This window comes from Triturus cristatus, chromosome 3_1 (assembly GCF_964204655.1).
Source record: "Triturus cristatus chromosome 3_1, aTriCri1.1, whole genome shotgun sequence".
Classification (NCBI taxonomy): domain Eukaryota; kingdom Metazoa; phylum Chordata; class Amphibia; order Caudata; family Salamandridae; genus Triturus; species Triturus cristatus.
This window is the reverse complement of record NC_140583.1, coordinates 153,265,251-153,337,339: the sequence shown is the minus strand read 5'-3', so window position 1 is coordinate 153,337,339 and position 72,089 is coordinate 153,265,251. Positions and strand designations below refer to the sequence as shown.

Below are 72,089 nucleotides of genomic sequence, written 5' to 3'. Positions count from 1 at the left end.
CAGGCAAGGGCCCAAAACGTATTGAAGGGACATGAAAATTGCCTACATCAAAATGACCTGGTTTTGCAAGGGGGATCACCTGGGTTTTTGGCCCGGTGCTCGGCGGCCACCTAGGGGAACCTACCAAACCCACACATTTCTGAAAACTAGACACCCGGGGGATTCCAGGGAGGTATGGCTTGCGTGGATCCCCCAACGTTTCCTTACCCAGAATGCCCTGCAAACCTCAAATTTAGCTGAAAAAATCACCCTTTTCACAGATTTTTGTGTGGGAAAGTTGTGGCATCACTGGGCTGACACAAATTTCCTACCACCCAGCGTTCCCCCGGGTCTCCCCATAAAAGCGGTGCATAAACAAAGTAGGTCGCACACTGCTCGTCATACCAGCAAATAGCCCCATAGAACTCTGGATAATGTAGTAGCAACGGTGAGTACGCCTATGCCACGAGTATGTCACTATAATGCCATCCCTGGACACGTGTTTCGAGGTAATTGCCTCTCATCAGCAGGGAGCAGGTAGGTGTGTGGGGTGCCAAGTAGACTGCCAAAATATTAAAGGTAAAATACCTCTTACGGCGCGCAGGTGCGGAACCAAGGCTCGTCAGCCCAAATCGCTCGATTGAGCTTAAATACATAAACAAAGTAGGTCGCACACTGCTCGTCATACCAGCAAATAGCCCCATAGAACTCTGGATAATGTAGTAGCAACGGTGAGTACGCCTATGCCACGAGTATGTCACTATAATGCCATCCCTGGACACGTGTTTCGAGGTAATTGCCTCTCGTCAGCAGGGAGCAGGTAGGTGTGTGGGCTGCCAAGTAGACTGCCAAAATATTAAAGGTAAAATACCTCTTACGGCGCGCAGGTGCGGAACCAAGGCTCGTCAGCCCAAATCGCTCGAGGGAGCTTAAATACATAAACAAAGTAGGTCGCACACTGCTCGTCATACCAGCAAATAGCCCCATAGAACTCTGGATAATGTAGTAGCAACGGTGAGTACGCCTATGCCACGAGTATGTCACTATAATGCCATCCCTGGACACGTGCTTCGAGGTAATTGCCTCTCGTCAGCAGGGAGCAGGTAGGTGTGTGGGGTGCCAAGTAGACTGCCAAAATATTAAAGGTAAAATACCTCTTACGGCGCGCAGCTGCAGAACCAAGGCTCGTCAGCCCAAATCGCTCGAGGGAGCTTAAATACATAAACAAAGTAGGTCGCACACTGCTCGTCATACCAGCAAATAGCCCCATAGAACTCTGGATAATGTAGTAGCAACGGTGAGTACGCCTATGCGACGAGTATGTCACTATAATGCCATCCCTGGACACGTGTTTCGAGGTAATTGCCTCTCGTCAGCAGGGAGCAGGTAGGTGTGTGGGGTGCCAAGTAGACTGCCAAAATATTAAAGGTAAAATACCTCTTACGGCGCGCAGGTGCGGAACCAAGGCTCATCAGCCCAAATCGCTCGAGGGAGCTTAAATACATAAACAAAGTAGGTCGCACACTGCTTGTCATACTAGCAAATAGCCCCATAGAACTCTGGATAATGTAGTAGCAACGGTGAGTACGCCTATGCCACGAGTATGTCACTATAATGCCATCCCTGGACACGTGTTTCGAGGTAATTGCCTCTCGTCAGCAGGGAGCAGGTAGGTGTGTGGGGTGCCAAGTAGACTGCCAAAATATTAAATGTAAAATACCTCTTACGGCGCGCAGGTGCGGAACCAAGGCTCGTCAGCCCAAATCGCTCGAGGGAGCTTAAATACATAAACAAAGTAGCTCGCACACTGCTCGTCATACCAGCAAACAGCCCCATAGAACTCTGGATAATGTAGTAGCAATGGTGAGTGCGCCTATGCCACGAGTATGTCACTATAATGCCATCCCTGGACACGTGTTTCGAGGTAATTGCCTCTCGTCAGCAGGGAGCAGGTAGGTGTGTGGGGTGCCAAGTAGACTGCCAAAATATTAAAGGTAAAATACCTCTTACGGCGCGCAGGTGCGGAACCAAGGCTCGTCAGCCCAAATCGCTCGAGGGAGCTTAAATACATAAACAAAGTAGGTCGCACACTGCTCGTCATACCAGCAAATAGCCCCATAGAACTCTGGATAATGTAGTAGCAACGGTGAGTACGCCTATGCCACGAGTATGTCACTATAATGCCATCAAGGACACGTGTTTTGAGGTAATATTTTGGCAGTCTACTTGGCACCCCACATACTTACCTGCTCCCTGCTGACGAGAGGCAATTACCTCGAAACACGTGTCCAGGGATGGCATTATAGTGACATACTCGTGGCATAGGCGTACTCACCGTTGCCACTACATTATCCAGAGTTCTATGGGGCTATTTGCTGGTATGACGAGCAGTGTGCGACCTACTATGTTTATGTATTTAAGCTCCCTCGAGCGATTTGGGCTGACGAGCCTTGGTTCCGCACCTGCGCGCCGTGAGAGGTACTTTACCTTTAATATTTTGGCAGTCTACTTGGCACCCCACATACCTACCTGCTCCCTGCTGACGAGAGGCAATTACCTCGAAACACGTGTCCAGGGATGACATTATAGTGACATACTCGTGGCATAGGCGCACTCACCATTGCCACTACATTATCCAGAGTTCTATGGGGCTATTTGCTGGTATGATGAGCAGTGTGCGACCTACTATGTTTATGTATTTAAGCTCCCTCGAGCGATTTGGGCTGACAAGCCTTGGTTCCGCACCTGCGCGCCATGAGAGGTACTTTACCTTTAATATTTTGGCAGTCTACTTGGCACCCCACATACCTACCTGCTCCCTGCTGACGAGAGGCAATTACCTCGAAACACGTGTCCAGGGAGGGCATTATAGTGACATACTCGTGGCATAGGTGTACTCACCGTTGCCACTACATTATCCAGAGTTCTATGGGGCTATTTGCTGGTATGACGAGCAGTGTGCGACCTACTATGTTTATGTATTTAAGCTCCCTCGAGCGATTTGGGCTGACGAGCCTTGGTTCCGCACCTGGGCGCCGTGAGAGGTACTTTACCTTTAATATTTTGGCAGTCTACTTGGCACCCCACATACCTACCTGCTCCCTGCTGACGAGAGGCAATTACCTCGAAACACGTGTCCAGGGATGGCATTTTAGTGACATACTCGTGGCATAGGCGTACTCACCGTTGCCACTACATTATCCAGAGTTCTATGGGGCTATTTTCTGGTATGACGAGCAGTGTGCGACCTACTATGTTTACATAAAAGCGGTGCCTCACTCGTGTGGGAGGACCAAGTACCCGCGACAGGCAAGGGCCCAAAACGTATTGAGGCGACATGAAAATTGCCTACATCAAAACAACCTGGTTTTGCAAGGGGGGTCACCTGGGTTTTTGGCCCGGTGCTCGGCGGCCACCTTGGGGAACCTACCAAACCCACATATTTCTGAAAACTAGACACCCGGGGGATTCCAGGGAGGTATGGCTTGCGTGTGTCCCCCAACGTTTCCTTACCCAGAATGCCCTGCAAACTTCAAATTTAGCTTCAAAATTCACCTTTTTCACACATTTTAGTGTGGGAAACAGAGACGTTTTAATGCAGGGGCAAAGTGGGCTCTGGCCCAGGGCCCCAGCCTTTCAGGGGGCCCCCTGACAGAGTCAGCTCCATTCTCCAGAGTTTTGCCCTAATGACCTTGATTATTTCTTAAACAGATTGTTTTCCTTTAATTTATGTTTTATGTGCCTGATGTGTGAGAGTCTAGTACAACCATTTTGCTGCGAATGTTGTGTTTATGTTTCATGCAGTATACAGAAAAAAAGTTTCTTTTAGATCAAAACAAGGCCTAACATATAAGAAATGGGAGGGCGTCACAGAGATTATTTGCAGTAATATTGGTGAGCTGCTGCTGTGTTACAATATTGAAAACACACATACCTATCCCTGAATATTAGATGTAAACACATTTAGGGCCTTATTTATGAGAAGTGATCCATCGCTGTGTGAAAACAGGGATGCGTCACTTCTTAGTGCACCCTCCTTGCGACATGACGGATGCGTCATATTTACTGAATGTCGCATCATGTCGCATGGAGTTAAAGATACGTCAGTATTTCTGGCGTATCTTTAGGCGCAAAATTGATGCATTGCTGGGGTGTGTCTGAAAGTAGACACAAGTCCAGCAATGTGTCCTTTCACATGGGGGAAGCCCCATGTGAAAGGGCCTGCATCAGTCTTACACCTGCCTCACAGCAGGTGTAAGATATTGACGCAATGGCCTCCTAAAAGTGGCGCACTGAGTTTTCATAGATTTCAATGTGCCACTTCTACGAGGCTTTTTGCGGGGTAACACCCACCCTGCATACATTATACCTGGCGCAGGTATAATGTGGTGCAGAGGTTTACAAAGTGACGCATCTGCCTAGATGCGTCACTTTGCCAATAGGGCGCAACATGGCACATTTTTGTCGCTGCCGGTGAGTCACAAAAAGTGACATACCGGCTTCATAAAAGTGAAACAAGGCCTCATAAATAAGGCCCTTAGAACTTGGACGAGTGTTCCTTTGCACTGTCAGGGACCTAATTAAATTAAATAATGTATTTAATAAAGTGCGCAGCCACTCAGACTAGAGTGTCCTGGCACATGACAACGGGAGGAAAACGTGCGTAGAAGACCCATCAGTTATTAAAAAGCCAGGTTTTTAAGTTCTTCCTGAAAGAGAGTAGGTCTGTGGTTAGTCTCAGAGACTCAGGGAGTCTATTCCACAATTTTGCGCCTAGAAAGCAGAGGGATCTGCCTCCAGTGCGGGCACGGCATATTTTAGGCACGATGGCCAGGTAGGCATTGGAAGATCTTAGGGGTCTAGATGTTGTGCAGTGATTAACGCGCTTATTTAGGTAGCCGGCTCCAAAGCCGTGGAAAGCTTAAAAGAAGATGGTCATCGCTTTGAAGTTGATCCGTTCTTTTATGCGGAGCCAGTGTAGAGACTTAAGAATAGGGTTCATACTAGGTCTGGGTTTAGGTCTCAGGATGGCTCTGGCCGCGTTTTGTACTGCTTGTAGGCGCTGGAAAAGGGCTTTGGGAAGACCGAGGTACAAGCTGTTGACATAGTCAAGCTTTGATGTCACCAAAGCCTGCACCACGATCTTTCTACTCTCATGCGGTAACAGTGGCAGGAATTTTTTTAGCATCTGGAGTATGCCAAAGCAAGCGCCAGTTAGAGTTTGGATTGGAAAGCGCATGGAGAGTGTCTTGTCTATGACAATTCCTACGTTTTTGACTTTCTCCTTTTCCGTGGGCGGGGGCAGCAGATCTTTTGGCCACCAAGAGCTCCAGTCAGGCGTTTCTGGATTACCAAAGAAAATAACTTCAGTTTTGTCAGGATTGCACTTCAGCTGATTGATCTTAAGCCAGTTAAAAACCTTTGTGAGGCAAGACCTGATCATTGCACCATCAAAGTCAGTTCCTTTTTCACATGTAAAAATTAGCTGAGTGTCATCGGCATAGGAACCAATTTTGGCGCTCTCTTCCTCTACCAGAAATGCAAGGGGGGTAGATATATATTAAAAAGGGTAGGACTGAGAATGGAGCCCTGAGGGACACCTACATTCATGGCCGGAACTGGGGATGAGAAAGGTGGGAGCCAGATGTCCTGAGATCTATTTGCCAAGAAGGATGACATCCATGTTAAGGCGCCCTCCCAGGTCGATGTCAGCAAGTCTCTCCAGAAGCCTCTCACGTGGGACCGTATCGAAGGCCGCCGACAGATCGAGCACTATCAGAACAGCCTTGCCTCCTGATGAATACAAGCCCCAGCTAGGCCCGCAAGAGACAAGGGTTCGCTCTTCTGTAACGAAATCTATAAGGAAGTTGGCACGGAAACTGCAAAGTACAAAAACAACGTTTATTAACCCTTAAGGGTGGTCCTACAATCCACACAACACTCTTCAGTATTGCAAGGAGTAGCACACAGAACTTGCGTACACAGTCCCCTTTTATACACAACAGAGGGGCTCATGAGTGGGTGGATACCACATGAAGTCGAAGAACATTACCATTTAGGGTCATTCTCGATACTGAATCAATACATGGGCGGAGCTAACACACTCCTTAGGCCCGTGAAAACACATGGTCAAGCAAAGCTAATTATAACAGATGTGGTCAAGTCTGGGCATGCGCCAGATGGACAAGAGGGCTATTTATAAACTGTTGCTAGGCAGATTACAAGAGCAACTAACACAGAGGTCGGACTCTTCTCGTGGTGAACACGTGGCAGCATGTCAATACAAAATGGAGTCCGGACTTCGGCCAACATAAGGAGGAAAACACGATTAAAGGGGAAGCATTAATGTTTTCAGTAAATGCTTAATCACATTCTGCTTTAATTTACAACAGACGACCCTTTCAGCATTTACTGAAGACATCCGGTTTCCAAGAATAATCATCGTATATATCAATTATCATCATTCCTTTAACCTCTTTAGCTAGACCCTTCTGGCGGGCAACATCGGCAATAGCTTTCTTATCTGGAATGCAAAATGAAATGCATACGGAACAGCACAATGGTCCACATTGAATACACATACAAAAAAGGAACAGAATTGCTACAATAATACAGAGACCAGTTAGAACCTTCCAACCCCAGGCAGTAACCAACGCCCAAAACCATCCAGAAAAGGACCAAGTGCCGTTTTCTGTGTGGATTTCAGCTGCTATTTTGTGCAGTTTATTAATGGCATTATAAACGGATGGCGTATGATCAGGGATGAACACACAGCAGCTACTTCCAATAATTTTACAGGCTCCTCCTCGATCAGCTAGCATCACATCCAATACCATACGATTCTGCAATGCAACAATCCTGGTTATCTGTAATTCTTCCGTAAGATTCCCAAGAGCAGCAGCAGTCTGATTAGTCACAGCTTCTACCACTCTCGTTAATCTCCGGATCTTCCTACTATTCAAAGCAGCTCCAACAAAGAAAAACAGTCCTAAGTTGAAATCAATATACTGTTGCAAACTGGTGTCAGTTTGATCCACATCATCAATCGATAAAGTTCGTTTATATCTATTTACAGTCACATTATTCAACAACTTCAAATCCTTATGATATGACGCGGGTGCTAGAAATACAGGAGGTAATAGGAATGATACATAGCATACCCCAGACCACCCAGCCGGCAAACGGTAATAACCTTTATTTCCACATACGAAATAGGTATTATGGGATGCTAGGAAGGTGCTGTTGTTCAGCCCATCGATGTTTAATACGGTTATACAATCACTGACACCAACAGGGATAAAACCCACACTCTGGACACACAGGTCCGCTTGGGCTTGGGCCACTTGGATCACAAATTTTTCCTTCCCCACAGTGTCTCTGGTATTCGTGAAGATATAGGGAATGGATTCATTGTCCGGTCGGTACTCTTCCCATTCCCAAATTGTTCCATTTGCTTGTGGATATCCATTTCTGTCCTGATGACATTCTTTATTAAGTCTGAAAAGCAATCGTCCCACTGTCGGTTTCCGAGTAGCAAACAACAAAGTGTACCATGCTCTACAAGAGCCATTATGAGAGAAAGGAAGTGGTATGAATGGCGTACCTCCTTTCTTCTGATGGGCTGGCATCATCCCACATATCCAACAGTTCGTAGCGTTCGTAGCAACGTGGGTGTGATGCAGCATCTGAATGAAAGTGTTATTCAAATAGGATTGTCGATGCTTCAACTCTTGGTATGGCAATGTATAAAAGTAGTGCTCCGCAGGCACTGGAGTCGTCAACACAAGTGTCTCTCGGGCAGGAGTTGCCTCCTCCACAAACCATGTGGTTATACCAACGATAGCTACTGTTAGCATGAACCCCAACGCACAAAAAATGTTCTTCTTCTCCATGTCAAAGGAAACAATACCCTGATGTCTTCCTGAAACTAAAAAGTCTGTCAGAACTCTTCCCCTTGGGCAGCGGTTGATTTCTTCACCAGCGGGCCAAGACGGGTGTCGCTACACTAATGCAGGGCTGATCCCCCCCCCTTGCCTCATCGGCTCTCCGTTTCACTAACCCAAGGGCCGTTCTGACAGTATGTCCCGGTACTGGAAACCTCACTTCCTTGGTCGCAGATGATATCGCCTTCCTCCATAAGTCGTGTGGTCCGAAAAGAGCTCCTCAGTGTCGTTTGGCCCCGCAGCACAGCCTGTCTCTGCTGCAAGGACTTCTCGTTGATCGGTCAGCACGGCAGACTCCACCAATCCGGGCGGTACCTTTCGACAGTGCAAGGAATGGATCCAATTCTTCCTGTTCGAGACTCGCACTGCCGTCCTCGTTGCAAGAAGGACTTGCTCAGGTCCGACCCATCTCGGCTCCAAACTGTTCGATCTGTCGAAAACCTTTATCATCACATGATCTCCGGGCCGGAGACCATGTCCTTCACCAGTAGACCGATCAGGGAGCGCCTCTCGGACCTGTTGATGAATAGAAACCAAGTTATCCGTTAACTGTGCCAGATAATCACTCATCATCACACAAGGTACATCATACACAGCCTTAGGTCTTGGTGGACCCCAAATATTCATTGGGCGTCCAAATACAATCTCATAGGGTGTAAGGCCGGTTCGAGAGTGTGGCACGGACCTAATTGACAATAACGCCAGTGGCAAGGCGTCCGGCCAGGTCAAAGATGTTGAAGCTTGGATTTTGGCGATCTTAAGCTTCAGCGTACCATTATACTTCTCGACTAGTCCTGCAGACTGAGGGTGGAACACGGCGTGGAACTTCTGGGTGATGCCTAGGCCCTTCAAGACATACTTTATAACATCCGCTACAAAGTGAGGGCCATTATCACTCCACAGATGTCTACAGACGCCGTATCGAGGGAAAAACTCTTTTAGCAGTAGCTTCGCCGTGGTCATTGCAGTATTGTCTTTCGTAGGGTACGCCTCAACCCATTTACTGAAGGCGCAAACCACTACTAGAACATACTTCAAATTGTTACAGCGCTCAAGCTGGATGTAATCCATCTGCAGAACCTCAAAGGGTGCAGTGGGCATCGCAAATCCTCCTGCTGGGGTTCGCGTGCCTTTCCCTGGGTTATACTTCAGACAGATCATACAGGTCTGCACCACCCTCTTTGCCGTGCTAGCAATCTCTGGATGCTCCCAGACTTGGGTAAGCAATTTCACAATTGCGGAAGCTCCAACATGTGCTAGCCCATGTGCCATTTGAACCATAGGTTGTACAAAAGCCGTGGGTAACTTCCATCTATCCATCTGTTTATTTCTCCAACAACCCTCGTCATCCAACTCTCCCTCGCTAGCCCATTGCTCCCGCTCTTTATCAGAAGCGGTCCTTTGTATTTCTCGCACTTCTTCCTTTGCATCACGCCATCTCTCCACCTGTGATTTCACTACATACATGGCAGTAGTACCGGGCTGCATCGCAGTCTCCCGTGCCACTCGGTCTGCTAACGCATTCCCTTCTCCAACTTTATCAACTACTTTCCTATGCGCACTACACTTAACAATGGCAATTTTCTTCGGGTATGTCAATGCAGTTAGAAGATTGTGGACTAACTCCCCATGCATTATCTGTACCCCATGTGACGTTAGAAACCCTCTCTCCTTCCAGAGTAGGCCGAAATCGTGCGCTACTCCGAAGGCATAGCGGCTATCTGTGTAAACATTCACACACAATCCTATACTGAGCTCACACGCTCGTGTTAACGCTATCAGTTCCGCTGCTTGAGCTGATTTCTGTGGTATGCGTGCTGTCTCCACTATCGTCTGTAACGTGGTAATTGCATATGCTGCTGAAGTCGTACCATCTGGTAGCTTCAGGCATGATCCATCTACCCACAACTCTCCATCTACATCTGAAAAGGGCGTATCCTGGAGATCAATACGACCCTTTGTTTGTTCCTCAGTCACAAGAATACAATCATGCGCTTTCTGTGCCTCAGGCTGTGTCTCGGGGTATGGCAACAATGTGGCCGGGTTTAATGTCACGCACCTTTTTAACGTAATGTGAGGAGCTAAAAGCGTCAACTCATATCCCGTTAAACGGGCACTGGTCAAATGCTGCGTCTTTGTTTGATTAAGCAGGGCATCAACAGCGTGGGGAACTAACACCAACAGTTTATGGGACAATACAATTCCTTCACTCTGCCGTATTGACACAGCTGTCGCCGCAACCGAGCGAAAACACCCTGGTAATGCTCGGGCGACAGGATCAAGCACAGCCGAAAAGTATGCACAAGGGCGCTGCTTGTCGCCGTGCATCTGTACTAAGACTGACAATGCACATCCATCTTTCTCATGCACATACAACGAAAAGGGTTTTGTATAATCAGGGGTCCCTAACACTGGTGCTGAACAAAGGGCCTGTCGCAATTGCTGAAAAGCAGCATCACACTCATCTGACCAAGGGATTGGGATAGGCGTGTCTTTTGTCAAGAGCGCTAGTAATGGCTTAGCTATGTGTGAAAACCCCAATATCCACTGTCTACAAAAAGAAACGAGGCCCAAAAATGCACGCACATCCTTCTGCGTGGATGGCCTCGGTGTGTCCAAGATTACTTGGATACGATCTGGTGTGAGTGCACGCCCCTCCTTAGACAAAAGGTGACCCAAATAAGTCACCTTTGGTCTACAGAATTGCAATTTCTTCCTAGAGACCTTGTGATTGTGGGAGGCTAAAAAGGAAAGTAAGGCTATCGTGCTTTTCTCGCACAACTCCAGGGTGTCAGCCGCCAACAGGATGTCATCGACATATTGAATGAGGGCGACCCCCTCGAGTAAGGCAAAGGAATCCAACTGCCGCTTCAAAGCCTGACTATAGATACTAGGGCTTTCTGTATAGCCTTGGGGAATTCTACAAAAACGATAAGATCTATTGTTTAATGTAAACCCAAAAAGAAATCGGCTATCAGGGTGAATGGGAATAGAAAAGAAGGCATTTTTCAAATCAATCACTGAGAACACGGTCGCCGTAGGCGGGACCAAGGTAAGCAACGTCGTGATATCGGAAACCACCGGGTACTGAGGTATCACGATCTTGTTTACCTCCCTCAAATCAATTATGAACCGATAGACCTTTGCATCCGTGTCCTTTTTCAGAATAGGGAGAATCGGACTGTTACAGATATTATAGGGAACTTCTTCCACTACTCCTACTGCGATCAAATCCTGCACAATCTGTATGAGAGCTTCCTCGCCCTCCTGGGAAATACGATACTGTGGGAGGCGTGGTAGCACCGCCCCCTCCTGGACACTAATGTGGACCGGAGGAATCACCATTTGTCCCACATCTGTGTCCGAAGTCGCCCATAAAGCTCGGGGGAGGGTAGCCAACAACGCATCCTCTGATATCGTACACATCCGCCCAGACCGGGGGTAGTTGTCATTCAAGATCACCCTCACACCCTCAGGGGAGCAGCGGATTGTAGCCCTAAAGTACTTTAACATATCAAGGCCCATAATGTTATCCGGTGTATACGGAGCAAGCAGAAACGGACAAGGCGCAGAAAAACAATCAACTTTAAATGCAAGGGGCTGTGAAAGAGGGCTTCGGGAGAGTGTACCGTCAAACCCTACCGATGTAACCATTGAGCCGGATGGGGGAGCCCCCGGAACCAAGTACCTAGACAATGCACTACGTGTCGCTCCTGTATCCACGAGGAACTGATCAGTAGAACCTAAAACCTCAGCCGATACATAAGGACCCGTCTGATCGACCGGCACCTCAACTGATTCAGACCCCCATCCAACGCATTCCTATGCATGCTGAGGATCATGATATCCCGAGTGATCGATGTCCGATACATGATACTGATGCTGGCGATCGAAAACGTTTGAGCTATCTCGGTGCTGTCCAGCAGTGTCGAAACGGACATTATCGTTAGAATTCCCTCTAAAGTTCGAGAAGCCCCCTCTACCTCTCTGGCCACCCGGAGTGTGCCCCTGCCGCGAAGCACGCAATGCTGGGCACTCCCTGGCCCAATGGCCCAACTGCTTACAGTACGCACATTGGTTCTTATTCAAATCAGATCGGCCCGAAGGGGGACCATAAGATCCGCCCCTTCCTCTATTACTATTACCCCGTCGGGGCGGGCCATATACTTGTGCTAACATCACTTTGGTTTTGAGATCTTTCGATTTCTTCTCCTCCTGGCCCTTCGCCTCGTGCTCCTGACGCTCATAATACTGAGCGATGGTCAGAAGGGCCGTCGGTGTCGCGGAGGACCAAGAACTCTCACTCGCTTTTAACCGGGCCGCAACTGCCGGCAGCAGATTGGCCACATATTTGTCCGCGAAAAGGTGGCGGCCTGTGTCGTCGGTAAGCGACTGGCCACTAAAGTCATGGAACGTTTCTTCGAAGCGCGTGAAGAAATCTGCAACTGACTCATCAACTTTCTGCTTACATGCCGCTAACATATTCCAGTCAATCTTTTTAGGGGGGATTATTGTTTTCAATTTAGCCACAATAGCAGCAGGGAGATCTAGAATATTCTGGGGTGGTTTCTGTGCAGGCTTCCGCTCCCTATCCTCATCCTCAAGGTCAGACCACCGGGCCTTGAAGGCAACCGCATCATCTACCTTCCGGACAGAGCGCCACGTATCCGGCGGTAGGATAAGGCCAAAGAACAGGTCTATATCCGCTAAGGTCATAATGCAAGAATTCAAGGCCCCCTCGACTTCTTCATAGAAGGCCGCTGGATTCTTGCGGGGGTCAGGCAATGCATTCTTTAACGCCATAACATCGGCCCTATGCCAAGGAGTATAAACCCAATTATACACAAAATATCCCCTAGCATCGGCGGAGTTAATGTCCGAGCTAGTCCCTGCTCCTTTCGGAGGGACATACAAAGGTGCCGCCTCTCGCATCGGTTTAGCATGCACTACATTATCCTTATCTGACTGGGAGGTGGATGGGTGGCCCCCTGCCGCAACTGAATCCGACCGCTTCTCCTCCTCCGCTCGTTGGCGTGCTTTCTCTCGAAGGGCCAGCACCTCGTCCCGCAAGGCGAACAGCCGCCGAGCCGCCTCAGGAGCCTTAGAGGGAGAAAAAGCACCGTTACGTATTGCTCTGGCATCCGAAGACACTTCGTCAGGCTCAAAAACATGAGAATATTTTCGGAAAGCATTAATCACTTCGTCCGCGAAATGACCCAGAAAATACACTTTATCTCTCTCCTGCCATGGCCCCCAAATTTGAAATAATTCCTCCATGGATACCTTGCCTTTGAGCGCACGGAAGGAAATTTGCCGAAGCTCAGCCATTTGCTCGGCCGGCAGCATGGACCGTGTGTCTACCTTACCCGAAGCCGGGTCAGAATCTTGCGGCCGCGGAGCGGATGCGCCAACATAAGGGGGCGGAGAGCGATCTAGCAAATAAAAATCATCATCAGGATTATTAAGGACAGGATAAAGCGGCTGGCGAACAACATATTGACCCGAAACTTGTAGCCTACGCTCTTTCTCTTGTCTATCCGTCTGCTCTTTGTCCTCCCGACGCTTCGCTTCCTGCGCTCGCACATGATCATTCTTCCGTTGCTCTTTATCAAACAGCGCTTTCTCACGCTTCTCTCGCTCACGCACTTCCTTCACCCATAATCGCACACACTCAAACATATCCTGACGAGCACGTCGCTTACACATACACTGTTCCACATACTCAATCTTACGTATATCAAACGATCCATACAAAGGCCATCGCAACTCAGGATCCTTCCTAGTATATTTCCTCCATAACGTGCTGTACATTATGGAAGAAAGACCATGCTTCACATACATATCTCTATTAGGAGTCCCTTCTGGGGGAGCTGGAGCAGATTCCTCGAGGTTCAACCGGTTACCCAAACAGCAGCACCACTTACGGAGTGCGCTAAAAGCAGGCATGCTAGGAATAATGCAAAATATGCAGTATTATCAAGAAAAATGGCACTTAATCGTTGCGCCGTTCCAAGTTTACACAGCTCCGGAGAAATTTCTCCACATTACCTGCCTATATGTGTTGCAACGCATATATTTTTCACAAAGACAAATTCAAAATATGACTAGTCACCATCAATCAAACTCAAATAGCCAGACCAGGCTTCAAAACTCGGAGCAAGTACCGTACAACGGTTCTTACCAATCAAGAGTCCAGGTTCCAACTGCCAAGCTCCACAATCGCCCAAACGGCTCTCACGGCAGGACCGACAGAAGAGGTCTCAGTCGATGACCGGCGCCACCCAGACGGTCAGCTCGGAAGGGAAGGAGGAAAAACCTCGGGATGCCAGGGCTAAGACGCCGCTGGCAGTGATCACGTCCCCGGCCAAACTCCTCACCTTCGTCGCGACCAGTCCTTCGAGCATCCGAGTCGCCGATGAGCCCCACGTGACGGGCGCCAATTGATGAATACAAGCCCCAGCTAGGCCCGCAAGAGACAAGGGTTCGCTCTTCTGTAACGAAATCTATAAGGAAGTTGGCACGGAAACTGCAAAGTACAAAAACAACGTTTATTAACCCTTAAGGGTGGTCCTACAATCCACACAACACTCTTCAGTATTGCAAGGAGTAGCACACAGAACTTGCGTACACAGTCCCCTTTTATACACAACAGAGGGGCTCATGAGTGGGTGGATACCACATGAAGTCGAAGAACATTACCATTTAGGGTCATTCTCGATACTGAATCAATACATGGGCGGAGCTAACACACTCCTTAGGCCCGTGAAAACACATGGTCAAGCAAAGCTAATTATAACAGATGTGGTCAAGTCTGGGCATGCGCCAGATGGACAAGAGGGCTATTTATAAACTGTTGCTAGGCAGATTACAAGAGCAACTAACACAGAGGTCGGACTCTTCTCGTGGTGAACACGTGGCAGCATGTCAATACAAAATGGAGTCCGGACTTCGGCCAACATAAGGAGGAAAACACGATTAAAGGGGAAGCATTAATGTTTTCAGTAAATGCTTAATCACATTCTGCTTTAATTTACAACACTCCCTGGTCCAGTTTACCCTTGAGAAATTCAGTCACATCCAGGAGAGCGGACTCCGTACTGTAGTTAGCCCTAAAACCGGATTGGGACTCATGAAGGAGATTCCCATCATCAATGTGTTTTTGGAGGACCTTGTTTACATGCTTTTCTAATACTTTGGAGAGGGCACGAAGAAGGGAGATTGGCCTGTAGTTGGCAGGGTCCGTCAGTTTGGCGTTAGCCTTTTTCATCAGTGGAAGAATCTTAGCATTCTTCCATAATCTCGGCATGTTGCCTGAGGGGAGGGAAGCATTAAAGAGCTGGTTTACCATGGGGTTTATGGTGGGAGCTAATAGGTTCAGGATATTCGCTGGACATGGGTCGGTAGGAGAGCCAGACTTAATGCTTTGGAGAAGGGTCAGTGATCTTCAAGCTAAAACTCAGGGAAACTAGTAAAGATGGAGGATCCAAGAGGTGAAAGTTGCTATTGGAACTAAGGTAGAAGGTCAGTTCATCCTCTGAGATGTTACTGAAGGCTTGTTAGATCACAGAGATCTTTTTGTGGAAGAATTGAGCTATTTGCTTAAACCATTCTTCCGTACATGGCCCTTCCTTTGTGCCTGCTTTCGGGACAGTAAAGGATTTAACTATGCTAAAGATTTCCTTACTCTTATTTTGGGCATTTTCTATTTTGGTTTGAAAGAAGTTTTTCTTGGCTGCCTTCACAAGAATGTAATGAGCTTTTAAGGTGTCTTTATACACCTTCCTGTCCTCAGGTAGATAGGATTTACGCCATTTCCGTTCCATTTTTCTACAATTTCTTTTGCTAGATCTGAGGGAACTGTTAAACCACGGAGCTGGTGAGGCCGACCTCTTTGAGGAGTGGGAAACAACTGGTACCACTGTACCAATGTTGGTACGGAGCTATGAATCTATTGAGAGGGTGTCCGAGTCGGGGCAGCCAGACAGCTCCAGTGAGGAACAACCGAGGGCATCTGCTAACATCGGGATGGATATTTTATGGAACGTCCTGTAATTAGGGACCCTCTGCCCTGTGTTAGCCTGAGGGGCTGTGGCAGAGTTGGGAATGACACATTTTAATAGGAGGTGGTCAGACCAGGTAATGGGAAGAGGAAGGCTTGCTTATATGTCAATGTTGTGAAAGATTTGGTCTAGGGTATGGCCCTTCTCATGGGTGGCCGAAGAAATAGATGAAAACATGTTGCAGGCCTGCAGCGTCCCCAACAAGGAAATTGTTTGAGGGTCTTTTCCATTGTCCATAAACATATTGAATTCTCCCAGAATAAGGCAGTTGTTGTATTTTAAGGCCAGGGAGGTGGTGGCTGTATTAAGCATAGTAATAACACTTCCAATTGCACCGAGAGGTCTGTAAATCAGAAAAACAGCTATGGTATGATGGGGGATAAGGTACAGCAGAAGCCTAAGGACTCTGCACCCTCGATGTTTTCCATTGGTATGGGAGAGCAGTCTAGTTTTTAATTGTAAATTATGGTGACACCGCCCCCCTTGCCACTTTGTCGGTCTCTTCTAAAGATTTTATAACCCGTAGGGATGGCCAAGCTGATAGTAGGGTTGGAGGCTACAGACAGCCAGGTCTCAGTGAGAAATAAAAGATCAGGCTGTTCGTCTAAAAGTAGGTCATAAATGTGTGGTTCATGCTCTTGCGTAGAACGACAATTTAAAAGGGTGGCCTTTAAGTCCTCTGTTTTCTTATTGTTTTTACACTTATTGTTGCGTGGGAGGATCTTGGATGCGAGTTTCCTAGGCTGAAGGAGAGACCAGTTGCACTTATTAAATCGAAAGTCTAACTCCAAGCTTGGATCAGCGGCTGTACACTGACATAATGTAGCCGCCAAAGGCTAAGCAGTTTTTCCCTATTGTAATATAGTGGAATAAACTCACCGGAGGGGAACTCGGCAGCATGGCCAGAGCCAGACGCCTCCGGGATGCTGACGGGCGCAGAGGGCCTTGCCTTTGGCACACCAGCGGCGCGCCGAAGGCACATGTCCGTTTGCATCGGGAATATATAGGCTAATGCCTTTGATGAAACTGGACCGCTAATGCAGCTGAGGAAGCGGAAAATACGTGGGCGGAAGTGAGGAGCCCGATGGCAGCCCCAGCCCTCCGCACAATCGGCGTATCAGCCACGGCGGACCAGGACTGGAGAAAAAGCGAGATGCGAATCGGAGCAGCTAAGGAGGTGCAGGCAAACAGAATCAAGTAAAGTGCAAGTGCGCGTAGGTAGAAGAAATTGTTAAAAAGCACAGAGTAATTAAGACACAATATACAATTTAAAAAGTATTAAAAACCTAGTAGCAGGGCTGGAAACACTAAATCTTACCGCTGTCAGCTGCACGCGTCTGTTTGCCTATGATGCAAACTGGATCGCTAATGCAGCTGAGGAGGCAGCAACTGCGTGGGAAACAGGGGCTCAAATTGGATCACAAATTCAAAGCTGTTCTGAACAGGGGCCCCCAAAATATGATTGGCCCAGGGCCCCCAAAATATGATTGGACCAGGGCCCCCAAAATCCTTAAGGTGTCCCTGGTGGGAAAGTTGTGGCATCAGTGGGCTGACACAAATTTCCTACCACCCAGCGTTCCCCCGGGTCTCCCGATAAAAACGGTGCCTCAATCGTGTGGGAGGCCCAAGTACCCACGACAGGCAAGGGCCCAAAACACAGTGAGGCGCGCTACGTTTAGGACCCTTGCCTGTTGAGGCGCACTACGTTTTGCCCCGGGGGGGCAGAAAGGCTGTAATGGTGGCGGGTGGGTGGGGGCATTGGCGTGCCCGTTGCGGGCAGCCCCCACCCTAAAAAAAACCTAAAAACGAATCCCTGGTTTTTAGCGGGCTTTCTGCCCCCCCGAAGGGGCAGATTAGGGGCCAATGGCCCATCTGCCCCCCGGGGGGGACAGAAAGACTGTAGTAATTGGGGGTGGGGTGGGGGCATGGGCCTGCCTGTTTTGGGCAGACCCCACCCCTATTTTGTATTTTTTTTTTTAAATCCCTGGTGTCTAGTGGGCGTTTTGCCCCCCGGGGGTGCAGATTGGGGGATACTGCCCCCATATGCCCCCCAGGGGGGGCAAAAATACTAAATTTGGCCAAAAGTCTTTGGGGGGAGCAAAGGCCCTTGCCCAAGGGGCCGCACCTCCCTCCCTGGTGTCTAGTGGGTGGATCCCTGCTTGGGGATCGCCCTCCTGGGGAGGGATACCATTGGAAAGGGGAGATTCTCCCCTTTCCAACGATACATCTCCCATCTTTCTACGTGCTCAGGGGGCTGAGTTAGCCCCATGAGCACGTAGAAAGTGAAACTGAAATGAGCCTCTTGGCTCATTTCAGTTTCACTTTCACTGTAATGACGTTGGCGCGAAGTGCGCGCCGACGTCATTACAGTGAAAGGGGGGGGGGGGCTCTGGATCTGGGGAAGCTCTTCCCCAGCTCCCGAGGCTATTTTGGCAGAAAGGGAATCCCTCTGGTGCCCGCACCAGAGGGATTCCCTAGGGTATGACTCATGACAAGCTGGACTCGTCATGGGCACAGCGCAACTGTGCTCCATGACGAGTCCAGCTCGTCATGGGCATACATGGGGTTAAAACCCAAAATGAGAGTCTGCAGGTAATGCATATGAGCAAGGGAAGTGAGATAAGCAGTACCGAACATCAGTTTTCTCAAACAGGAAAGGGACCCAATCTCACATTCAGCTTAGATATCACTAGTATCAGAACAAAAAGTCCCAAGTACCATTAGTCGCAAGCATACCCAAGACCATATAAACACTGCCACCAGAAACTCCTCAAGGACCATAAAAAACAAAGCAGCCTAATGCCCATATGGACAATGATAAATTACTTACTTTAGGTTCTGGTTGGGCAGCGGTTCCAAATATAGCAGTGAGCATGATCCCAATGACAGCAGTGGCCACCTACTCAAATGGGTGGCTGGTGGGCCCTTACTGAAAGAAAGCTTGCACAAAGGACTATGATGACACACAGAGAGTATATACGACTAGCCAGGGGACACTCTGTCTACCTACAGGTAGATAGGGTGCAAACAGCTCTGAGCAGGGTCACATCACACCAGTCATGGACTGACCGCCCTTCCACAAAGGCCTTCCTTCTTTGACCATCAAGAGCTAACCAACATAGGTAGAAGGGCACAAGTAGCAGTTGCATATTTCAAATTACCTGAAAAGAGGAGACATTGGCTAAAGCTACAGGGGCATATAAAGCAGCCCAAGGGGGCAGAAAGACACCCAAAAAAATCTAAAAAATCCTCAGCACCAAAACGGAACCCACAGCATGGTAGGCTCAATAGACAAGAGATTGCGGGTCAACCTGACTCCACAGTACCATTGTCCCATAAGGCCCAGCAAGAACCGAATGCCCCAACATTCTCATGACTCAGGGCCTGTCTCAGTAGCACAAGGGCATGGTTGGCTTAACCTAAACAGCAAGCGCCACTGCAGACAGTGCAGCTTCTCGTAAAGACACAACCTGCTTCCACATTTACAACCAGAAAGCATGTAAAAGGCACCTCTCATTTGTCATTACATTACCGAGACGTGATCATGGGGCAGGGAAGTCAGCTCTAACAGCAAGTGTTCTACAGCAAGCGGTGCATATAATTCTGATAATGTAAAGAAATGTTTGTATCATACAGAAATGGACTACAGCACACACCAGGGCTGGACTGGCCGTAGTGGGAATCGGGTGTTTCCTGGGGGGGCTGGAAGGGTGGGGGCCGGTTTTGAAGCAGTGGTGCTGTTTCTGTTGCGGGGGCTAGTTTAGTTAAGGAGCAGTTCTTCACACTAGCACCCTCACTTACCCCACCCGACACCCCACCATCCCTCTTAATCCCCCCCGCCAGTCCGATAGAATCGCCAGGGCTGGTTTGTGTTCTCAGTCCAGCCATGGCACACACACTGCTCAAAGGGGATAAAGCCAGACATCCACAGAGTAGAATGCAACAATTGCATTATTGCCCCCAAACCTGGCAAGAGTCGTTGTAAGGGATGAGGAGGAGCACAAAGGCCAGCAGAGACCTACCTGGAGCCCCTGTTTAATCAGAGAAAGGAAAAACAGGAGGATTCTGGGAATCCCATTCCCTTTGATAACCCCCACCTAAGAAGGGTAAGGATGGCATTCTTAACATGTCAAACTGGAGATTTATTGTCTGAGGTAAGTGAGGACAGAGACCAGAGAGAGTGACGCAGAGTTAATGAGCCCACGAAAAAACTACATCACAGAATATAAACTGCATTTTGACAGCTCTCTGGTGTTGTGCACTGAATATGCATGTAAAATATTTAGTGCACTATTTATGAGGAGTAAGAAGTAAGCCACACTGCACCATATTTACAAAGTGACTCATCTAGGCAGATGCGTAGCTTTGTAAAACCCCACGCCACATTATACCTGTGACAGGTATGTTGTATACATGGTGGGCATTCCGCCACAGCAAAGCTACGAAGAAGTGGCGCAGTAAAATCTATGAGATTTCACTGCGTCACTTCTAGGACGCCTCTACGCCAAATCCTTAAGCCTGCTTGAAGCAGACGTAGAGAGAGACGCAGGGTGAAAAGACACGCTGCTGGAGTTGCATTTGTTTTCAGACACACTCCAGCAATGCGCCACTTTTGCACCTACAGATACGTCAGGAATACTGACGAATCTGTTAATCCTTGCAACATGGAGCACCGTACAGTAAATACGGCGCATCCATGGTGTCTCAAGGATGGCCCTATGAAACGTGTTGTATTGTTGTTTTCCAGCAGTGATGCAACACTTTTCATAAATGAGGCCCTTATTGTGAAATTTGGTTTAGATAGGAAGCTATAACATACAATGCTGTAGCCGCCTCCACAAGCGCACGTCAGTACTCAAGGTGAAGAAAATAAGCAGTGTAAAACAAAAAAAAACACAAAAGCATCTAAAATTTGGCACCGCATCAAGAATAAAACCTGCAATTAAAAGCATGCCTGCCTCTCGCAGAGATTTTGCTATCTAGCTCTATTATATTATGCCCTTAAGTAAGTATTAACAATCACTGCTATTCTAGCAGCACATTCACATATTTTGTGGCAAACAAATGAAGAATTATCTGTGTTCTGGAGAAAGAGCGCCCTGAAGAGACATTTAAATGATGTTTAGTAAGTGTTGATGTAAAATGATATTTTTCTAAAGTGTTTATTTCCTTTTATACTGTCTTCAATTATTTTTTAAGTTTATCCATCAAAAGCCTACAAACTGCTCGTTGAAAAGTCCTTTTGTCCTTATTTTCACAAATCAGCCTGTATTAGCTTTTGTGCGAGGGTGTTCAACCTGTCAGCGACTCTGTTATTATGGTGCATTTGTTTTCGCTTTATAGGAACCTTCTCTTCCCTCAGCTGCAGAAGCTCGACTGTCATCTCAAAATAAAGCTGCGCTCGGAAGAAAGACTATTCCTCAACCATGTGATTATATCGATGCACCCGAGACAATAAACAAATATGTCTTCCTTAAAATATGTATTTGAAACCAAGCCATTTGCATAGAGCACTATCATCACATAAACTCCCACCGCCTTACTTTCGCCTAGCTTAGAATGATGGCGCACAAATGAGAGTCAAGTGCAATTATCCGAGAGAAAGACCCTTTAGAGAGATCAAGACTGCTTTTTGAGAGAAGCAGAGTTTAGAATAACTCTTTTGTTGTTTGCTTTTTCACAAGGTAAAATGAATTATGTGATTGTGATTAATGCACTGTCTGAGCATTGTGGTTGAAAGTCTTTGTGATCTGACATCTAAATTAGCTTCCTTTTTATTTGTATTAATTGCATGTGAATCTTTACTCTGTGTTCCCATTTTAGATGGTTTGGCACCAATGCAAGAAGGGAAGTAAAAAACATAAATGAGTACTAAAAGAATAATAAGAGAATACTATGGGTGGACTCCAAAACTGAATTGTGAATGGGCTCTACTTATCTTTTCATTCGAATTCAAAAGACACAAGGGCATATTCAAAAGGTTCTATCGCCGAGTTAGCTGCACTTTATTGCAGCCAAAGTGGTGATAAATTCATCGCACCATTCACAAGCTGGTGCTAACAGCTGATATCACCAATTTACCTGACATAGTAGCCGCAAAAACACAACGCCCCAGATGACACCGGCAACTAATGCTAATGAGATGCAGAGTAGGCGTTCCCCTGCAAAAACACGTGAAAAAAACACAACACCATTTTCACAGCGAACTGTCAGATCCACGATGCGAGTCAAAACCACGCGATAAGCCACGGTTGCCGCAGGTATTAAACACCTGCCTCAAGCAGGTGTAAACACGGACGACTCAGTAGGCAACGGTGCCCCGCACACAGCCACACCCGAAGAACAAACAATGCCATGGAGCTACTCATCATGTAACTCGGAGCCCCAACAAGGCCACAACACCCACCGCCACCCCCCCAGGAACTCCACCACCCCCTGGACCCGGACCTGCCCCCCCGGACCACCACAGAGGCATCCCAGAGTAAGACAGCTGACCTACCGAAAATGCACCACTCTCACAGACCTAATGCCCACGGAAGTCATTGCCCACTACAGGCTCAAAAGGGCAACCATCCTCCGCATCCTGACCCACATTGCCCACAGGCTGACGGTACCAACACAGCGGACAACCAACGTCCCTCCGCAGACAAAGCTGCTGGCTGTGCTGCATCTGTTAGCCTCTGGTACCATCCAACCAACAACTGCCAGAGTTGGAGGGGTCTCACAGCCAGCCCTATCAATGTTCATCACACCTGTCCTGGATGCCATCCTCAGCTTTATACCCCAATCCCTTCACTTTGCCAACACTGCACAGGAACAGCTGGAGATAAGGCAAGGATTCTATGTCATAGCTAGATTCCTGGCCGTATTGGGGGCAATCGACTGCACATATGTCCCAATGGTGCCCCCATGCGGATAGCGCACAACTACCACAACAGAAAGCATCAGCATTCCATCAATGTGCAGGCAATAGTGGACCACGAGGACTCTTAACCAATGTCATCGCCAACTACCCAGGCAGTGTGCATGATTCCTTCATCTTCCGACAGTCCATCATCAACCAGCGCTTCCAGGATGGCACATATGGAACGGGACTGATCGTTGGTAAGTGCCAAATCAACACATCACACACCCCAAAGCCACCAACACACAACGCACAACTGTGGGAATGCACATGTGACCAAACCACATACAACATGTCAAACTACACAACCACCTACCAGACACGACAACACCACTCCATGGTCATCCAGGGCTACCCCTGCACCCAATACAGACATTACATGTCACCACAGTCCACAACAGTTGAACGTGTGGAGATGCAGAATGCAGCCATGTGCGAGGATGCATGTGACCCGTGTATGGGAATGTACACAACGAGAAGTGAGGCGTGGATGTGCAGGACAGACGTGGCTATGCAAACCACAGACACGTCCATGCAGACCACAACTGCTGGTGACTGGATAGTAGTGAGCAGTGGAAGCATCAATGTCACCCCAGGCCACGGAACAGATAGCGGAAGTGTCACACACTGCATCTTCCCCCGTGTGCATGAGCGTAGTGGGTTGGCCGTGAGTACGCCAGGGCTACCCAGGGGTGTGGTGACAAACCCCATTGCACAGGGCGTTATCCACTCCTGGGAAGGCCAACGTCACTGACAGTGTGGCGCCTCGTGGCCTGCAACGAGGCCGACGCCATGAGCAGCGGGGCCTGCGACACTGTGTGCCTGCTGCACCCCAGGACGCTGATGCACAGACCAGGCCTGCCCGCCCCAGTGCCCCAAGGCCGCACTGCTCACCTGCCAACTCCGTCGTGTGTCGAAGAGGGTCCAACACGTGCCAGTGCAAGGTCCAGGCCCCAGTCACACGTGCTCAGCAGCCTCCGCAGACCCTCGCTGGCCCCCCCGACCCTGGCCCACATCACTCCTTAATTATTGACATGCTACACTGGTGACCTCTTTGGACCAGTACTTCCCACATGTGGAAGAGTGTCCGGAGTCCTGAATGGCAGTGACCCCAAGTCCGTGGCACAAGACTCCCTTCGATCATTGTGGCATAATTGCATTAAGCAGGCCTGCGACACAAGATGCCACTAACCCTGTGCGCCATGAGTGACCGGCATCTGCCGGCAGAACATTGTTGGTGTCTGAGCCTGTTGCATGGGGGTTTTCATCGGCAAAGGGCAGGTATGGACTTGGTGTCAGGCCTGGGTCTGTGACATTTGTAAGCGCCATGGTGCTGGACAAAGCTGGCATGTGCCCTCTGCATCATGCCCTGGGGGTAGGCCCCCCATTCTCCCCCGTGACACTCCGCGGAAGGCACATATGACACATACGAGACCCTGCTAAGCCCTCATGACCCTACCCCAGTCTCCTGCAGTTCAGCGTCCTGTGTCGGTGGGCCCATGTCGGCTGCTGTGCATCTGGGGCCACTAGCCCTGTGCGACTCGAGTCATTCCCCCTTGTAGTTCTGACATTGCATTACTGAGTGCCTGATGACTGTTGTAGTTGTTGTCAGTACCAGCTACTCCCTGAGGGCTGGCTTACACTCACCCCACACACAGCCAGCACCGGCGTCACTGTATTGGTGTGCCTGCCATCACATCCTACCGAAACAAGTATTGACTCTTTTCTCCCTGCACTGTCACAGGTGATCAAGGATATGCACTCTGCCCTTGGATGATGACACCCCTCCGAGACCTGAACACACCCAGAGGCAGTACAATGCGGCCCACATACGCACTAGGGGCATCGTTGAATGCACATTTGGCGTGTTGAAGTCACATTTCAGGTGCCTGGACATCACAGGTGGAAAGCTCCTGTACAGCCCGGACATCGTGTGCAAGATGATCGTTGCATGTTGTGTGTTGCACAATGTCTGTGTTCGCAACAATGCCCCATGGATCCCAGTTCCTGCGGTACCGGACGATGATGGTGACATTGAGGCAGGTGGCCCACATCTCACTGCAGCTGCAGCAGGATTGGCCCGTAGGAACTCCATCATTGACACTTTCTTCTCATGAGCACGTCACATTGTGGCCGTCCATGGCAATCGAGGGATAATTTAGGATGTCCAATAGCGATGCATGTGTGATTAAAACATATTTGCCGGTAACAGATTGTACTTGTACATTGTCATGATCCATGTCCCTGCGGTTTCAGGAGTGATTTGCCATGGTGTGCACATTTGTGGAACCTGTAGTGTCCTGTGTTCTGTTGTGGAGGGTTTGCTGTTTGTACCGGGATGTTGTCATGTTGTCAATGACGAGGTGCACTTCTGCTTATGTGCGTATGCTGCACGGTGGGCCAGTCGGTCCTGCTGCTCTGATTTGTCTGCCACTGGTCTCTTTCATGCGGTGTGCCTGTCGGTTCTGTTCTTCCATGGTGCTTGGGTGCTGTGGTTTACATGTTGTCCTCTGAAGTCGGTCAGGGTGTATCCGTGGTACTCCGCTGTTGATGCTTTTTTACTGTGGCATTTTCCGTATGCTGTTGTTGTGCTTTTTCCCGCATTACGTGTGTGTATTGCTGCCCTCGCGCTGGTTGTCACTGTTTTCTTTTCGTGCTTTGACCTATCGCAGGTTTTTTGGTGTTGTGGTTTGTGTTTTTATATCCGTCGAGGTGATTGTATCACGGTCATTGTCCGCAGTTTTGGCAAACTATCGCATGGTACTACATTGTTGTGAATTCCACGTTGGCACGGGGTTATTTTCCTGTGATGGGCTACGATGTTGAGAGCTGCGTTAAGCTACTCTTGCAGTAGTTTTCACACGTTCTTGTGAATATGCCCCCAGTATGAAAAAATGCGTGGACTATTAACAAACAAAGTGCCAAATTTGAATGATTGTGAGACATAACGCTGTTTTGCTCAGCGAGATTGACAGAGGTCAAATGATTTTCCTAAAAGGGAATGCAAATGGATTCAGCTAGCTACCTAAAAGGAGAGTGGTCCTGGAGTGTATTATATATTTGAAATGCATTTAATATTACTCCTGGTGGAACATCTCAATCTCAAGGAGGTCTCTTGATGGTCAAAACCGCCTGGTTTGTAATTCCCTTAAATTAATTTTATCTTTCCATGGTTGCATGCATCAAACAAAGTGCCCAAGTGTGCACCAAATATTATGATTGATCTTAAAAAAAAAGAAATTCTAGATTTATTGTGACTATAATGTGAAATGTCCAGAAACCCTCTGAACTGCAAATTTTCTTTTTCATTATTTTAGTCAGCAACCTTGAACCTCCCGAATGTATTTAATTGGAATAGGTTTCAGCTATTGTACCACTTACGTGATCTTGAAACTGGTTAAAGGAGATGGCACACATCAAAAGGTAAGAAATGTGTTCAGGTCAAAGCATGTCACCAGCCTTAGTGAATCTACTAGTATATTGTTAAAATCCGGGGTCTCTGGTTGGCGCAGGTATGCACTTGCGACAAGCAGGGATCCTTTCCTCTAAGTAAGGGCAAAGGATTACTCTTAGAAAATAACCCATGCTCACCCTCTAGGTAACGTGGCGCGAGCAGTCAGGCTAGATTCCAGAGGGCATTAGGTTAAGCATTCAAGGCGTCCCACAATAACCACCAACCCACCACACAGAGACACAAGGCTGTATTTTGTAAAAAGAAAGTTCTTTAGATATATACTTCTTCAAGCAGGCTTCAAAATACAGGGTTTCACTTCTGAAGAGGGTTCCAGTTACTTGTACTCAATATTCCATGAGGCCACAGTTCATAAAAGGCAATTTGGGGGCAATATTCACTTTCTTGAGGTCTGTGCACGTCGGAGCGTCTTACGTATGGTTCGTACGGGTGTTGGTACGCGTCGTACCATTCTTCGTACGTGCCGTACAGTCTTTTGGACGCTTCCTGCGATTGCTCACGCTTCCCGCGTGAATCGGCGTACGCTGTACGGACCGTACCGGCGAAGGTACGTGCCGAACAGAGGTCAGTACGCTTCGTACACCCAAGGCTGCTTCCCCTGCAGTGTCTCACGCTTCTCGCTGGGGTCAGCGTACGGGACAGCCAGTCCGGGCCGCCCAGGTGAAAGTACGCGCCGTACAGATGTCCGTACGACTCCGTACCCTCAGGGCCACTTCCCCTGCAGTTGCTCACGCTTCTCGCTGGGGTCAGCGTACGGTCCGGGCCGCACAGTGGAAGTACTCGCCGTACAGTTGGAAGTACGCGTCGTACAGGGGCACACAGTACCTTAGTCTTTTGTAGGGAGTTCGCGGCGGCCTCAGAAGTCCGTAGAGGGGCGTCCCACGTCGTGTTGTAGTCCCGCTTGGGAAGTGGACGACGATGCTTCGTGGGGCGCTTCAGGACGTCTCAGCACACCTCGGGGGTCAGAAGCAGGAGGGGCAGCTCGGGGGTGATTTCTCAGCGCGCTGCGCTGTCGCGTCGACCAGGATCGGCGAACCAGGGCACCATCGGTCCTCACAGTGATCTCCATGGCCAGGGGTCGCAGAGGCTCGGCGCTTGGACGTAGGTAGTCTCTTCTTCGCGTTGCGAGCTACGGCTCGAGGGGGCAGCTGTTTACTTTGTTTCAGCCAGGCAGGGCAGGCCTTCACGGTGCTCACAGCAGCACAGGCGGGCAGAAGTCGCGTTGCTCAGCGAGATGGGGGGCACACAGGTTCTCTGGGGTCAGCGTCAGCAATCTACCCACAGCAGCTTCCTTCTCTTCCAGGGAGGGGTAGCGCCCACTCTTCCTGGGGTGCAGTTCAGGGGGCAAGTTCACAAGCAAGCTCTTGGAGATTGTTTTAAAAGCACAAGTTGAATTCAAAGTCTTTCTTAGTCTTTTCTTCCTCTCCTTCAGCAGCAAAGGCACCCACCACAGGCCAGTCTCTCAGGCTTAGAGACAGTACTCCTCCATGCAGCTTTCCCAGGTCCCTCTCTTCGGGCAGAGATTCTTCTTGGCATAAACAGGATCTGATTTCTTAGGAGCAGGGCTCCTTCTTTTATAGCAAGTTTCTTTTGTTCTTTGTCGCCAGGGGGCCTGTGCCTGGCTCAGTCCGGTTCTGGAGCACTTTGTTGTGGTGACTCTGCTCTTTCCTTTCAGCGCAGAGGGCAGAGACATCAGCCGCTCCACAGGCGGCGGAGCCAGCATTGTGATGGCAGAGCACAGGTCTATTCAAAGTCAAGGTGTACTCCTCCCACCCATCCTGGTGTAATCTCTCTACCCATCACCTGGCAGCCAGCCGGTCTCCTAGAATTCCCCAGCCCTGCCCCTCACTGAAACTAGGCAGCACACACACAAAATGTAAATGTAAATTTGATACTTGTAGAGCACACTACTCACCCGCAAGGGCTTTCCCTGTGAGGCCAGGCATCCTTAGCGTTGTGGGGGCCGTTGAGGAGATTAAGCAAGCTATTGCCCAGAGTTGCAGAGTGGGACTCCATGATTGGAATAGGCACCGATGTGAGAATTATCAGGTCCTTGGAATTTTTGAGCTCAAGACCCGCCGAGGCAGGGAATTGAACCCTGGTCTCAGGCTAGACCTCTGCATCAGGGTCTGCCGCTCTAATCATTGAGCCACACTTCTCCACCACACACAAAGCAGCGGCGGACAGAAATGGCTAACCAAGTAAATACTAACTTTCTAAAAGTAGTATTTACAAACACAGGATATTGAAAATAAACTTTACTAAAAGAAGTATTTTATTATTCTGAGATCAGGCATACTAAACTTGACTTTCTACCATGCTCTCTGAGTCTGCTGGGATTACAGCATGTAGTAATTCCAGCAGCCCATTCTGGCCTATAGAGAGCAGGTAGCCTTCAATAGTGAAAAACGAAAATGGCTGTAATTCACTATTAGGACATGCCACACACACCAGGGCAAGTCCTACCTTATGCTTACAATGCACCCTGCCCTTGGGCCTACCAGAGGGGTGACTAATATGTAGTTAAGGGAAGGTTTAGGGACTGGCAAGTAGGTGCACTTGCGCAGTCAGCATGACAGTACCAGACTGCACGCAGGTTCTGCAGTGGCAGACCTTAGACACATTTTACTAGGCCGCTTCTGTGGGTGGCACAACCAGTGCTGCAAGCCCACCAGCAGCATTTGTATTTACAAGCCCTGGCACTCCTCGTGCACTTTACTAGGGGCTGATAGTAAACCAAATAAGCCAAACATGGAAACCAACCAATGTCAACATTTTACCATAGGGAGAGCATATGCACCTTAGCACTGATCAGCAGTGGTAAGGTGCCCAGAGTCATAAAACAGCCAACAACAGGTCAGAAAAAATACAGAAGGAAGGCAAAAAGTTAAGGGATGACCCTGCAAAAAGGGCGAAGTCCAACATATATCAATACAATGTGAAGTTTTGTTGGTGTCTGGAAGGCATTGGGTTATTAATTGTAAAGGTGTGAGACCGGTTTCACCCATAGCACCAAAGCCATCCTTTGGGGGCCTGTGGACGGAGTTGCTCAAGACTCAAGTTGGACTCTGTATTACTTGGTTTATTGATCACACTCTTTGGAAAATAAAAATGAAAACAAAAGTTACTTATGAGCCGGTCACTTGGATTCAGCTGTGAAGGATACCCTTGCAATATTCGTTATCCCTCTTCTTCTTAGGTTTCCATTTTCTTCTTCGTTCACTCTCCCCATTCTCATTATGTTTCCTTTTTCTACTTGTTTTTCTCTCTCTCTCTTCTTCTTAGGTTTCACCATCCGTCTTTTTCTTTCTAGCAGAAGCAGAGGTTTCCAGTCCGGAGTTCTTCAGAAGAGAAATATTGGGCACAGGTAAGTGCACTGTATACATGTGCGCTACTAGTCTCAAACTCTTTCCTTGCCTACTTTTCTTCTGAGTTCCGTTATCTCCTTCTGTTGAATTTCTTTACTGTGGAATTCTAGACTTAAAGCACTGCTTGCTCCATCCCCCACAGTGATAATTACAATCTTTATTGTCTAATTAAGGAAAATCAGTACAATTGAGATAAAATATAACACCATACACATATTCATAAAATATTTTCCAAAATATAATGTTTATAATACCATTAAAAGTTCCATAGAGCTCAATTGTGCTACACATTTTATGATATTTAGGAGGTAACATACTGTACAGGGACATTGATACCGCATATACACATCATAAAAACTATATTCATGTATTAACTCAATGGACAGATGGGTGCTTCCTTTATTGCACTCCACAAATCCAAATACCATATTGGGGCACTGGTACACATCATTAAAATAACATTTCATGAGTCAGATACATTTTTAAACACTGTAATTCAATGAGCAGATGGATGTTCAATAAAGTGCCTCCTGCGTACAAATCATTACAACACTCAAACTCAGTCTACGAGGATATTAAGTCCTAATCAATAAAGTACCTTCATGCTTAGATGTCATTACTGCACTTCAACTCGGTCTATACATGTTTTTAGACCAAATATAGCATATTAACATATCGTACTAGCGCATTGATGCAGAATATACATATAATTAAAACCACATTTCATTAATCAAAACTTTAAACACTGTGATGAACTGATGCATAATCAATGAAGTGCTTACGTGCATACAAATCATTACTGTACACCTCATCAGTCTATGAAGATTTTAAGTCCGAGTTCAACATATTATCTGCTATAAAAATGTACTAAACAGATTGACCGATTAGACAGGTTGATGTCCCAGAGAGGCAACGTATTAAAGCTTGGTGGCATCTGCTCACCCCCGGTCGATAAACTGTGGCAGATGCACACAATATGTAAGAAAATTTCAGACTGCAAAGTCGACAACTGTTCTCTGACCATTTGTGTATCCAGGATGGAGTTCCATCCATCCTTTGTTGTGTATCTACCAAATTGACCATTAATAAAAGGTTGTAGGTGGGACAATAAATATGGTTGAGACCTCTTTATTCAGCAATAAGGATAACAAATGTGTTGATCGATTTAATATCTGCTTGAAAGAGGTTTTGAATATATCTAAATGACCAAAAGGTTGAAAAATGAAAGTATGTAGACTCTCAGATAGATAAGTTCTCCAAACACTTGCAAAGTCTTGTTTTTTAAGTTTTTGCCATCACAGATTTGCTAAAGTACCAGGGTCGGATAAATACGAGGAATATAAACATTTTAAAAACGCTGATTGTCTCGCTGGGATTTGGGTGGTCAGGCTGAACTCCAGTTGGATGTTAACATGTCCAATATTTTTCGGAATCCTAAAAATAGATTTAAAAACTTTAATTTGTAGACTGTCCAGGAGTTTGGAGTCCTTGCCTTGAAAAAGTACTGACCCATAGATCAAAGAGGGGATCAGATTTGCATTAAATTTTACCTGGTACTCATGGCTGAGACATGAAAGTTTATCTCGCAGTGTTCTAAATGCAAATGAAAATGATGTGTATTTGACATTTAAATTTCTAAAATGGTATTTAAAAGATACTCTATCATCAAATGTGATTCCTACATACTAATAGGACTTTACAGATTCAATCACTGACCCATTTACTTTGCCTTCTCTCATACCAGGTTTAAATTGACCTATCAACATTATTTTAGTTTTCTTTGTATTCATTTGTAAACTATTATCTACAATACAGTTTTTGAATCATTCTATTGGCAGGTGTGGCATCCTGCTGGCCCCTAAGGAACCTGGCCCACTTGGACGCATATTTTACCCTGACATTACTGCTGCATACCCACCAGTGTGCCAGCATCAGACTGCATCCAGCCAGAATCACGATTGAACCTGTTTTGAAGCAGTTGGAATCGTCAAACAATGACATGGGGTGTGCAGTGTCATCTTCAATAATGGCCATATTGGTCTTGAAATAGCAATGAATGTGTGCAGCCCATCCACAGGAATGGTCCAAACACTCTGATTTTAACTTATTACACATATCCAGTTAATCAAGTACAGCTTGGGTGTAGGTTAGCACCGGAGCGCACCTTAGTTGCCACTTGCAGCAAGCAGCATAAAACATTCTACATGAACCCTACATGTGCAGCACTATGGTGTGTCAACAGGTACGCCCCCACACCGCACACAAGAGCTCCTAGCTTCTTGTATGGATAGGGTGCCTGTAGTGTGGTGGAGACGGAAAGCAGACTCCTTAGCCTCTCCACTTAAGTAAATACATGAAATGGCATCAATTATTAGGTCATGTTCCTGTTGGCTGTTTTGTGACCTATTCAAAATATGCTTGACTCATTCCCTAAAGTAACTATAACTTGCGCCTCAGCCATGCACAGTGTTGTCATTTAAGATGTTGTAGTGATGGTATCACTGATGTCCTAGAACATGTCATGACAATTGTTAGATCTGGGGGTCTCTAGTTGGCAGAGGTAAGTACCTTTGTCCAAATAGGGACCCATGATTCTTGTCAAGGTAAGGGCGATGCACACTGTGGATAACCCCTGCTCACTCCCTTGGTAGCTTGGCACAAGCAGTCAGGCTTATCCCCAAGGCAATGTGTAACGTATTTGTACCAACACTCACAGTAATATAATGAGACACCATAAAAGGACACTACACAAGTTGTTTATAAAAATATAAATCACTTTATATAGATTAGGCAGATCAAAAACGACATAAAAATCACATACACAATTACTCCTTTCCTTGGAAATGTTCTCTTGAAAAATGTTCACTTTGCTAATGTTCTCTTATGGCAGAAATTCATTTAGGGAGTGTTCTCTTATGGCAAAAATAACGTTCTTGTAAGGATAAAATAACTCCTGGGGGCTCAGTATGGCTGGACCGTTGTTGCAGCGTGAGAAAGTTACTTCTGAAGTGGCACCCTCATTGAAAAATGAACCCTCTTTACTTGTAACCCCTCGTGTTTGCTTGTCGCCCCACGATGCCTTCTCAATGCGCGAGTGTGCGCAAGTCATAAGAAAAAAAAGACACTGCCTTAAATATTGCCTTTGCTTCTGGCAATCCCATGGTGGCTGGCGGGTAACTGTCGCCTTCGCGCCAGGTTGCTCACTCTTGAAACCAAATCACCCCCTTTCATGAGGCGCGAGTGCGCGCCAATCACAAGGAGGACGCTGCCTCCCTGACCCCCCAGCCACCAGCTGCTCGCAGGTTTACAACCCTCCCCAGGCTAACACGCACGCTGCACTCGGCACAGCATCCCGACCGTGGTGAGTGGGGGGGGGGGGGGGGGGGAGGTGGGGGGGCTGTATTTGTCCCTTCGTCTTGCCATAGAGGTCCCCGGGGGTCTGTGACTGCTACAGGCCCTCCCAAAATACAGTTTGATTTTCTGGTTAATTTCAGGCCCTTTGTTGTAGTTACACTAGCTAGAAAAGCCCACATTAACGGCAACATCAAGTCATCTTGGAAAGCGCGATGATTGTCGCCACGTTATTTGTTGTTTTAAAAACAAATATGAAAAAAAATCACACAGAGCTTGTTGCTGCCTGGGCTGCTTCTTTCAGCATTTAGGAAATTAAAAGGAGCATATAGAGTTTCTTGTACTTGCATGTTGTATTACCAAAGTGATTAGATTACACAGGGCACCGGGAGAAGGGGTTGGTCGGACTGGACACCGGGTAGTGACTGCTTCACACACAGCTGAAAGCATGCATATAAGGGGCAGAAATAAATACGGCATTCGGTTGAAATAGTCGAGAGTGGTAGTTGCAAAAGAAGCCACAGAGGGGCTGCTGCTCTACCCCGCCCGCTCCAGCAAAACCTGTTCTGTTTGTGCCCTACATGCCCGCTGGGGTATTTGAGGAGGTGGTCAGAAGTGGAAGAGGCTGAGGGTGCAGACCGGATGGAAGCCACTTTAGGCTGCTCTCTTTGTGACCTGCCTGCTGGGGAATTCGTGCTAGTGTGTAATACCCATAAACAGCTGCTCTGAGATTGTAAATATAATTGTAATCAGAACTCAACTAAAAGGGGCAAAAACTGGAGGAAAGTGTGACGTTTAAAAGGTAAATGGAGAGAGGACGTGAGAGCAAACAAAATGAGCAGCCTGATAAGGTTTATGGTCCGATGATGGAGAAAAGCTATGCGCGGCATGGGGATGGTGTGAGGGCTGGCAGGGAGGGACCCCAGAAGAGAGACTCCGTAGGCGAGGCGAGCACTGGCGTAACAAAAGTTGGTGGCCCCCCTTCAAGGTACATAAAGGGGCCCCCACTCCGTATTTACTATGGAGCTCGCAGGACTGAGTACGGTGCTGAGGGGGCCCTCTGCAGCTCGGGGCACCCCCGCACCGCGGGGGCTGTGGGGGCCTGTGCTACGCCCCTGGAGGCGAGGCATGTTTTGAGTGAATGTGCTTTTACTATGCTGGCGCAGTGCTCAGGGAAACATAAGAGAGGAAGAGGTTAAGGGTGGGTGAATGGTGGGAGGGTGACTGAGGGAAACGGAGATAAACCCCCGTAAACATAATTGATATATATGGAAAGACAATGTGGTATACATAACATGCAAAGCTGGGAACTGGGGCACATGGTACGAGTCGCTGCGTAAGCCTTTGTATAATTTCGGGAGAATACTTTGGAAAAATCAAAAAATATTTGCAATGCTATAGGTCTCGCATTCAAATGCGAGACCTAAGGCATCGGACAGAAGTGGCCACCATTGTCCCTGCAGCTTGAAAAGAGAAGGGGATCATGGCATGCTGAATGTAACCAAAGCATGTCATGCCCGCAGTAAGAGAAACTCAATAAAGAAAATGGGGCCTTATTTATGAGGCCTTGCGTCACTTTTACACACCAGCAGTGTAAAAAATGCGCCATGTTGCGTCATATTTACAAAGTGACGCATCTAGGTAGAATCCAGCTCCCCTCCCCGCTCCCGCCTCCCAGCTGTCTAGCCCTCCCCGGCCCCTACTTAATGGCGCCCGTTGCGAGGACAGGCGAGCAAGACCACTGACTCATTGTCAATGAAATTGCTCTCCCTCCCTCGCAGCTCCACCATTAGGTGAGGCCTTTCCCCAAGCCCCTGCACTCTCGAGTGTTGGTGTTCGAGGCCCTCCTCCACCCACAGGTTTTACCTGCGCCTCATACCTGGTGGTCCAGTGGACCTCTGTCTCCATTCTCTTGCTCTCCTTTTTCACTAGTTTTTTCCCTCACTTTTATCTCACCCCTTCACTCTCCTTCTGGGTCTTTCCTCCATTTTCTGTCATTTTCTTACCCTCATCTCAATCTCCCCCTTTCACTCTCCTGTGTCCTCTGTGTCTTTCCTCCACTCTTTTCTTGCACTTTTTCAGTTGTTTTCCCCTCATTTCAAACTCCCCCTTCACTCTCCTGTGTCTTTCCTCCGTTTTTCGCTCGTTTTTTACCCTCATCTCAATCTCCCCCTTTCACTCTCCCGTGTCCTTTGTGTCTTTCCTCCACTCTTTCTTGCACTTTTTCTGCCTTATTTGCACTTTTCTTCTCTCTTTTTGCCTTTTTCAGCCTGTTTTTCCCTGCCGCTGCTGCCCCCTAGCACGACCAGTGAGACCGGTCCAATCCAGTTCCCCTCCCCACTCCCGCCTCCCAACTGTCCAGCCCTCCCCGACCCCTACTTAATGGCGGCCACTGAGCGGCCGCGCCCCCGGGGCGCCAAAGGCAAGCTCGTCTGCGCCCGTCTGCGACCCGACTGCGACCAGCGCCAGGAACCCTGGATCTCTGCACTGCCAACGCCACAACCCAGCGGCACTCCATGCTCTCAACCCAGGCCACAAAAACAACTGCAAGATAGCATCACCAGTCGAGCACACCTGCAGCACCACCAAGACCACTGACCCAGCACAATCCGCTCGCAAGAACACAACCGAACCGAAGACCCTGCAATGCATCCTCCTCAACGTCCGATCCCTCCACAAACACGCCACTGAAATCTGGGACCTCCTCGACAGCACTACCCCGGACGTAGCATTCTTTACCGAAACCTGGACCAACAACACCTCGGGACCGGACATCGCCATTGCCATTCTCCAAGGTTACAAGATCTCCAGGAAGGACCGCCCCACCCACCCGGGAGGAGGAATCACCATTGTCCACAAATCCACCCTCTGCCTGAGCACACTCCCCGACGAGCCCACAGACCTGATGGAACACCTTCACTTCAAGATACTGGCCAGCCCTACCTCCACCATCTGAGGAATCCTCATCTACCGACCCCTGAACCCCGTGGACTTTTCGCCAACTCCATCACGGACATCATCTCCATGCATGCCATCGCGTCCACCAACTATACCCTACTGGGAGACCTCAACTTCCATCTCGACAACCAACTGGACCCCAGAAAGACATCACTCCTGGACAACCTCCATAACATTGGACTCCGCCAGATCATCACTGAACTCACGCACTCAGCAGGACACACCCTCAACCCCCTCTTCACAACACGAAACTCCATCACCTTCAGCCACACCACGAACTCTCATGGACTGACCATCGATGCGTCCACTTCACCTTCAGAACTCCCACCATCCACAGACACCAGCACCTGTTCCCAACTGGACCAGAATCACCGACGACCATCTAACCTCATCACTCAGCAACTCCACACCAACCATCGCGGAAAACGACGACACCAACACCGCAGCCCGAACCAAGCACAGATGGATCTCTGACAGCCCCAACACCATAACTCCCCTCAAGAAAATCAACAACACCCACGCCAAGAAAGCTAGATGGTTCACCACCGAACTTCGAGAGTCCAGACGCACTTGCCGCCTCCTTAAAAAGGCCTGGAGGAACACCAAATCCACAGAAGCCCACAACAACTTCAGAGCCGCCCCCAACGCCCACCACCAACTCGTCAGAAAAACAAGGAAAAAAGCGATTGAAGACAGAATCTCCACTCATGCACACAACAGCAAAGAACTCTTCAACATCATCAAGGAGTTCGCCCAACCCACCAGCGAGTCCACCAACATCCCTCCCTCACGAGACCTCTGCTACAAACTCAGCACCTTTTTCCACCACAAAATCAAGAGCATCTACGTCAACTTCGACGAAGGCAACCAACACACTGAACCCTCACCAACCACCCCGACACCCTGAAGCCAGCGATCGACAACTGGACAGCCCTCACTACCGAAGACACACTGAAGACGATTAAGCCAATCCACTACGGGGCCCCCAAGGACCCCTGCCCCCACCACATTTTCAACACAGCCACCGACACCATCGCACCCATGCTCTGCCACACCATTAACCGCTTCCCGGCAACTGCCTCATTCCCGGACGACTGGAAAGACGCTGAGATCAACCCCCTCCTGAAGAAACCCTTGGCGGACCCCACCGACCTCAAAAACTACAGACCCATCTCCCTGCTCCCGTTCCTAGCGAAAGTCATCGAGAAAGCCATCAACAGCCAACTCGCCACATTCTTCGAAGAGCACAACATCCTCGACTCCTCCCAATCCAGCTTCAGAAAAAACCACAGTACGGAAACCGCCCTCCTCGCTGCAACAGACGACATCCGTACCTTACTGGACAAAGGAGAAACAGCAGCCCTCATCCTCCTCGACCTCTCAGCGGCGTTCGACACAGTCTCTCACCACACCCTAATACGCAGACTCCATGACGCAGGAATACAAGACAAGGTCCTCGACTGGATCCGCTCCTTCCTCTCCGGCAGAACGCAGCGGGTCAGACTCCCCCCTTTCCTCTCGGACCCTACACCTACCACCTGCAGAGTCCCCCAGGGGTCTTCCCTCAGCCCTAGGCTTTTCAACGTCTACATGGCTCCGCTCGCCCCCATCGTCAGAACCTACGGACTCAACATTGTGTCACACGCAGATGACACCCAACTCATCCTATCCCTATCCAACGAACCCAACACCGCCAGACACAACTTTCGAGGAAGCATGGAAGCTGTTGCCAAATGGATGAACAACAGCTGCCTACAACTAAACACCAACAAAACGGAAGTACTCATCATGGGCCCAAACCCAGACACCTGGAACGACACCTGGTGGCCACCCACCCTCGGAAGCCCGCCCTCCCCCACGGACCACGCACGCAACCTGGGAATCGTCCTGGACTCAGAGCTCAAAATGGACCACCAGATCAACTCCGTCTCATCCTCCTGCTTCCAAACCCTCCGCCTCCTACGTGAGACCTTCAAATGGATCCCCCTCGAACACAGAAAGACCGTCACTCACGCCCTGGTCACCAGCAGACTTGACTACGGCAACGCACTCTACGACAGAATAAACAAAAACCTCACCCGCAAGCTACAGAACATCCAAAATGCCGCCGCAAAACTGGTCCTCAACCTGCCAAGACACTGCCACATCTCCCATTACTCACGCTCACAAGGCCCTCCATGACACCGGACCAGCATACCTGAATAGCCGACTCAAATTCCACGTACCCCAAAGGACCCCCCGATCAGCCCAGCTCTCCTACGCCTTTGTCCCCCACACCAGAAAGACCAGATCGGGAGGCTGCTCCTTCTCCTTTCGCACGGCCAGAGCCTGGAACGGCCTTCCCCTCCACCTCAGACAGATAACATCGCTCCCCATCTTTTCAAGAAACCTCAAAACCTTGCTCTTCTGCAGTCCCCTCCTTGATGGACTGGAACCTGCGAAACCCCCCCCTACACTGCTCAGTGCCTTGAGACCCTTATGGGTGAGTAGTCACGCTTAACAAACACCGGATTTGATTTGATTTGATGCGTCACTTTGTAAACCCCTGCATCACATTATACCTGTGCCAGATTTAATGAATGCAGGGGGGCGTTCCGATGCAAGAAAGTGTCGTAGAAGTGAAGCAGTGAAATCTATGAGATTTCACTGCGCCACTTCTAGGACGCAAATGCGTCAATATCTTACGCCTGCCATGGCAGGCGTAAGACTGACACATGCACATTTAACATGGGACTTGCCCATGTGTAATGACCTATTGCTGGAGTTGCGTCACTTTTGTGACACACTCAAGCAATGCGTCATTTTTGCGCCTACAGATACATCAGAAACATTGGTGTCGCAAGGAGGGCGCAATGAAAAGTGATGCATCGCTGTTTTCACACAGCGATGTGTCCCTTTTCATAAATGAGGACCATGGTGATTACAAGACATGTACTGTGTAACAACCAAAGTAAAAGGGCCGGTCGTCATGGAAGGTTACAAATAAAGACAAGGCGGTACTAAGGAGGCACTAACAAGCCTATTTTCGAATCAGAAGCCAGCATTTATGAAGGACAATGACACAAGTCAATGAGGGCAGAGAGTGGGTGGGGCTTTTATTCCATACTCCTGTACAGCAAGTCTCGTAGAGCAGCGCATGCACGCTGACTCTAGCCTCGACCTAAAAAGGGGTCAGAATTAGGCCTGGACAAACTAATTAATTCTGCTCACATATTTGGAGAAATTTGGAGAGTAATGTGGAGATTCATCAAGATTCTTCCAATTGCCTTGTGAGAGACTTTTTTTCCAGTTTGAGCAACACGATGACTGCACTGCACACTACTGGACTGTGCTGCAATCGACGGTATGCTATTTCACTTTAGAAGACTACATTTTGAGCCACTCCACTAAACCACACTTGACTGTATGTAACTACAGTCTACGCTTCTATAATTAACCCTATTTAGTTGTGCGACACTCTACTTCACCATATAGCACTCCATTCTATATGTCTGAACACTGAGCGCAACTGAAGTATATATTACTATGCTACTAAATTATAAGATACTTCGCTGTATCACTCTACAGTTTATGCTACTCCTGCATATGCCATTGCACTGTACCGTATTACACTGTACCCCTCTGTAGTCTACGCTATACCGCTTGGCAGCACTGCACTTTACCGCCCTCCAATATACGCCACTCTATTTTACACTTCTTAACTTTTCAACACTACACTGGACTACACTCCACTTTACGTAAGCTCACTGTACACCGCTCAACTGAAATCCACTCCACTGTATAGCATTCCAGTGTACCCCACTCCAGTGTATGGTTCATGCCACTGCACTGTACCACACTCCACAGTATGCCACTCCCCTGTATGCTATTTCCGTACACAATATTCCGAAACTTGTCCCTACACTCTGCAATATTCCAGTGTACAGCACTCCACTGTATGCCCCTACAGTGAACGTGAATACACTCTTTACTTTACAAGACATAAATCCACTTTACCACACCCTAGTGTCGGTTTTCTCACTATATACCACTGCACTGGACAACACTACACTCTATGGCACTCCAATATATGCCACTCTATTTTATCTGAGTTCACTTTACGTTACTCCACTGCATGCCACTCCACTGCATGCCCCGCATGCCATTCTGCTATATGCTATTCCACTATACACTAATCCACTACACCTCTTTCCCACTTTACTCCACTCCATTATGCCAGTATATACTGTACCACAGTACACTTTATAACACTATCTGTCACTATATTGTACCACACTCCACCTAATAACACTCCACTCCATGAAACATAAGAGGATGAATATTACAAAACTTTTACTAAGCATATAAAAATCAATGTAATGAAAAAAATATCTATGGTTAAACGCAAGGTAAAGTTATATTGTTTTTTGTAATTGTTTTAATTTTATGATATCTGCACCACTTACACATTTATTTCTTATTTCTATCTTATTTGTGCCAAACACACCCTTAAACTACACAACCATAGCAATTTCAAAAGGTATACTACTTTCACATTACTATAAGTCATACTCATAACTCACATTTATACTTGGGCACCACCTTTAAATGAATATCACTCACACACCTCCGTACAGTCTTGTCACCTCACTCGCCGCAAGACAATAATTATAACTCACCACTGTACCATGCACTGTGTTTTGGCAAATAACATAATTTCTGATGTCATGAGTGTTTTAATTACTGCAATGATTTCACATGCTATAACTTATGTGCTATAAAGTAAATGTGTTCCTTTTTGTTCAGGAAAGACTCGGGCAAGGACATGCCACTCAGAAGGCTATGGCCAGGAGGCCCCTACTGTTCTTTGTACACTTGTACCCTGTTTAGCTGAATTGGGGCCCCCTCCTGGAAAGACCCCTTTCCCTCCACACCCACCACCACTGTGTTGGCCGAGAAACTTGTTTATGCCCCTAAAGCACCTCCCTTTTGAGCTCACATCTCGTATCACTTCACCTCTATGCAGGAAATCATGAAAACATACCTGCTGCAAATGTGCTTTAGAATTCATTAAAGGCTACTGTGCCCTGAAGCAGAAATATCAGGGCAGGGCCTCCCCTGACTATTTATACTTTTCCCTGCACTCTGCCAGCACTTTGAATCCGCCTCTGGACGGTGTGCAGAATCATACAGCAATTCCTAGTTTTCAATAACAAATTTAAACGAATCAATGTCCCTCATGGAATTAATAATGCATGTTTGTGAATTCACATTCGGAAATCATATAACTATGATGACAACCTGCAAAACCTTATGAATTTGAAAGCTAGTTTTTTCACACTTAAAATAGGGAAAGTATTTAAACGTGAGACATAGTGAAAGCTTTTTACTGAAAACATAAGTTGACAGAAAATTAAACTGAAAGATTGATAGGCAGCAGACAGGCAGTGGGGCAGACAGACAATGAGGCGTCTATAAACAATATTAAATCTTCTTTGAAGTTGTTATTTGGCTGCAATATGATTCCAGGAACATTTTGATGTTCAGCTTGAATTCCCAAGGATGGTGGTATTTAATATAGAGGATTTATTGTTTTATTGCTGTGTCTTAGATACAATATTGCTTATTGCCTTTAGGCTTAGTTAGGCCTAAAAGTTTGTTGTTTCTGCTTGTGCCCCTAGTAACTTTTTCAGAGTTCTCTTCAAAGAAAATAAATCAAATCCACTTTATGGCGATTCTTTCTTAAATTATATGAGTGACAACAACGGTCATACATTGCTTACATTATATTACTAATGATAGGTGGTCTTTCATATAGCGCTTCAGTGCAATCTTTAGGTCTTCTGCGTGCTGTAAAGGATTTGGTTAATTGGGATTCTTTTTTATTCAGTTTAATGCTGTTCAATGTATCAATCTCAAGAGGTTGAATAGTGTAAAATGCAGTGGCGGCTCCTCGTGGGAGTGCTGCGGGGCGGTGGGCGGGGCAGGCTGCGGCGTAGTGAACTCCGGGTTAAGGCCGAATGGAGATCAGCTAATAAATAAATATATAAAATGAATTTCATTGTGTGCGCTGCAATGCAGCGATGCAATGCAGCGCGCGCAATGAAATTCGTTTTATTTATTTATTTATTAACTGAACTCCGTTCGGCCTTAGGCCGACGTTTACTACACCCCACCCTGCCCCTCCCCTGCCCCACCCCACCACCCCGCAGCACTCCCACAAGGAGCCGCCACTGGTAGAATGATCTCACCATAACTCGATACTCATGACCTTTAGAGAACGGCCGATGTCTGCAACAAACATTTAAGTCACTGGGCCATCTTGTTAACATGAACATTAACTGGAATGATACATCATTCACAGTTTTGGTAGCAGAACAATTAATCAAAAATTGACATCATCCTACAACACTATAATTCAAATGATGTGTTTCTCACTAGTCAATTGTTTCATTGTACCGGAGTACTTTTAAGTTTTGACAACAAATGGCCTCATTTACAATATTTTGGAGCAAGGTAGTGCAGCAAGCCTTTCTGCTGCGCTGCCGCGCATCAAAAGAGAAGTGCAGGAATGCGCCGTATCTACAAGAAACAGGGCATGTGCTGGCGCACAATGGGCTGCTAACGCAGGCACCCGTGTGCCATGGTGCAAGGTTGCACACATAGAAAGAGGAAAAATGAGGAGAAATAAAGGTATTTCTCCTCGTTGTGCATCCTTTACACCTCCCTTGAGGAGGAGTAGGAATCTGATGCATTCCCAGATTTACAAAACCTTGAATAAGGGGAGCTTCCTGCACAAAACAAAAATTAATGACGTTTTGCTGCAAAGTTCTCTGGAGAGTAGGTGGACCTCACTATTGCTTCAGAAAACAACAAGGAACAGCATTTATCTGAATCAATTACATCCTTGACAAACATTGACTCCACCAACTCAAACAAATAGAGCCTACACCCTAAATTCTGCCCACTACCCCTTAGACTCCATGACATTGTGGACGTCACAGACATGCTAAAGCCTTCAGTATGGAGCCCAACCCACTCAAGTGGAAGAGGAATTTCACTATAGGAGAAACACCTTGAAGTAACATTTGTTGTAAAATACTGAAGGGACCTAAATGGTCTGCATGCTTAAACCCTTAGTAGAGCGGAGAACAGAGCCACATGACGAAAGTTGACAGAGTCTGTCTTTGCTTTGAGGGTGGACGAATGTGTCATAGGGGAATATACAAAATATGCCAAGATGAATTAATGCCCGTACAGAATGGCACAATTTCCGTCTGGTTCCCTGTAAGAAGCTACACCAATCCAGACAACCCTTATGGTGATTTTAGTGGTCTTAGACAAGCATATAAAGCTAAGTGGTAGCTGTGGAGAGCAGCCTTCAGGCTTAGTCTAGATGGAGTGTAAAGCAGCTCGTTTTACCAGAACATAATCTTATAGATGTAGATTAATTGAAAATAACCACAAATTATATTTATAAAAATGTGTATTTATTATAAGACACTCACTAACACATACAGATATTTCCTAGCCGGAGATATACACTATAGAAACAGGTAAGTAGCACGAAATACACAATGGTCACCAGGGAGAAACCAAACCATATACTAAAATAGTGTAATGCGAACAAAGACTCGAGTCAAGACTATACCCAGAAGACATAGAAGTTCCGGGGACCCAAGAAACCACCCGAGGTAAGAAACCTGGAACCCAACGGAGGCCGTGTTCAGAGTGGGATCACAACAGCTGGCTCAATACAAGTCTATGGGTAAGTCGTGGCTGCAATTTTAAAGAAGAAGGACCCTTCCCAGTGGACCCTGAAGAAACCCAGTGGAAGACAGAAGATTGGAGAGCCCCCCCACCTGTGGATACCCGGGGAACCAGGATACCTACACCAGGAAAGCCGTGTGCATAGGTGTGAAGTGGCATCGGAAACCGCCGTCCAACTCAATGGAGGACTTCAGGAAAATGCCACTGCTGGAGAAGGTGAAAGTGTCTGGTGGAACCCAAAGGTAGATTCAAGTCAAGAAGTACCTGGAAGCAGAAGAGACATAGTTTATGCCACTCGGGAGTGAACAGGAAGCATGGAAGACGAATGCCCACCGATGTCGAGTGCTGCAGGAGAGATGTTGATAACCTTGGAGCTGAAGCTGTGTGGACCAGGCGACACTGTGGAAGACCAGGAGCCATTCATGAGCTGTCCCACATGGGATGTCTAGAGTTGAGGGGTCAGTGTCTGTTGAGAGTACCAACAAGCCTTGGCAACTGCAAACAATGTTGAAAGCGAAGAAGGTGCAGTGTCAGGACCATCAAGGTCCAGGTGACTCACCACAAGCAGGTGAGTCAGGGCAGGCCCCAAGCAATCAGGGGAACCTGCTGATATCAAAGAAGACCCTCAAAAGGACCAACAGGCCGGAGGCACAGGAGTCACAAAAGGACCTCGAGCAGCTTACCAAAGATGCAGTCCCATGGTGCAAGTAATGCACTCCCACGGTGCAAGTAATGCAGTGAGGACAAAGATGTTGGTCACAAGAGATGCTTGAGGTGGAACATGGAGATCTTTATAAAAGGAAGCCAACAAGCCTTTGCAACAGCAAGTCGACACAGTGCAGAGGGGTTTGGTTCCCGTGGCCCTGACAAGGGATACTGGCCTCAAACTTGGTGAGAGGACAGGGCAGGTCCTGAGGAATGTGGAGAACCACCACCTGTGTTACTGAGCCTTTCGGGGTCCGTGGGAACCCAGGATCAGTAGAACGCTCAGCTCAGATGTTCCAGCAGACGAGCAGGGCAATGAGATCAGGAGCATCAGGAGTCTAGATTGCCCAGATGATCGAAGAAGAAGTGGTGTCTTGAAATGCATCTTGATTCAAGACGAATCTAGGGACCCACCCTCAGGTAAGCCCTTAAGTACCCGAAGGAAAGGGTTGGGCCAATTCAGGAGTCCCTTCCAGGGGAGGAGTCAGATACTCCCATGTCCTTTGTCCAGTTTTGCACCAGAGTGGGAGAAAAATGGCTCCCTGAGCTAGTTTGAACTGGACTATGCCAGGAGGACACCAAGTGTGCCTTTCAAGCAGACTGAGTGGCATTGGCAAGTGCTCCAACCCTGCCCCAATACACTAAACCCTGTCTGTGAGGTAGTCACACCTCCCTGTGACAGGATACCTATTGTTCGGCCTTCCCCTGCTCAAGCTTGGCTCAGCAGCAGGAGGGCAAATTGTGTCTCTGGTCGGCAGCAGCCAAGTTGTGCTGTCCAGGTCTAGTAGACTGGTACCGGGAGCACTGAGGGCGCCCCTGAGGAACTTTACAGTGCATGGAATCATACCACCGACATCGTTTACGGTGTGGGGGTATGATTTCAACATGTTTGATGACAAACATGACAGGGCTCGTAACAGCCAGTTTAGAGATGGTCATCGCGTAATGCCGCATTGCCACTCTATGTATCGTAATGTCTGAAGCACTTACAACCCGGGAGAATGGATTCTGAAAGTTGTAGGGGTGTCCTGCTCATGCAGGGTCATCCTCACACTTAGAACCAAGCACCCTGCCTTCAGGATTGAAAGGCCTGCTTTAGGGGTGACATAGGTTTTAAGTGCAGTGACCTTAGATATAGGGAAACCTATATCTTTCGTAAGTGGTGATAGGACCAGCTTATACAGGCTACAATGGCAGGCCTGTAGTTACAGTTTGAGTTGTCCCCCATGGGTGTCATAATGCCCTGGGTACTTACCATATACTACGGACTGATATGGTCACACCAGTATCCAATATGGGATGTACCTGAGTACCTACTATACCAATTTAGGGGAGAAAGCACAGAGACTGGGGTCCTGGTTAGCAGGATCCCAGTCAGACTAGTCAGAAACAGCATTGCACCAGGCAAAAAGTTGGGGTAACCATGCAGAAGGATCCTAACTTCCTACATCCCCCTATTTTTCTTCTGTATGATTTTGCAGAGTTTAGAACACATTGCCTCTGCTAAACAATAGTAAAGTGCCAGGGCTTCCTTTCTAAAACGTATGCTGTGCATTGGGTTTCCACTTTTGGCCTTTATGTCCTCTGTAAATGGTTTATAAGTGACGAAGGTGCATCTGAAATCCATGCTTCGCCTTCCACAATCATTTTGTTTTGTGAAAGATTTACAAACAGAAACGTCACCACATCATGAATGTGATGCCCGGTCTTCCTCAAGCAATGTCATCCTTCTATTTCCTGAAGATGCAAACAAGAATGGAGACATGATTTGAAAGTCAAGATATGATAAATGATGGGTGCAGCATGAACAGCTACTAGCTAGACTTGTGATATTGGACACATCTAAGTGTAAATTGAATGGACTTAACATGTTAATTACCATTTCTATGTAACACTATGGTTGAGTCGTGTTTAACACTGTTGGTTTGTCTCACACATAGGAAACTATATTACATGTGCCACGAGCATTTTACAATGCATATTGACTCACATTAAAAATAAGGCCATGTGAACATGAAATCTGAAAGTTTAAAGAAATAATTATGATTTTCATTACCATGTTACTACTTACCAACACATGATAAAACACCCTTACATTTTTTTCTGATTTCAGATTGATTTTAAAAAATTAAACTCATTCAGCTATTAGAGTAGACTAAATATAATACAGACAACATGGACATAAAAAGACACCTTGAACTACTTCATTAACTTTTAGTGATCCAGGATGAGGGCCACCCATTCATAGCCATGTGGAAGGAGACACCTGGGGAAGAGAAGCCTTTGTTCCCTGGACCAACTATAGCTAGATTGGTATTACCTAGCAAGAGGGGTAACTGCTTCCAGACACACTTTGGTGTGGTTGAGGACTAGGCTCATTTCTCTAGAATTCTACAAAAGTATCATCTCACTCTCAGCTCATCAGAACACATCTGGACCTGTGGAAAAACAGAAGAGGACTTCACCTGCAGTTTATGACCTGTGTGGAGATCTGAAGGGATGGGCCTGCCCCCATTTATACCCAGGGATGAAAAGTGCACTCCAATTGTCAGTTGGCTGACCTTCTGTGTGGCAACAGGATCACAGTAAGCTGCAGGACTTCTTTTTCCTGGAGTGACCAGCTGACCAGTGGTGTGCCTGTCAATGATGAAATGATCATTAACGTGAACACGTTCCTTCTGATAAACACAACTACACTACCAATTCAGTTCATATTAATTTATGAACTATGTTCAGTAATGCCATTTATCAAGATGGTCATCTCAACATAGTTTAACCAATTGTCCAAGTACAGATGAAACTCATATTTTTTGCTTTGAAATCAAAAAATATATCACTGAAAATTTGAATATAAATGGCCACAATATTTTCTCACATCAACCCAGTAAAAATTCAAGTTTGATACCTGGCTGTAAAAGGAGTACTTTACAACTAAGATAAGAATTGACAAATCTTGTGCTTTTTATCCAAGAATCATTTAAACTGTTTTGAATTTTTTTTCTTTGTTGTCGTCCTGACTTGCATTTCTTGCTGGCTATGTGACTTTGTTTTTAAAAAGCTAGAGTGCATAAAGTAGCCACTCACTGCGTACATTAAATACACACACACATACATGCACACACATCTATACACATCTATACACACACGCACACAGCTAATACTTATGCAAACCACACATATTTCAGTTTTTTTTAAAACATCACAAGTATTTAACTTTAGTTTAACATGCTTTTTTATAGTGGCCATCGGTACTTTTATGTGCATATTGTTATGCGTGATTTGGCACCATTGACAATTACGCAACTGAGCTGCTTATTAAATGAAGAAAGCTGATAAAACACCTGGACGGGGCTCATACATCTTTCACAGTGCTAGAATATTCAGCATGACCGAATAAACATGCAACGCTGGTGAGAGAAACAGGCTTTATATTATATATGACCAATCTGGACAGAACCCTTAAGGAAACCCCTTAAAGTAGAGAGGATGTGGCCTAACGGCTAGGGTGGCAGACCTCAAATCGGGTTCAAGTCTCGGCAATGACACTCAACATCTGGTGATTCTGGGCAAGTCACTTAATCTCCCCATGTCTAACAAAAAACATGAATGGGTCCTTGTGTAACACAACTGAAGCTCATGTAAAGCGCTCTAATACCTGATACGTTTGAGTCAAGTTTGCGCTATATAAAACTCTGGGGATATTAAAAACCCTGCCAGACAAATGCCCAGCACAAACTCTTCTTATATATAAACAACCTAAGGGAACAGAATGCTTCCTTATATTTGCCAAGCAAGCATAGCAGGATGCAACACCAGGCTGCAGTCACAGTGGGGAGGAGAGCTCATCTAATTAGGCGAGCGATTAAGGAGCTGAAGTGGCACCTCTCTGGTTGCAGAAGAGTTCTGCCTTGTTGAAGCATGGGCTCTAGAGTAATGTCACAGTAAGCAAAGAGGATGTGCTGAAAAATGAGGTGGGACAGTGCAAGAAAATAGTGGCAATCCGGTGACAGAATTTCTCCAGTCACTAGCTAGTGCACAGTTTAAATCTGGGACCTCAATCACAGTCTCATCAGAACATTCCTGTGTTTGGACAGACTCTACCTGAAGAAGACAAGACTGCTGGATGAAAGACGTCTCCTGGCTCCTGCTGGAAGACGAGGAACCATACCACATCACCAGGTTACAAATGTATGGTAACACCATGCGTTCAGAGTACAACTACCAGAGCTTGGGGGCTTCCTGACTTTCAGCTATGTGACCTATATGGCTTCTCTAAATGACTTGGGCCAGATTACAGAGGAGTTTTTCGAACATCTGCCTTCTTGATTGACTCAGAATCCCACGTAGACTCACTAAACCCAGGGCCTGGAAGGAGTTACCTGATTTGCTTGTTCTTTCTCTCTTAACCAGCTCTAATCAGTCTTTGGAGTCTGGCATTGTACCAAAAGGCCTTGTTACTTCCCATGTTAACAAAATTGACAGCAGATCCTCAGGTGTTCAGCAACTACTGACCTATTTCCCAGCTGCCCTTTCCAGCTAAGATCACATAGAGATATGTTAAGAAAAGGTTATAAAACTATTTGTAAACATATTCCATCTTAGATGAGGAGCAAGTAGGATTTAGACCAGCTCATGGAACGGATTTAGTGTTCGTCTCAGTAGTGGATGGCCTGGGAATGGCAGATGATTAGGGCTATCTCGGGGCCTTGATGCTATTAGATCTATCCGCTACCTTTGACTGTGTGAATCATGAGATCTTATTTTCTATGCTAGCAGAGGTAGGAGTGAGCGGCAGTGCCTTGGGGTTGATTCAATCATATTTGGAGAATGGATCATAAGCCATACATCTGCCCCCATTCCGAGCAGCCATTAGTCCGGTAGATTGGGGGTTCTGCAGGGCTTGGCTTTAAGTCCAACACTGTTTCATATGTAGACTTGTGCCCTCTGGCCTCGCTTGTCAGTTCTCGAAGCATCAACTTTATAAATTATGCTGATGATACTCATTTTTAGGTCTCTGGACCATCCGGTCTGCCGAAGGCAGAACCGGAAGTCGAGAGATTTAATGACTTGGAGAAGAGGGGCTTGAACACGCCCCTCTTCTCCCCTGTTCTCCATTGGCTGGCCTCTTGAATGCTGGCCAGCCATTGGAGAAGAGGTCAGTCATTCCGATCAGGCCCCGTCCTTTTCGGATCGGGGGGCGTGTTTTTTGCAAGAAGTCTCAAGGAGGAGATAACACCAAATCCGAAAAGGATGCTGCGTTTCTCCGAGGCATTTCTGCTTTGCCTCGGAGAAAGGCGGTGGTGTGCTTGCCTTTTGCTCTGCCTTGTTTGTTTTGAGAATAATTTTCCATCCTCCCTGAAAAGCTCTTGCTGCTGCCTGGAACTGGAGGGGGTTACCAGGGGGGTCAGCTAAGCAGTAATATCTTCCACCCCGACTACGGAGCTCGTAGTTTCACGCCACTCCTCTCCCTGCTTTCTGTTTACTCTCCACGGCAAAGTCTACTTACACCTTCTATCGTTTACTGTTGTTTCACTTATCACCAGTGCGCGTTATTTAAAGCGTCTCTCCTGCTTCCCTGTAATTGCGAGGGTGTGACGCTCCTGCTGCCAGGCCCCTGAGGGCCTTTCATCTTAGTCATGCTGGACCTGAACCAATAGAACAGTTTCTGGAAGGGCAGCCAGGAGCATAGCGCAAGAGAGTTGAAATGTACAGAAAAGACGCGTGAAGTTTGTCGTCATCAGGAAGCTGTCCTTCACCTCACAGTACACTTCATGAATCTACAGTCGAAAAAACGCAGGCCTTACACACAGCAGTGCTAGTTTACAGAGGAACATTATGTCCCACGTCTGATCTGCCTACATACGGACATGTTACTCATAAGAGTTCCCAAGCATGACGACCCCAATGCGTGAACCCATTGTACACACTTGTGTAAATTTGGTAACCCGTGGTGAAACTGGTCAGGCTCCGCCTCATCTTTGAAATGTGGGTCGCAAACGAAGGACAAGTCGAGGTTATGAAACCGACAGGGAATAAAAGTTGCACACTAGCAGCTGATTCACAGACATGGAGTAAATGATTTATCTGATTTTCCCGAAGCGTGAACTACAAGAACCTTAAAGAGGAAAAAGCTGTAAATGCAGTATTTACTGTGTAAAAATGTAACGAAATAAGAAAATGAAGACTCAATAATCCGGTCTGAAAAACCGAATAACGGCATGCATTTTTTTTTGGGAGGGGGATAAGTTGTCGTGGGGGCGCTCTCTGAACAACTGTCGGTGTAAACTGGCTTATTGTTTTATCCAAAAGATTGATGCACTGCATGAAGGCCAGGGAGACTTGACCGACACCCTGAGATGTTGCATACACGGACCGGGAATTTCTTATAACACAAAGCGTTTAACCTGCATTGGATACTTTTCTTTTAGCCCGGCGGTTGAACCGCGAGTTATGCGGTGGTGCACAGGGAGAGTGGGGTAGTTGGGGTTAGTCCTCTATGGCGGTGAAGGAGCGGTTAAAGAGGATGAATGGTATTACGCTTAGACATTGGCTTGAGTTAGCGAACTGTGTGGGGGGGGGTACAGCAGTGTACACCGGGCATCACGGTGGTTTACCGATTAAAAATGTAGATTTCAGGGGATCACGACGTTTATTTTAAGGGGTTTGGTACTGACTGGGAGAATTGAGTATTAAAGTTTCGCCGAGTGAATGCCGCGACTGCTTGATTTGTAATGCTGCTTTGTTGAAGCGATCTCCGTTTCTTGGCTGCGGTGCGCACACAGGTCTTGTATCCCCGCCGAGCCCTGAGCTGCATTGGAGTGGGTGCGCCCCAAGATTACAGGGCATGTAGCGGGGCCACATATCGGCCCCTCCGGCTCCCCTGCAGAATAGGTCCTGTAAGACGCGCTTGAGGGCGAGGGCTGCGTGCAAAGGGCAGTCCATCTGTAACCAATGTGTGATGAAAGGTCAGACTAGTGCCAGCATTTAGTGAACGGAAGCAGTCAAACAGAAAACAAGCATTTACAATGCAATGGTCTCGGTATTGGTAAAATTAGAGCTATTGGCATTGCTCATGACATTATTTTTGTTTATGTTTTTGTTTTTAAAACATTTAAAGAAACGGCATTTATTTTTTATTTTAGCGATTTAGCATTGTCATGAGCAATGCCAATAGCTCTAACTTTAACAATGCCGAGACCGTTGCATTGTAAATGCTTGTTTTTTTTACGTTAGACCACTAGACTCATTCCATACCTGTCTGAGAAACATCTCAGCGCGGCTCAGTAACAACTCCTTGAAGTTTAATGGAGACAAAACCCAGGGTCTGTGCTATTCAAAAACTGATGCCTACTTTACCACCTAATTTTGGGCCTTGGACTGATAGGGAGGCACCACTGCCCACCTAGTCAGTATGAAATTTGGGTGTTTGTCTGAATAGTGACCCCTCTCTCTCCCAGGGCGTTGATAAGGTATCTTCTATCTGCTTTGCATTTATAATAATCCTTGCACTGTGCCCACTCCAGAATGGCATGCAACGTTCTCATCGGTATATCAAATAAAACAGCCATCATGGGCTTGCACTTTTTTGGTCGGTGGTGGCCGCAATTTTATTACACTTATACACTTTACTGGAGTCATAACTTTTTATTAACCCATGCCATAAATCTAGGGTGACCAGACGTCCCGGTTTTGCCCGGACGGTCCCCGTTTTTTGTGACACTGTACTCCAATGGAGTCAAATGTCCCCGTTTTAGAACAGTGTCCGGGTTGAACAAAGAAATGTCCCGGTTTTTTACTGTTCCGGTTGCGCGCATGCTCTGTTTGCACAGCTTGGTGACGTCACTGAGGTGAGCGCTGTAGCAGGAAGGGAAATCCTTTGAAGAGAGACATGTTCTCTCGGGATTTCCCTTCTCTTTGTCTACACAGCGCCACCTACGTCATCATGCAGCTGGTTAGAACCACCTGTGACCGGCATGACCCTGATTTTACAGCCTGCAGCAAACAACTGTGACCCTGCTCTGCCTTAAAGCGAGCGAGGGTCGGACAGTCTCAAACTACAGCAGAATCCAGCAGCAGCTTCGTGACGCCTACCAGCACCGTCGGGACACTGCCTTGCATCAGAGCTGCATCATCCAGGAATCCTTGCCCTCCCAGCCTGCAAGCCCGCAACGTGTATTTTAACCCTGAGAGTTTTATCCGCACCAGTGCTGGCTTCCTGGGGGCGCCGTGTAGCCTTTCTTTCCCCCAGCAATTACCAGGCCTCACATAAATGTCAAGAGTGTGATTAATTATCTTCCTGGAGAGAGATCAGCATTTTGTATAGTTGAGGTTTTGACTTGGCTGAAGTTAGTGCAGAGGGTTAATATGCCTGCTGCAAAGAACGTGTACCAAGTAGATTACAGAGTGCATATGATGTAAACAGATCAGCAGGGTTACTGCTTTCAAAAGAGACATCCTTTTGTTACTTGCAATTTATAACTTAAAGTCCTAATATAGAATAGTGAGCTATTAACTTTCATCCTAGAATTGCATACACACTGCAAAGTATACATTATTAGAACATTGATTAATGTTTCAAAAAGGGTTAATCTGGCTAGAAATCGATTCTTAATATTAAAGAAAACTCCCAACTATGCTGTTTCTTTTTCGACTCTGCGTTTGTGCTTCTCCACACCAAGCACTCTTAAACTATACTGCCTACCAGTATGGATGACATGTGACTCCTACACTTTCAGTCCTTTGGTTTATGTAACATTTCCTATACACTGATTTACACACGTATGATTGATTGTCTCTGTGTAATGTGTGTGTGATGCAAAGTGCTTGGACACCCTACACTGGTATGAGTGGCGCTATATATAATGCATCTGATAGAGTGTGGTTATGGTGACTTGGTCACTGTTAAAGGGTGCTAGTGAGAGAATCCGTGGTAGAGGTGGTCATTGGGGGGGGCGCCAACAAACATTGTCGCACAGGGCGCCACCAGCACTAAAGCCAGCCCTGTCTTATATGTTCTAAACTATTTACTATGCTAATGTGCGTAAATGTTTCCACGTAAATAAAGCAAACATTATTTATATTTCAGTCAACTGCGCTGAACGTAGGGGGAGTGCTTTATGGGAAGGAGTATTCTACAAACAGCAGTATCTGATTTTGACGATGACAGAATGTGTGTGTGTGTATATGTGTGTATATATATATCTATCAAACTCGCTAGCGATGCACTCGTTCACTTCCTCGTGGCAAAAACAAGAGCACAAACTCCTCTTCGATTGTGCAATTTTCTTTATTGTTCAGTTAACAATCCCAATATATATACTTATCTAATAAGAAAACAAACTTGGACTAAAGCAAATGTTGAGGCAAAGTCTGTTTAAATGGAATTAATGCTTACTGCCGATAAAAGACCTCTGATTTGTCATCTGTAATGCTTCATCTCGGTCTTGGAGGGAGCTGTCGTAGTCCTTTTTCTATGTTTATCACAGCTGTCAAATAGTCCTACTTTTATGTCGGTGGTTACTGCAAATCGTAGTCCTACTTCTATGTCTATGACCTGTCCCCGTTTTTTGTTTTGAGAATCTGGTCACCCTACATAAATCACAAATAGCGAACTGTCATACATTAGCTTTGCTCCCCCTGCCCCACGATGATAACGATGAGCTGCATTGGGGAGCGGCGCCTTCTATCACCTTGCGGCTTTTCCTGCCGCTACAGAGCGGAATCCCCCCATTGGGGGGGGGGTTCAAAAATCACCTGTGACCCCCATTGGCCCGGTGACCTGGCACCTCTCAGTCGCACTTTTTGCCACGAAGAGAGTCCTAACTGGGCGCTTTGCAGCCACCCAAACCTGATCCTTCCAGCGCCCCAGCGGCTATTATGGCGCCGGTCCTCGAGCTCCCTTCGAGGGCGGCCTCTGCAAAACTGCTTCGGAAAATCTTGCCTTATCTTCCAAGTTTGACTCGGCCGTTCCTCATTCAGAGTGCCATCCAAAGCTACCTGGATTATTGCAGTACCTTATTTTTGGGAGCGCCTGCTTAATTACTTAACAGCTTAACTCCATGTAAGCAGCCACAGCCAAATCAGCTTTAGCTCGCCCCTGACCCTCCTCTCCTTCTCTGGAGTTCTGGGACATACACTGGCTCCTCTTGACTGGAAGATTTCCTCTTAAATCAATGTGCATGACTCCTGAGTTTAAGTTCGACGCACCTCCGAGTGTTTTATGTTCATCTAGAGCCACCTTCTCTGCATCCTGAAGTTCAAGAAAGCTCGCTCGGCGAGTCGCCTTCTCAGCACGAGCGGCTCGCGGCGGAACAAAATACCCCGCTCGCAAAGAGATATCCCTTTGCCATGGGAAGGGGGTGGAGATGCATCCCTCACCACTGAGGCAAAGACATCATTGCACTAGCCATGCCCTGCAGTCCTCAACCTAAGAGCTGCCCAATTTACAAAGTATTCATATGTTGATTCTTAATATTGATTTATATTAAGTAATCAGCTGTTATATTTAATTCATAGCAACACAGCGCTGCTAATGCATACGTCTTCATGCATCTTTTTTATTTTTTACTTACATTTGAACTGGTTCTGTGAGTCGCACAGCATCGCTTTACATTGCACGCTGCGATGAGTTTCCCATTTGTATGCAAATACTGTTTACTTTTACTTTTCAGTTAAATTCGGAGGACGGTTGGTGTGACGTGTGAATATGTTCTACATTCGAAGTATTCTGCTTTACCTGTCACATATGCTTTCCCTCTCGCATCAAGTGTTCCGGTCGAGTGAGCGCGCGCGGCGAAGCCTCGAACACTCGGAAACAGCCCTATTCTGATGACGTGTAGTGATAACATTTCAGGAGCAGCTGAATGGTGCAATTCTTTCGATGACACTTTTGCAAACAAAATCGTACTGGGGCTAAGCTATGAATTTGAAATGCGATTTTTATTAAACTTATTTTTTGATGATTTGGAGTCTTGAGTGAATTTTCTTTGGTCGTTAATTCATTTATGCATATTGGTTTTACTTGATTCCCCAATCAGTTTTCAACCCCTATGAAAGCAACTATTTAAAACATTAATTCCTTCTTTCCTGTTTTGGGGATGGCATGGAATTTAAATGAAGAAAAGCCACATTGTGAAATAGATTTTGATACTCGGCTGGTCACCATAGATAGCAACCGTGAGCAGACGGTGATAATATGTTCAGCCTTATGTTATACGATTTCCGTGCCCAGCTGAAGACACACAATCAGAAACGGTCACAATGAAGCGCTGTAAAAGATACTTTAAAAAAGTTTCGTTCATCAAAATAGACACAGGATGCATTGAATTACTAAAATGCTTACCACACGTTTTGCTGGAAAACTTGCAACACTCAGTGTAAGCACTTCTGCATGTGTTCTCCTTAAACCAAGACCTTTTCCAAGAAAAATGATGCATTCTATTCACAGGCGAAACAGGATTGGAATAGCAATTGAATAGGAATGTGCAGGGTGTTTTTTTTCACATTGTTACTGGCCAAATTCAGACTCGCCTGAATGCCCAATTGTTTATGAGCCGCTTTCAGCTTTCTTAAGCTTAAAAACTCAGAGATATTTCCAGTAAACCATTAGCCGTTGTCTGCAATCTTCTCTGAGTTGTTATTTACTGCTTAAAAGTACTCAAATGAGTCTAGACATATGGGGGCATATCAGCAAGGCGAGGCGATAGAATTATTGCCGCTTTTGCGGCCCTTTTTGGCCAAAAAGCGGCAATAATTTTATCGCCTAATTAGCAAACTCACGCTAACACGTGAAAACTTGCGTTAGCGTCGGAATTCCTAACGCCCAGCTTTGCATCTCTTATGAGATGCAAAGTGGGCGTTCCTGACCTGACATGACAGGAGAAATGTCGCTAAGCGACATTTCTCCTATCATCAAGCCCCACGCTATGAAGCATAGCGGCAAGAAAAGTAGCGATAACCCCTGTTATCGCTACTTTCCTTACGCCTGCTTCAGGACTGACTTAACCATGATATCCTATGGAGGGTGGATATCATGGCTAAGTTTGTGAGTCCCTATCATCAAGCTAACGCTACATTGCGTGAGATTATCGCTGGGTTTCCAGTGATAATCTCACGTTAGGAAGTTAGCGTGAGGATTTCTATCGCTTTTGAGATAAGCGTTGCTAATAGCACGCTATCTCAGAGATAAAAATCCACGCTAGCCGACGATAATTATCCTAGCGCTAAGTGCGCTTAGCGATAATTATCGCCGGTTGTTGCTGATATGCCCCATGTATCTTTGAAATACAACACTGACAGTTGTATACTTGGAAATCACAATGTTCCTTTGTAGGTAATGGGCATGCTATGCAAAGTAATTAGACCCACTTTTCTCCACACCAGACCTGCCTGGCTGATCTTGGCCTAGAAATAATTACTACTCGATGGAAATATAAAAAAATCAAACCTCTTCTGAAAGTGTGATAGCTGTCTTCTGGCAACAATACGTTTTCATTTACATATGTAGTCTCTGTATGGTTTTCAAACAAAGAATTTGAAAGAGGATGATGCGCACAATTCTGATGCCAGCAGGGTGGCGGTCGCGCAATATAGGGTTTGTAAGGTGACGGCGGGGAAGCCGAGTACATGTAGTGGCTGAATTGCACAATGCGAAACCAGAAAACATGGGATCAATCAAAGCTTCCCCACTTAACAAAATTGTGTGATCCTAGGCAATTGTTTTTTATTCTCACTTTGCCTCCTTTTCCTTCTCTTTGTGTTTGATTTAATAAACGATGATATTGTCCATTTATAATTGCAACACAGGCCACCCAGAGTTTGCACATAACAGCTGACTTGCCTTTTAGTTCACAGTTGCCATCGTCAGAGTCGGTGGAAGCATAAATGTTTCTAAATTCCTGTTGGAAAATAGTCATTCAAAAAAAATAATCTCTCAATGCAGTGATATCAGCGGATGTACTAAGGTAAAAAAGTTCTGCATGTTAATGAAATACATGTTTTTGAAATTTGAAAAGACGTTATTATATTTTTACACATTTGTTGTAAGAAGTCTTTAAAACAGGAAGGTCTTTCTAAAGTTAAGTGGTGCTGGACTCCTTAGTTGCTTCCATTCTGATTGGTAGTGCTGAGTCGAGTGAATAGCAGACCAGTGCAGTGCTGCTGTTTACCAAAGGGGCCGCATGGAAACATCATGAGGGCCGCAAGTGGCCCCCGGGCCATACTTTGAGTATCACATTTCTACTTCTTCACCCTAGTCTTTGTAACTCTTAAAATATGGAGATTGTAATCTACAAATAGGACATTGTTTTGCAAAAGAAATTTTTTCAGCCAAAAAGAATCCTTTTGATGCTGAATCTGGCAACTGGAACCATTTGATTTGTTTCTCATTAGTTGTAAGCCCTCACACAATTGGTGCAAACTGCCCACATATTTACCAGCTGCTCAACTGCTAACAAGGATTCTAGATTATGGGCGTGGGCCTCCCTTGACTTCAGTCCTTTTCAATTTTCCCTTCTGTTATTCATTTCAGATTGTCTTTTCACCAAAACGTCTGGCCTCAAGTTGCATGAAACCAAAATTTCCAGTCCCAGGAGGCAGGAATTCAAGCTAGAGAAGCAGAAGTTATTTTAATCTTCCTCTATCAAGTAGCAATAGGATAGACACCATAATCTAGGCCATGGAGGATACTGCCTCAATTGACATGTTCACCTAAGTATCAATGTTTTAGATGTGCTATTCCAATTAGTTCAATGGAAGCAAAGCAATACTACAACACCCAAAATATATTTGGTGTTTGGAGGAAAGATCAAGACTGAAAACAGTGTACTTCTTGATCTAGAAGGAGGTGGTCACCGTAGGTGGCAGGACTCCACTTCCACAGCAGAGTGGGAAGTCTTCTTTCATCTGTTGCAAATTTGTTCTGAATTTTGTTTAACGTGGTCATTAGTTTTAAAGGTAAAATTTAATTTACTATTGGTAATTGTGCCTGGTACAATCACTAACTTAAACACGGCCAAAGGTAGTACCTGCTTTACTACTGCAAGAGCATCGGGGATTCGTTTACTGTTCACCCACACCAACAGATATATTCTCCCTTTACCTATGCAAGATACAGAAGGAGAAAGGAGATGCTAAGGGAAAAGGGGAAGTTAAACATAAGCACAGATGGGACCACAAACTAGAACCTTCCCCAGGTTCTGTCACATGAGCCTGTAGCCTGAAAAATGCACATGGATTTTAATGTGTAAAATGTTTCCTGCATTTGTTTCTAATACATTTTCAGTCTTCTACATTAGCCTCAGCTCATACTTTTCTGTATACTTATGGATTCTTTCATCTGAGTCTACTATCTAGTCGCTTCAGCAATCACCTATGATAAACAGGTAGGTCAGTAGAGCAAAGCTGAATATCAGGGCGAGGTGTGTTTCGACGTACCCGGCTTGGCTCTCCATAATGGGTCGGTCAACTTATGGAGCTTTTTATCAAATATTCTCCAAATGATTGCAAACTTCTGGATCTTCTTTCAGAAGGTCATTTTTGGGGTCTTGAAGGGTCCACAGCAGCAGACAAGGTTCCTGAAGATCTGTGTTGCTCCTTGGAGAGGTAGGACTACAATTCCCACAATGCACCTGGTTGAATCCTTAAAAGTCCACTGGATGGTGGTCAGCTGGTCTTTTCTTGGTGGAGTTGATGCAGGGGACGTCCTGTAGCTCTTTTGTGCCTGTTGCTTTCACAGGGTCCACTCCATAGTCCTTTAAAGTAAGGCAAAGTCCTCGTTTGTGAAGCCCAGAGTGTGCAGGTACATGCCAGGGGTGCAGTAGGGCAGTCCTTCTTTTCTTGATATTTCCAGGCAGGGATCTAAGTTGCTGGACAGCTCTCCCATATTTATACAAGTTTCTGAACTGTCAAGAAAGGGGGTACCCCTGTCAAATGGGGTACAGGTTTCCAGCCTCTGTGATTACAACTTCCTTAGAAGTGTGCCATTTTCTTGTCCCAGCAAGCACATTCCATAAAAATCTAAATGTAGATATTCTCACCTGGAGGTTCAGGTCTGGCTAACCCAACCCAAGGTGTGGCTAACTTTTCTCTACACTCCCCTTCCAGTGCCTCTCCTCATTCAATAACAGGGGCTCCCATCTGGCTTGGGGTGCAGAAAGAGGGGGTGGGTCTAGTTCCTGTCCTTACTGTCTTTCTCTCTTTGAAGATCAGTTTGGCTACCCAGCCCCTTCCTGTCCTGGCATCTGCTACTGCAGATCTCCTCTGACCAGTTGTCTCCTTTGTCTCAGCCCAGTCCACTTCACACGCCATTAAGGTAGCTTGTCAAATGCTGGCCAATCAGAAGCAGCTGCTACTGGGCTAATTTTAGGTAACTTTAGGATAGGAGTTCTAAAACTACTTTCCTGCAATAGTTAAAGTAAAGCTAACCATGGAAAGTCGATGGACTTATTGCAACTATTATTTTTATATCTTGAATTACTAATTTAGCTACCTCCTGTAAAAAGTTAGGATTTATTGAAGTGTAATAAAGCTTTCCCTTGTTAGCCTATGAAGCTAATGTACTACAATGGGGAAATCAAAATTGGTAGTTTTTGCCTCACAAGGGCATGTACAACATCTTTTATAAGGTACCTGCTTATTACTATAATGCACCCTATCCTTGGGACAACTAGGGATGACTTGTATGTAAAAATAGGGTAGTTTAAGACTTTGGAAAAACTTTTAATTCCAAAGTCGAGTTTGGACATAGCTTTGTTCTAAAGAAGCCTGCAAAGCAGGGCTCCCTTTAAAATAACAGCAGGCAGCACAGTAGTGCACATTTAAGTGCATTAAATCTACTGACCCACTAAACCTACAAGCCCCAATATACTAGGGACTTACCAATCGTAATTACAGCTAATTACAGTATACCTTTGAAACAGGGCAATGGCCCTTGGCCTGTATAGTAGAGCCCAGGGCACAATCACAGTTGGTAACAACCAGCATAATTTGCCATCTAAAGATATCTTGCTTGCACTTACAAGGTGCACCTCACAGTTGTGTTGGTAATCTTACACCTCACAGTTCTGTTGGTAAGCAACATATATTGCAGTGTAACGTGGTGCCTTGCTCAAATGGCCATCTTGTGTTTGTTGAAGGAGGAACTCTTACAAGATGATAATTGGCATCTTTACCACAGCAAACTTTCTATGCAGCTTATACCACCTCTTAGGTGCTGTGGCAGATTATTGCATAGTTTAGTAAATGAAATAAATACTCATTGCATCCACCTACCTGTCAATTGTTTACCCTTGTGACATATCCCTTTAGAAAAGAGTTGTGCGCTTCTGTGACTGGTCAGTAGTAGTGGCTATTGCACAAATGAGTAATCATTAGTGAATCTCTTCGTCATGTGTCCAGTGTTGTGATCTCTTGTCAGAATCTCTATGACTTCTGCTATGTGAGGGATGGAACAAAGATAAGGGCCACTTAACCTAGAAAGAAGGCAGTGATACCACGGACTGGGCGACCATAAGCCAGACAGCACGAGCCTGGAAGAAAGAAAAAAGAAGAAAGATCAGAAAGAGAGGACAGACTCTATGAGAGTAGGAGAAAGGGAAAATGGGCTTTTAGATTGGGAGGTCGACATTTAAAATAAAGGAAAGACTTCACCATTTAGATCGCTGCTCCAACAGGACGATGCATGACATGGAGAGCAGAACCGAGGATAGGAGGACCTTCCATGATTAGCATGCACTCATGAACTGAATCGGCTTTGGAAGGATGCAGAGCAAAGTGGAGAACCCGAAGGGCCAGGCCACAAAGGACAGAAGGAGAGATGTGTGGACATTGATTTGCTACTGGGTGACTGGCCCTTCACCTATAATTAGCACTTCTGACACGGGTCCCGGGAAGGACTGTGGCTTACCAGGTGCTGATGGGAGATGGGAAGAAAAATCAAAATTTAATGGAACAAGTTCAATTGTGGGAAGCAGGGAAGAGAATAGAGTGATAAGAAAAGAGTCCAAGAATAGGTAGAAAAGGACAGAAAAAGCAGACTAGGCTGACAAAACTGTGCTCCTAAGTCTATCAGTTTCTGTTCTGAGAAAGTGTGCTGGTGAAAGAAGCCTGAAGTCACCCAAGGATTGATGGACCAGCAGAGGTACCAGTAGACGCAATAAGATGATGGTGAAACAAAAGAGAAGCTGGCGAATTATTGAGTATAATGATGAATGCGTAGAAGAACCATAAAATAACTGATATTCTTATTTGTTTGAAAACCTTTAGGGTAAATGACCATTAGAAAATGGCAAACAACTAGTAAGTTATTGAATGGGTTTATCAAACAAGGAAGTGGACAAAGAAGTCAGACGTGATATTCTCCATGCTTGCCAAACAGTCCTATAATGGATTATCTTGTCCACCAATTGGGCAAAGTCCAGAATAAATTGGAAAGGGCATTAAAGAGGTTTATTAGATCCACCATCAGGACCCTTTGTCTATGCAACATACCATACAGACTCGTACTGAACAAATAGCCCAGGCCAATTTGACTCAAAGTTGAACTTTTATGCAAGAAGTGTTTGTTAAACCCAGAGGCGTCACTCATATATCTTCAGTGCTTCTACAAATAATTACCCCAGGAGAAGAAACTGTCACTTTTTTAACAAATTTGTAAAGTTAGCCTAGGGAACCAATTGGCCCCCTAACAAATACGGGCATTATTTTGGTCTTTGCTCACGGGGCTAACCCTACTGGGAATACACTATATAAAGAGACAAAGAAGAGTATTCTGGAAGGTCTGTGCATGAATGACGAAACATATTGCCATCATTATGGGTAAGAGAAGGATTTGCCGTTAGAAAACCCAGAGTGCTTTTTTAGAGTAAAGAACTTAGTGCATAAGTGGCTTAAACCCAGTTACTCCACCAAGAAATTGTAGGTGAAACCTATTTGGAGCTGTTACGTCATGCTGTTCAGTACTTGTTTAGACACAACAACCATCACACCCTTAACTCGGCTATTGAAATGATCAGTGTATATACCCATGCCCAAGAAGGAAGAGGCAATAAAAGCAATGTGCAAAATGGGAATAAGTGTCCCCAATAATTGAAAGCTAATATGAAATTTGGAAGTTGGGCACAGAGTTGAACATTCAGAAATTACTCAGTGGGTAAAAAGTGAAATATTCCCTCCCAGTGGTCCACAATGCTTTTAGTGTGGAAATGATGAGAAGACGAGGAGCTCATGGATGTCAGTTTGATAAGTAGACCCATGTATTATGCTGGATACACCAGGGTTGAGTATAGCTTCCCAGTGCTTTCTGACAGGAATAGAGTAGATGCTTTGTTGGTCACTGATTGCATTCAGTCAGTAACAAAGAGAGAGTTAAATAAACCTACTCAAATAATACATAAAAAGAAAATAAGGGTCAGGTGTGTACATGGAGATATAAAACATAATCCACCGGCATTGCTGAAAAATACAGTAACCAGGTCTTCCATTAATATGGCCTGTCAGGTTATAGAAGTACCATGTCTCACGGAGGATTTTATAATTGGAACAGATACATCTTCAAACTTAAATTTCCCACTCCAGTGAGTGCAACAGTAGGGAAAGTGTTGGATAGTTGAGGGGTAAAAATTACTATTCCCACTCCAGTGAGTGCAACAGCAGGGAAAGTGTTGGGTAGTGGAGGGGTAAAAATTACTATTCCCACTCCAGTGAGTGCAACAGTAGGGAAAGTGTTGGATAGCGGAAGGGTAAAAATTAGTATTCCCTCTCCAGTATGTGCAACAGTAGGGAAAGTGTTGGATAGTGGAGGGATAGAAATTACTATTTCCACTCCAGTGAGTTCAACAGTAGGGAAACTGTTGGATAGCTGAGGGGTAAAAATTTGTATTCCCACTCCATTGAGAGCAACAGTAGTGAAAGTGTTGGATAGCGGTGGGGTAAAAATTAGTATTCCCACTCCAGTGAGTGCAACAGTAGGGAAAGTGTTGGATAGTGGCGGGATAAAATTTACTATTCCCACTCCAGTGAGTGCAACAGTATGGAAAGTGTTGGATAGCAGAGAGGTAAAAACTTACTATTCCAACTCCAGTGAGTGCAACAGTAGGGAAAGTGTTGGGTAACGGAGGGGTAAAAATTACTATTTCCACTCCAGTGAGTGCAACAGTAGGGAAAGTGTTGGATAGCGGAAGGGTACAATTTAGTATTCCCACTCCAGTGAGTGCAACAGTAGGGAAAGTGTTGGATAATGGAGGGATAGAAATTACTATTTCCACTTCAGTGAGTTCAACAGTAGTGAAAGTGTTGGATAGCGGAGGGGTAAAAATTAGTATTCCCACTCCATTGAGAGCAACAGTAGTGAAAGTGTTGGATAGCGGTGGGGTAAAAACTAGTATTCCCACTCCAGTGAGTGCAACAGTAGGGAAAATTTTGAATAGTAGCGGGATAACATTTACTATTCCCACTCCAATAATTGTAAAAGTAGGAAAAGTGTTGGCTAGCGGAGGGGTAAAAAATACTGTTCCCACAACAGTGAGAGCATCAGTAGGGAAAGTCTTGGGTTTCAGAGGAGTAACCATTAATATTGTCACTCCAGTCAGTTCAAAACAAACTACATTTTAACAACAAAAACAATATTTAAATAAACAAAATAAATTAAAAAACATATAAATATGTTAAAAATTCAAATACAAATATATTAAATATTACAAAACAATAATAATATTATAATGTTAAATAAATATACTAAATACCTACAAACATTATATTAAGTAAAATAAAAGTCAAATTCCAAACAAATAAATATTTTTAATTAAAAAATATTTAGAAAAAAAACATTATTACATACATTTAAGTTTTTTTATTTCCTACCCTATAACACCACACAATTCACAACAGACATCTAAATTAAAAATACATATACTTTCTTAACTAACATAATTAATTACCAATTAAAGAAATATTATTAATTAGATAAAACTCATAGAAATGATTTAACTTCCCACACTTTAGCCCTATAATCCCCACAGTTCAAATTAAACTATAAAAAAAAAAATACACAATTAAAACTTATTTCCAATTAAAAAACTAATAGTATTTAACAGATAATTATAAAGTAAGTAAAATTAATTTACTCCCCAGACAGTACTCCTATAACAATAAAACCCACACACAAATACATGTAAACAAATACCTTAATTAAATATAAATTAATTAATTAATATTAATGATCAACTAATTTTTTATTAATTTAACAAAACTTACTTCCCACCCTTAACCCATATAAACCTCACAACCCACACCTAAAATATATTATACAAATTCCTTCTTTAATTTTCAATTGAATGAAATGAAATGAAAAGACCATTTATTAAGCGCGATAGCTATCCTGAGGCGTCCTAGCGCTACAGACAAAAACGCGTGTAGATGAACGGTTGGAGGCTATTCTGGTTTATAAAAAAAGCAGGGTTTTAAAGTGTTTGCGGAAGGGGAATAATTTGGGCTCTGATCGCAGATGAAGGGGAAGGGAGTTCCAGAGCTTAGCCGAGTTATAGGAGAACGAACAGCCCCCACATCTGACTCTCTTAATCCTGGGCACCACAGCGAGGAAGGAAGATGCAGATCTGAGCTGTCTGTTTGGATGGTAGGGGGTTATCAATGATTGATTGATGGCAGCGCTCGTTTCCTAGAAAGCTCAGTGGGCAATGCACACTGGCTTGAATTCAATTCTTTACCTGATTGGGAGCTAATGGAGGCTCTTTAGCCCGGGTTTGACTGGGAGTCGACGGGGAATCTGAAGAAGGGTTCGGGCTCCACAGTTTTGGATGATCTGGAGCTTGTGCAAGGTGGCCTGGGAGACCCCTAAGTAAAGCGCGTTCCCAAAATCCAGACGAGATAGAATGAGACCTTGGACCATAATCTGTCTCACGTGGCAGGGCAACAAGGAGAGGATTTTCCGTGGAAGATTGAGTAGACCAAAGCAAGTGGCTGAAAGTTTAGCTGCTTGACAGTTAAAGTTAAGGGACTTATCTAGTCAGATGCCCAGGCTCTTGATTGTGTTCTTAGGCATGGGAGCAGGTCCCTGGCAGGTAGGCCACAATGAATCGATGGTGAAATTGGGGGGCTTACCTAAGAGCATCAGCTCAGTTTTGTCTCCATTCAACTTGAGACAGGACGATGTCATCCATTTGGTAACTGCTTCTAAGCAGTCCCTCTAGCAATTAGGCGCAGTGTGCGGTTGATTGAGTGCCAACATTAGCTGAGTATCGTCCGCGTAGGTGATAATTTTTACTCTGAAGGGGCGGACAATCTCGGCTAGGGGGCTCATATATATATATTAAATAATGCAGGGCTCAAAGAAGAGCCCCGCGGCACACCGCAGCCAAGAGGCTTGCTGTGGGACGTGAATTCGCCCTCAAAAACCTGGAAGGAGCGGTCTGAAAGGAAGGATTCAAACCAGGCAATTGCCTTTCCTGAGACTCCTAAGCTGGTAAGTCGGTGCAGTAGGATGTTGTGACTTACAGTGTTGAAGGCGGCACTTAGGTCAAGGAGGATGATTGCTGCAGAGCCGCCTTGGTCCAGGATCTTCCTGGCCTCCTCCCCTGTCACTGCGACTAGGGCGGTTTCAGTCCCATGCAAGGGGCGGAATCCTGTCTGTGTGGGGTCGAGCAGGTGGTTGGACTCTAGGAACTCTGCCAATACTATGTTGGCATGTTTCTCAAGGATCTTGCTTAGCCAAGGTAACAGGGAGATTGGTCGGTAGTTACTGGGGTTGTCTTGATCTAAGTTTGGTTTTGTGAGGAGGTTTTAACCATGGCTCGCTTCCAGGGGAGCGGGACAGTGCCGGCAGATCGAGAGGCATTAGGCAGATCAAGGATGGTAGGTAGGATGTGGCCAGTGACTGGGAGCAGGGTACGCGAGGGTGCCGGGTCATTGGTGGATCCGGATCTCATCTGATGCATAATGGATTCTAGCGTGGTGGGATCGAGAAGGGGGAGGGAATCGAGTGTGTCTAAGGACTGAGGCCCTAATTCAGATGATTTGATGAGCGGAGTCTGAGTAGGGGGAAGGAGGTATAAATGGTTTGTATTTTATGGAAGAAGAACTCTGTCAGGTTGTTGCAACAAGTTTGTGCATTGAGGGAGTTTGGAGGTTTTTCTGGGCGCTTAAGGAGGGTTTTCGCGATGCAATATATTTCCTTGGGCCTGGAGGCAGCTGCGTTAATCTTTCTTTCGAAAAAGGTTGATTGCGCAATTTTAATTTCGCTTTTGTAAGTTTTTATCGCTGCTCTATATGCAATTTTACTAAAAGGAGAGTAGTCCAGTCGCCATTTCCTCTCCAGTTTTTTGCAGTTACGTTTCCTTTCCCATAGTTCAGAGAAATACCAGGGGGGCGGTCCTGGTGCTGCGCTTGGGTTCGTTGCGTTTCATGGGGAGTACAGAGTCTAGTGAATTAGAAATCCATCTATTGTAGTTCTCATTAGCTAGAGTAGGATCAGAGTTGTTGGGTGGTCTAGAGGTTTCGAGAGCTGCTAACCATTCAGTTTTGGGGAGTTTTGACCAGTTTTGCTCCCTGCGAATAACTGCGGAGATGGAGGAGTAGGGGTCTGGGGTAACCCAGGAAAGGGGGATCAGGAAGTGGTCCGTCCATGGAAGGGGGGAGGGACTTCCCACTAGGAGATCTGTGCAGTTACTAAAAACGGAATCAAGAAGATGGCCTTTGTTGTGGGTAGGTTTAGGCACTAGTTGTTTAAATTGTAGTGCGGAGAGGCTGGTGGTCATTTCTAGGGCGGTATGGTCCGTGGAGTCGTCAAAATGGATGTTGAAATCCCCTAACAGGGTAAAATTCGATGGGCTGCATGCTAGGTTAGCTGTGGTGGATGGAAGGGTGTTAGAAAATTGTCCCAGAGTTCCGGGTGGGCGATATAGAAGCCTCCCCGAAAAGGTGGTAGTGGGGGAGAAGTCAATAGCGAAGGAGAGACTTTCGGAATCTGGTATCGGATTGGGGGAGCTGCGACACCCATAACAACTAATTATTAATGAATTAAACATAAATTAATTCCCACCCTTTACCTCCTAAATCCCACAACCAACACCTAAACAAAATCACACAATTACCATAATTAATTATCAATTAGTTAGTTAATATAAATTAACAACTAGTTATTAATTATTTAAACATACATTACTTCCCACCCTTTACCCCTAAAAACACCACAACCTGCACCTAATATTAATTACACAATTTCCATAATTATTTTTCTATCAAGTAATTATTATTATTTAGGAACTAAATTATTAACTAATCAAAAATAAATTACTTCCCACCCTTGACCCTTATAAAACCCACAACCCTCACCTAAAACAGTAACACAATTGCCATAATTAATTGTCAATTAATTAATATTAATTCACAACCAATTAATAATTAATTACAAATAAATTGCTGCCCACAATTAACACTATAAAATTAAAATTAAATGAATACAAAATAATCATTAATTTATTATAATTAAATTACTTCCCTCCCTATTCCCCTATAAACCCACTACCTGCTATGGAACTAAAAAATGAAAAATGTAATTCAAAATAAAATTCATAACTACTAAAAAATGTAACACATATATTAAAAAACATAAACAATACTTATACAAAATAATGCATCACATACATTTAAAATATATACTAAAATACATAACACTAATTACAAAATCGATATTTTAAACATCTATATTTCTACAAACAATATTAATGACTACTATATTTAAAAAAAAACATTTCTTGCGATATTCCCAACCCGATATTTGTGTAAGTCGACATTTGCAACTCAATAATCTGTCCCAGCACCATTTATAACAGGCGGTGATTAATAGCTATGGAGCTCAGACTAAAGGCAGTGCCAGTTTCTCACAGTGCCCATCAGTGGGTCAAAACATTGTTAATAATACATGGTCGTCCAATCCTTGACATCTTTGCAGGGCTCACAGAGCAATGGTTTCGTATTTCAGTTGCAATTGTGACTCTGTGCTAATGAATATGAAGGAGTGTTGGTCCTGGACCTCTCTCTAGGATTATTTCTGAATTTTGCCTTCCCCGCCTTCCTTTGCTCAACTTATTTTCGTTGGCTTTTAGGACTCTGCAAACCTTCTCACTGATAACCAGTGGTAAAGTGTCTGTGTTCTCTCCCTCAAACATGGTAAAATTGGCCCACACCTAATTGGTACATTTTCTTTACTTGTAAGTCCCTAGTATAAGGTACTGCATGTACCCAGTGCCTATAAATTAAATGCTACTAGTGAGCTATAGTACTCATTGTGCCACCCACTAAAGTTGCCTTTTGCAACATGTCTGAGACTTGCAACTGCAGCCTGTAATGCAGTTTCAGTCTACCATTTAAACCTAGCAAAATAAACCTTTTGCCAGGCCTAAACTTTCCTTTTTAATACTTATGTGACCCCTAAAATAGTCCCTAAAGACTCACAGGGCAGGGTGCATGATATTTAAACAGTTGGACATGTGGGTTTTATCTTTATATGTCCTGGAAGTGAAATACTCCAAAATTATTTTTCTCACTGTTGTGAGGCCTATCTCTCACATAGACTAACACTGGGTTACCTTAGTACACTTATAAAATCATACCTTCAGAGTGGCAGCAGATATATAAATTATGCTTACTCTCAAATGAAATGTAAAGGTACAATTAGAAAATGCCACTTTTAGAATGATTACATTTTCTGACAGGAGGGCTGGGGTAGAGCTGTACCCTGTTCCTGATTGCACTTCAAAAGGCTCAGTCTGCAGCACCCACAAAGGAAGGACAGCCCTCCTGCTGGAAGGATTGCCTTGCTGTCTGCAGAAGGAAGATTGGACCTGTTTGCCTTGATTTCAGACTACAAAGATTAACTCCAAGGGTTAGTATAGCTGAACTCTGTGTGAGTTAGAGGGACACAACAAGCTTCCAGAGGCCTCCCTGTAACTGTGGACATGCCAGAGCCCTGCTGCTGGACTCTGCTGGAGTGAATCCTGGTCCACAACAGGTGGCCCGCAGTTCTCGGCCCCTGTCTGGCATCAGTGAGAACTCCTCCAGAAGAAAAGGTGAAAATCCTGAAATTTGGCTTCCTCAAAGCTTCAAAGTGACCTGTTGTACTGAGAATTGACTACTGTGACAACTGCTAATGGGTGGCTCCAGTGGGACCAACTCCAGATGCCGACAGTGACACACACTACGATCAACCAATGCAAATCTTGAGAGACGATCACCTCTTTGTGGTACAGAGACGACCATCTGTGACGCTCGACCTGTTCTTAGCGCCCACAGCCTCCTCCTTGCAACCTCTTCCAACATGAATGGACTTCTTCACACAGGACTAGACAAGGTAACTCTTCAGCGAGAATTTTCTAGTCCACGTATCTGACCCAATCTTGATTGCGGATTGCCTGTACTTTTGTCTTTCTCTGGTTTAGCAGGACTAGATAACAGCCAGTGGTACTTCATGCTTCTTGTCGCTTTTTCCCCCTAAAACTTTAAAAACTCAAATCTTTGGTTCTACTAGTTGAAGGACACACTTGCTAAACTTTTATGCAACTTTTATGCAACTCATGGCAGCAAACAAAGTTGTATGAAAGGGAGAGAGCCCAAATGCTCCATATTTACAGAGATATTGAGTATTTCTGCTCACTCCTTGCGCTGGCTGACTCTGTACAGCCAAGCACCCTTGCACCAAAGTGCATGGGGTCCTGCATTGCAGGCAGGTTTGTTTTTGTGAAGGAAGGGAAATCTACCTGCACAAATACAATCCTTAGAGGCATTTTTCCTTGTTCTGTGTTTGCGCAGAATACAGCACATGTGGAAAGAGAATATAATGAGGAGAAATAAGGATATTGCTCCTCGCCCCACTCTCGAGGAGCCCCTGCACTCTCCAGTGGTGGTGTTTCGAGGCCCTCCTTCTCCCGCAGGTTTACCTGTGCCTCATCCGTGGTGGTCCAGTGGACCTCTGTCTCCTTTCTCTCACTCAACTTTCCTCTCTGTTTTCACCCGCTTTTTACTCTTTTCTCTGCACTTTTCTGCCCACAGACCTGATGGAACACCTTCACTTCAAAATAATGGCCAGCCCCACTACCACCCTCCAAGGAACCCTCTTCTACCACCCTCCTGGGCCCCACGGACCTTTCCCCAACTCCATCACGGACATCATCTCCCCGCAGGCTATTGCATCCACCAACTACACCCTGCTGGGAGATCTCAACTTCCACCTCTACAACCAACTAGACCCAACACCACATCCCTCCTGGACAACCTCCACAACATTGGACTCTGCCAGATTGTGACCAAATCCATGTATTCAGCAGGACACACCCTCGACCCCCTCTTAACAACAGGAAACTCCATCATCTTCAGCCACACCATCGAACTCCCATGGACTGACCATTGATGCGTCCACTTCACCTTCAGAACACCCACCGACACTAGCAGCACCTGCTCCCACGAAGAAACTAGACCAGAATCACCGATGACCAGCTCACCTTCTAGCAACTCCACCTCAACCATCGCAGAATACGATGACCCCAACACCGCAGCCCGAACCCTGCACAGATGGATCTCCGAAAGCGCCAACACCATAGCTCCCCTCACTCAACAAGAACAACAACACCCATGCCAAGAAAGCCAGATGGTTTATCACCGAACTTCGAGAGTCCAGACGCACTTGCCGCCACCTCAAAAAGGCCTGGAGGAACACCAGATCCACAGAAGCCCACAACAAATTCAGAGCCGCCACCAACGCCCACCACCAACTCATCAGAAAAACGAGAAAAAAAGCGATTGAAGACAGAATCTCCACACACGCACACAACAGCAAAGTACTCTTCATCAAGGAGTTCGCCCAACCCACCAGCGAGTCGACTGACATCCCTCCCTCACAAGAACTCTGCAACAAACTCAGCACCTTTTCCACCACAAAATCAAGAGTGTCTACAACAACTTTGACGAAGACAACCAACACACTGAACCCTCACCAACCACCAACCACCCCCAAAACCCTGAAGCCAGGTATTGACAACTGGACAGCCCTCACCACTGAAGACACACTGAAGACGATGAAGTCAATCCACTCCTGGGCCCCCACGGACCCCTGCTCCCACCACATCTTCAAAAGAGCCACCGACACCATCGCACCCATGCTCCGCCACACCATCAACCACTCTCTGGCGACAGCCTTTTTCCCCGATGACTGGAAACACCCCATGGTCAACCCCCTCCTGAAGAAACCCTCAGCGGACCCCACTGACCTCAAAAACTACAAACCCATCTCCCTGCTCCCGTTCCCAGCGAAAGTCATCGAGAAAGCCATCAACAGCCAAATCACCACATTCATTGAAGAGCACAACAACCTCAACTCCTCCCAATCCAGCTTCAGAAAAAACCACAGTACGAAAGCCGCCCTCCTCGCATCAACAGACGACATCCGCACCCTACTGGACAAAAGAGAAACAGTAGCCCTCATCCTTCTAGACTGAGCGGCGCTCAACACAGTCTCTCACAGCACCACACACAGATTCACGACGCAGGGATCCAGGACAAGGCCCTCAACTGGATCCGCTCCTTCCTCTCCGGCAG

The 72,089-nt window shown here is 46.0% G+C and overlaps 1 long non-coding RNA gene across 1 annotated transcript; it reads right to left on the bottom strand.

Moving 5' to 3' along the window:
- Positions 1–29,534: 29,534 nt before the first annotated feature.
- LOC146859861 (uncharacterized) lies at positions 29,535–55,275 on the bottom strand. Its single transcript, XR_014979062.1, has 3 exons — positions 55,225–55,275; positions 46,955–47,126; positions 29,535–29,699 (listed from the first exon to the last, which is right to left on the bottom strand). It is a non-coding gene; the product is annotated as an uncharacterized LOC146859861 (long non-coding RNA).
- Between the last annotated feature and the right edge of the window lie 16,814 nt (positions 55,276–72,089).